Source organism: Oncorhynchus nerka, linkage group LG2 (assembly GCF_034236695.1).
Source record: "Oncorhynchus nerka isolate Pitt River linkage group LG2, Oner_Uvic_2.0, whole genome shotgun sequence".
NCBI lineage: Eukaryota > Metazoa > Chordata > Actinopteri > Salmoniformes > Salmonidae > Oncorhynchus > Oncorhynchus nerka.
Window position 1 is genome coordinate 23,533,269 of NC_088397.1, and position 57,422 is coordinate 23,590,690.

Here is a 57,422-nt window from a genome sequence, read left to right on the forward strand (position 1 = left end):
AGGCGAGTATAGCCCACAAAGATCTCCGCCACAGCACAACCCAAGGGGGGAGGTGCCAACCCAGACAGGAAGATCACGTCAGTGACTCAACCCACTCAAGTGACGCACCCCTCCTAGGAACGGCATGGAAGAGCACCAGTAAGCCAGTGACTCAGCCCCTTAGAGGCAGAGAATCCCAGTAGAGAGAGGGGAACCGGGCAGCCAGAGACAGCAAGGGCGGTTCGTTGCTCCAGAGCCTTTCCATTCACCTTCACACTCCTAGGCCAGACTACACTCAATCATATGACCTACTGAAGAGATGAGTCTTCAGTAGAGACTTAAAGGTTGAGACCGAGTCTGCGTCTCTCACATGGGTATGCAGACCATTCCATAAAAATGGAGCTCTATAGGAGAAAGCCCTGCCTCCAGCTGTTTGCTTAGAAATTCTAGGGACAATTAGGAGGCTTGCGTCTTGTGACCGTAGCGTACGTGTAGGTATGTACGGCAGGACCAAATCGGAAAGATAGGTAGGAGCAAGCCCGTGTAATGCTTTGTAGGTTAGCAGTAAAACCTTGAAAGCAGCCCTTGCCTTAACAGGAAGCCAGTGTAGGGAAGCTAGCACTGGAGTTATATGATCAAATCTTTGGGTTCTAGTCAGGATTCTAGCAGCCGTATTTAGCACTAACTGAAGTTTATTTAGTGCTTTATCTGGGTAGCCGGAAAGTAGAGCATTGCAGTAGTCTAACCTAGAAGTAACAAAAGCATGGATTAATTTTTCTGCATCATATTTGGACAGAAAGTTTCTGATTTTTGCAATATTACGTAGATGGAAAAAAGCTGTCCTTGAAACAGTCTTGATATGTTCGTCAAAAGAGAGATCAGGGTCCAGAGTAACGCCGAGGTCCTTCACAGTTTTATTTGAGGCGACTGTACAACCATCAAGATTAATTGTCAGATTCAACAGAAGATCTCTTTGTTTCTTGGGACCTAGAACAAGCATCTCTGTTTTGTCTGAGTTTAAAAGTAGAACGTTTGCAGCCATCCACTTCCTTATGTCTGAAACACAGGCTTCTAGCGAGGGAAATTTTGAGGTTTCACCATGTTTCATTGAAATGTACAGCTGTGTGTCATCCGCATAGCAGTGAAAGTTAACATTATGTTTTCGAATGACATCCCCAAGAGGTAAAATATATAGTGAATACAATAGTGGTCCTAAAACGGATCCTCAAGGAACACCGAAATTTACAGTTGATTTGTCAGAGGACAAACTATTCACAGAATAGTCGCTCTCTCTCCCCCGCTACTCTCTCCTCTTCCATCCTATCATCTCTTCCCTCTGCTCAAACCTTCTCCAACCTATCTCCTGATTCTGCCTCCTCAACCCTCCTCTCCTCCCTTTCTGCATCCTTTGACTCTCTATGTCCCCTATCCTCCAGGCCGGCTCGGTCCTCCCCTCCCGCTCCGTGGCTCGACGACTCATTGCGAGCTCACGGAACAGGGCTCCGGGCAGCCGAGCGGAAATTGAGGAAAACTCGCCTCCCTGCGGACCTGGCATCCTTTCACTCTCTCCTCTCTACATTTTCCTCTTCTGTCTCTGCTGCTAAAGCCACTTTCTACCACTATAAATTCCAAGCATCTGCCTCTAACCCTAGGAAGCTCTTTGCCACCTTCTCCTCCCTCCTGAATCCCCCCCCCCCCCCCTCCCTCTCTGCAGATGACTTCATCAACCATTTTGAAAAGAAGGTCGACGACATCCGATCCTCGTTTGCTAAGTCAAACGACACCGCTGGTTCTGCTCACACTGCCCTACCCTGTGCTCTGACCTCTTTCTCCCCTCTCTCTCCAGATGAAATCTCGCGTCTAGTGACGGCCGGCCGCCCAACAACCTGCCCGCTTGACCCTATCCCCTCCTCTCTTCTCCAGACCATTTCCGGAGACCTTCTCCCTTACCTCACCTCGCTCATCAACTCATCCCTGACCGCTGGCTACGTCCCTTCCGTCTTCAAGAGAGTGAGAGTTGCACCCCTTCTGAAAAAACCTACACTCGATCCCTCCGATGTCAACAACTACAGACCAGTATCCCTTCTTTCTTTTCTCTCCAAAACTCTTGAATGTGCCGTCCTTGGCCAGCTCTCCCGCTATCTCTCTCAGAATGACCTTCTTGATCCAAATCAGTCAGGTTTCAAGACTAGTCATTCAACTGAGACTGCTCTTCTCTGTATCACGGAGGCGCTCCGCACTGCTAAAGCTAACTCTCTCTCCTCTGCTCTCATCCTTCTAGACCTATCGGCTGCCTTCGATACTGTGAACCATCAGATCCTCCTCTCCACCCTCTCCGAGTTGGGCATCTCCGGCGCGGCCCACGCTTGGATTGCGTCCTACCTGACAGGTCGCTCCTACCAGGTGGCGTGGCGAGAATCTGTCTCCTCACCACGTGCTCTCACCACTGGTGTCCCCAGGGCTCTGTTCTAGGCCCTCTCCTATTCTCGCTATACACCAAGTCACTTGGCTCTGTCATAACCTCACATGGTCTCTCCTATCATTGCTATGCAGACGACACACAATGAATCTTCTCCTTTCCCCTTCTGATGACCAGGTGGCGAATCGCATCTCTGCATGTCTGGCAGACATATCAGTGTGGATGACGGATCACCACCTCAAGCTGAACCTCGGCAAGACGGAGCTGCTCTTCCTCCCGGGGAAGGACTGCCCGTTCCATGATCTCGCCATCACGGTTGACAACTCCATTGTGTCCTCCTCCCAGAGCGCTAAGAACCTTGTCGTGATCCTGGACAACACCCTGTCGTTCTCAAATAACATCAAGGCGGTGGCCCGTTCCTGTAGGTTCATGCTCTACAACATCCGCAGAGTACGACCCTGCCTCACACAGGAAGCGGCGCAGGTCCTAATCCAGGCACTTGTCATCTCCCGTCTGGATTACTGCAACTCGCTGTTGGCTGGGCTCCCTGCCTGTGCCATTAAACCCCTACAACTCATCCAGAACGCCGCAGCCCGTCTGGTGTTCAACCTTCCCAAGTTCTCTCACGTCACCCCGCTCCTCCGCTCTCTCCACTGGCTTCCAGTTGAAGCTCGCATCCGCTACAAGACCATGGTGCTTGCCTACGGAGCTGTGAGGGGAACGGCACCTCAGTACCTCCAGGCTCTGATCAGGCCCTACACCCAAACAAGGGCACTGCGTTCATCCACCTCTGGCCTGCTCGCCTCCCTACCACTGAGGAAGTACAGTTCCCGCTCAGCCCAGTCAAAACTGTTCGCTGCTCTGGCCCCCCAATGGTGGAACAAACTCCCTCACGACGCCAGGACAGCGGAGTCAATCACCACCTTCCGGAGACACCTGAAACCCCACCTCTTTAAGGAATACCTAGGATAGGATAAAGTAATCCTTCTCACCCCCCCCCCCTTAAAAGATTTAGATGCACTATTGTAAAGTGGCTGTTCCACTGGATGTCATAAGGTGAATGCACCAATTTGTAAGTCGCTCTGGATAAGAGCGTCTGCTAAATGACTTAAATGTAATGTAATGTAAATGATATCTTTCTAACAGATAAGATCTAAACCAGGCCAGAACTTGTCCGTGTAGACTAATTTGGGTTTCCAATCTCTCCAAAATAATGTGGTGATCAATGGTATCAAAAGCAGCACTAAGGTCTAGGAGCACGAGAACAGATGCAGAGCCTCGGTCTGACGCCATTAAAAGGTCATTTACCACCTTAGCAAGTGCAGTCTCAGTGCTATGATGGGGTCTAAAACCAGACTGAAGCATTTTGTATACATTGTTTGTCTTCAGGAAGGCAGTGAGTTGCTGTGCAACAGCTGTTTCTCAAATTTTTGAGAGGAATGGAAGATTCGATATAGGCCGATAGTTTTTTTATATTTTCTGGGTCAAGGTTTGGCTTTTTCAAGAGAGGCTTTATTACTGCCACTTTTAGTGAGTTTGGTACACATCCGGTGGATACAGGGCCATTTATTATGTTCAACATAGGAGGGCCAAGCACAGGAAGCAGCTCTTTCAGTAGTTAAGTTGGAATAGGATCCAGTATGCAGCTTGAAGGTTTAGAGGCCATGATTATTTTCATAATTTTGTCAAGAGATAAAGTACTAAAACACTTGAGTGTCTCTCTTGATCCTAGGTCCTGGCGCAGTTGTGCAGACTCAGGACAACTGAGCTTTGGAGGAATACACAGATTTAAATTAGCTTTCTAATGATCATGATCTTTTCCTCAAAGAAGTTCATGAATTTATTACTGCTGAAGTGAAAGCCATCCTCTCTTGGGGAATGCTGCTTTGCAACAGCATCAAAAAGACATTTCGGATTGTTCTTATTTTCCTCAATTAAGTTGGAAAAATAGGATGATTGAGCAGCAGTGAGGGCTCTTCGATACTGCACGGTGCTGTCTTTCCAAGCTAGTCGGAAGACTTCCAGTTTGGTGGAGCAGCAGTGAGGGCTCTTCGATACTGCACGGTGCTGTCTTTCCAAGCTGTCTTTTTGGTGGAGCAGCAGTGAGGGCTCTTCGATACTGCACGGTACTGTCTTTCCAAGCTAGTCGGAAGACTTCCAGTTTGGTGTGGTGCCATTTCCGTTTAAATTTTCTGGAAGCTTGCTTCAGAGCTCTGGTATTTTCTGTATACCAGGGAGCTCGTTTCTTATGACAGATTTTTTTAGTTTTTAGGGGTGCAACTGCATCTAGGGTATTGCACAAGTTTACATTGAGTTCCTCGGTTAGGTGGTTAACTGATTTTTGTCTTCTGACATCCTTGGGTAGGCAAAGGGAGTCTGGAAGGGCACCAAGGAATCTTTGGGTTGTCTGAGAATTTATAGCACGACTTTTGATGCTCCTTGGTTGGGGTCTGAGCAGATTATTTGTTGCGATTGCAAATGTAATAAAATGGTGGTCCGATAGTCCAGGATTATGAGGAAAAACATTAAGATCCATAACATTTATTCCATGGGACAAAACTAGGTCCAGAGTATGACTGTGACAGTGAGTAGGTCCAGAGGCATGTTGGACAAAACCCACTGAGTCGATGATGGCTCTGAAAGCCTTTTGGAGTGGGTCTGTGGACTTTTCCATGTGAATATAAAATCACCAAAAATTAGAATATTATCTGCTATAATAGGTCCGATAGGAATTCAGGGAACTCAGTGAGGAACGCGGTATACGGCCCAGGAGGCCTGCAAACAGTAGCTATAAAAAGTGATTGAGTAGGCTGCATAGATTTCAAGACTAGCAGCTCAAAAGACGAAAACGTCGGGGGGGTTTTGTAAATTGAAATTTGTTATCGTAAATGTTAGCAACACCTCCGCCTTTGCGGGATGCATGGGGGATATGGTCTTTAGCGTAACAGGAGGAGAGGCCTCATTTAACACAGTAAATTCATCAGGCTTAAGCCATGTTTCAGTCAGGCCAATCACATCAAGATTATGATCAGTGATTAGTTAATTGACTATAACTGCCTTTGAAGTGAGTGATCTAACATTAAGTAGCCCTATTTTGAGATGTGAGGTATCATGATCTCTTTCAATAATGGCAGGAATGGAGGAGGTCTTTATTCTAGTGAGGTTGCTAAGGCGAACACCGCCATGTTTAGTTTTGCACAACCTAGGTCGAGGTACAGACACGGTCTCAATGGGGATAGCTGAGCTGACAACACTGACTGTGCTAGTGGCAGACTCCACTAAGCTGGCAGGCTGGCTAACAGCCTGCTGCCTGGCCTGCACCCTATTTCATTGTGGAGCTAGAGGAGTTAGAGCCCTGTCTATGTTGGTAGATAAGATGAGGGCACCCCTCCAGCTAGGATGGAATCCATCACTCCTCAACAGGTCAGGCTTGGTCCTGTTTGTGGGTGAGTCCCAGAAAGAGGGCCAATTATCTAATTAGTCTAATACTGCAGGTAATGGAGTCGCCAATGACTAGGGCTTTCAATTTGTCAGAGCTAATGGTGGGAAGCTTCGGCGTCTCAGACCCCGTAACGGGAGGAGTAGAGACAAGAGAAGGCTTGGCCTCAGACTCCCACTCGCTGCTTAATGGGGAAAACCGGTTGAAAGTTTCTGTTGGCTGAATGAGCGACACCGGTTGAGCATTCATACAGCATTTCTGTCCAGAAGCCATGAGAAAGTTGTCCGGAAAGTTGCGAGGGGATTTGTACTAACGTTACTATCTGTACTTAATGGTGGCACAGACGCTGTTTCATCCTTTCCTACACTGAAATGACCCTTGCCTAACGATTGCGTCTGAAGCTGGGCTTGCAGCACAGCTATCCTCGCCGTAAGGCGATCGTTCTCCTGTATAGTATGAGTACAGGGACTGTAATTAGAAGGCATCATGTTAATGTTACTACTTAGCTTCGGCTGTTGAAGGTCCTGACGAACCATGTCCAGATAAAACGTCCGGAGTGAAAAAGTTGTATGAAAAAATGTTGAGTGAGGGAAAAACTAAAAATATAAACGTAATTAAAAAGTAAAAACTGTAGCAAAGTAAGGTTGGCAACAAAACGCACAGCAACACGTAAACAAGTCTGCAAGTTGTACCAGTCAAAAAATGGCTGCTTCTATTTTTTCCTGGAAGGTGAAAGGTCTTATTGTTTTCACGCATCTCCAACCTGGTTCTATATCACAGGTCATCAAGCCAAAGGTCAGATAGGGGGTGCTTAAATTTGTCCTGTTTCACACATGTACAAGCGTGTAACCTGTATAAGTGTGTGGTGTGAATTGGAAATGTGATTTTTGCATATCCCACTCCCCCTGAGAAACCCTCGGAGAGTGGGGGCCGTGGTCAGGGATCAGCCATTATTGACAGCGACCCTGGAGAAATCAGGGTTAAGTGCCTTGCTCAGGCGCAAATCAACCGCTTTTTTCCAACCTAATCAACTCGGTGATTCGAGCAAGTGAAGTAGCAACTTTTCAGTTATTGGCCCAATTCTGGTCAGCAATAAGGAAGGGAAGATAGTTCACAAGTCACAGCTTAAGAGTGTAGCTGGGCTCCGACACTCATGGAGGAACTGTGAGACATGAGAACTTCTCACCATCTTCCAAGATAGTGCTACACTGAATAGTATCATTTGTATGTTAGTGAGTAGCACTCACCGGTTCTGTTGATGGTTATTTTTTACATCAGTGCAATATGCATCTCAAGGTTGCTGCTTACAGCCCTGTGTTCACTAGTTGTAAATCTGGGATGGGGCACGTCTTCTTAATGACGATAGATCCATGTGCTTTATGTCATGTGACATCACATCAAGCTGTGATTCGCTCCCTTTGGCCTGGATCCAGCACACAAAAAAGTAATCATCTCATTATAACACGTCACTTATAAGCAGTAGTCATTTCTAAATGGCTCCTACCCGCTTGTCTTCCCAGAATATTCACTTATACAGCTTTTAAATCAATATGTTTGGGTGTCTTCTTGACTTCTGTGATGCAACGCTTTCAGACTTCCAGTCTCTCTACGTAACTCACTGTGTAAAGTCTGTACAGTATCACTCTGGTGTTGGAGGTAGAGAGTTCACACAACTGCAGTGAGCCAAGCATGGCAAGAGGGGAAGTGTTTGAGTACTGGCTGTTGCTATCCAATAGGGAGATGGGAAGTTGACATCGACATATATTAACAGAGATCATAGTGCATATCGATGTACCTTGTTAGGAATGTTAGCAAATACATCGGTTATGGCTCCACTTTCTATTCAATTGAAACACTGGAGTTCTCTATCTGAGTGTGCAGGTGGAGAGCATCAGTAGCTATCTTAATTTGACGGGTTGAAAGACAATAAAGGGTGTAGATCTGAAAGGGCGATATCCGACATAGACTCCTGGCAACTCTCAGCCTGATTCTCTTCCAATTCTGAGAAGGGATCTCATTCCTGTCAAGCCAGGACAAGAGAAGCACTTAACTTGACATTTAGAACGGCTCAGAGATTTTCTCTAGAGGCCAGGGGGAAAAGAAAAGAAGAGGATGTTATCGCAGACATGTGTTTAAATGCCAAATGTGCTGGTAGCTCTGTGACCACGGAGATAGAAAAACCTGTCCTCTGGCCTATTTGGAGTTCACATATTAAGCTTTCTCTACACATTCTCTTGTTTTTATCAAACATTATCTTCCAAGGCTTAGTGCTTAGCGAAAGGTCATCATCACAGAACAATCTTCTTACATAGCATATTAATGCTGCTTCGGCCCTTTCAGATACTACTGCAATACAAATGGATTTGAAACTGTCCGCACATTCGGGCCGGATGAGATTTCACTGATCTTCATGACTCACAATCGCAAACATAATAACAGATATATATAGCTGAACAAGGTTAATATACTGCTCTGTCCCAAATGGGACCCCATGCCCAATAGAGTGCACTACATAGGGAGATAGGATGCCATTTGGAACGTATCCTACATCTACTTCAGGTGTCCTTTTGAAGCACTGCTCTTGAAAAATAGAGCACTAGCTGCATCATTCTTTTCATCATTCCAACTGCTGCTTGTTGAAATAATCCTTACAATGTTATTTAAAATGGTGTTCCTTTATGTTGATATACAGTACCAGTCAAAAGTTTGGACACACCTACTCATTCAAGGGTTTTTCTTTATTTTTACTATTTTCTACATTGTATAACAATAGTGAAGACATCACAACTATGAAATAACACATATGGAACCATGTAGTAACCAAATAAGTGTTAAACAAATTCAAATATATGTATTATTTGACATTTTTCAAAGTAGCCCCGCTTTGCCTTGATGACAGCTTTGCACACTCTTGGCATTCTCTCAACCAGCTTCACCTGGAATGTTTTTCCAACAGTCTTGAAGGAGTTTCTACATATGCTGAGCACTTGTTAGCTACTTTTCCTTCATTCTGCGGTCCAACTCATCACAAACCATCTCGATTGGGTTGAGGTCAGGTGATTGTGGAGGCCAGGTCATCTGATGCAGCACTCCATCACTCTCCTTCTTGGTCAAATAGCCCTTACACAGCCTGGAGGTGTGTTGGGTCATTGTCCTTTTGAAAAACAAATGATAGCCCCACTAAGCGCAAACCAGATGGGATGGTGTATCGCTGCAGAATGCTGTGGTAGCCATGCTGGTTAAGTGTGCCTTGAATTATAAATTGATCACTGACAGTGTCACCAGCAAAGCACCCACATAATCACAGCTCCTCCTCCATGCTTCACGGTGGGAACCACACATGCGGAGATCATCTGTTCGCCTACTCTGTGTCTCAGAAACACATGCGGTTGGAACCAAAAATCGAACATTTGGACCCATCAGACCAAAGGACAGATTTCTACTGGTCTAATGTACATTGCTTTTATTTCTTGGCCCAGGGAAGTCTCTTCTTATTATTGGTGTCCTTTAGTAGTGGTCTCTTTGCAGCAATTTGACCATGAAGGCTTGATTCACACAGTCTCCTCTGAACAGTTCATGTTGAGATGTGTCTGTTACTTGAACTTTGTGAAGCATTTATTTGGGCTGCAATTTCTGAGGCTGGTAACTCTAATGAACTTATCCTCTGCAGCAGAGGTAACTCTGGGTCTTCCTTTCCTGTGGAGGTCCTCATGAGAGCTAGTTTCATCATAGTGCTTGATGGTTTTTGTTACTGCACTTGAAGAAACTTTCAAAGTTCATCACATTTCCTGATTGACTGGCCTTCATGTCTTAAAGTAATGATGGACTGTTGTTTCTCTTTGCTTATTTGAGCTGTGTGTTATTTCCATGTGTGTTATTTCATAGTTTGATGTCTTTGCTATTATTCTACAATGTAGAAAATTGTAAAATAAAGAAAAACCCTGGAATGAGTAGGTGTGTCCAAACTTTTGACTGGTACTGTAATTGGCTTCATTAATAATTTAAAGGTCAACAAATGTTTGTTTTGATGTTTTGTTTCTGCTAACCAACAATATATTCTACTAAGGGGTGTTGAGGACACAATGTCACGGATTCCACCGGTACTGCTGCTCATTCCGTGTACCAGTTCCGGAGGTCTACGTCACCGGCCTTCTAGGTGTCGCTGAACTGTCTCATTACGCACACCTGATTCCAATTCCCCCCTGATTAGTAATTGTATATATGTGCCCTCTATTCACCACTGTCTTGTGGGTTATGGCTCCCATGTCCGTTTGCCTTATGAGTACCTGTGCTTTGTTGTTTCGGCTTTCGTGCTGCGTGTATTGTGTACTCGTTATTACGGATCTCGTCCCGTGTAGTGTATTGCGGGTCTCGTCCCCTGTATTTATTAGAGGTTTTACCTCGCTCTTTGGTTTGGGTTACATCCCTGTGTTTTTGTATACATGTTTGCTTTGGGCTTCGTCCCCATACATTTTCATGGCATGTTGTATATTTTGGTGGCGTATTAAACCCCCCTATTACAAATTCCTGCGCCTGTCTCCAATCATTTATACAACGTGACACACAACATTCTCTATTTTCTATTTCTGTCAGCTCTCACCATTCTGCATCCCAAATGGCACCATGTTCCCTAAAAGTGCCCTACTTTTAACCAGAGCCCTATGGACCCTGCTCAAAGGTAATGCACTATATGGGTAATAGGGTGCTTTTTGGGACGCATACCATGTCACTGTGGAACATGTCACTCAGGGAATGTACTATAAAAGATTCCCTGTTGGCTGCCTTATGGAATGTGCCAAGATGAGATTCACTATATTTACGGCCAGAGGGAGATGACTAATCCATTAGTATATTTTTCTTACCATTTCTGCTCTGCTCACTGAATATTTTGAGGCTTTGATGTACAGTTGTCCAATGCACTTACCTAAGCAGCCCAGGCATATCAAGCTTCACAGATTTCCCAGTGCAATTCTCCTAGTTTTGTGCAATGTGACTGCATTCTAATGTTAAGATATCCGTTTGAAGCCTCCTTGCTCCTCCTCTGGGGAAGGTGTTTTCAGTAGATAATGACGTTCTGTGATTCAGACTGGATCCACAGGCTGTTCACCTTGTTTTCTTCCCCAAGTTGCTTGTTAAAGTCCTGAATACCCACACATATTACTGCATGAATTCCACCATGATTCATTGACATTATTTCACATACTGCCTTGGGAAAAACAACAACAATAACAGCTGTATTAACAGAAAATAATTTCAGACAAATACACATTTTGTTTTTATATATACTGTAGTTGGGATATGACTTTAACAACACATAAATACATATTTTGAGATTATATTGAGATTTGAAGCACTATGGAATGATTGAATGTCGGCCCTGGTCTTTAGTGGTGGAGTAATACATTGGCGGGTGAGGGCTAGTCTGGTGCCAGGGTTTGTGTGGCACAGCTCCCACTTCCTCCTTGACTCAGGTGGTACACTGGGTTAACTCAGCACCCACCCACGCACGCACCCACCCATGCACACATGCACACACACACACACACACACACACACACACACACACACACACACACACACACACACACACACACACACACACACACACACACACACACACACACACACACACACACACACACACACACACACACACACACACACACACACACAGATTAAGGTATTTAGCCCTACCATTACCAAGAAAGGCCAGTGAGTCTAGTCTCTATCCTATTCTGCATCCCATGAATGTCCTTCCCTATAGATGGGTTAGCTGATTGTTAGCTGATTGTTAGCTGATTGTTAGCTGATTGTTAGCTGATTGTTAGCTGATTGTTAGCTGATTGTTAGCTGATTGCTAGCTGATTGTTAGCTGATTGTTAGCTGATTGTTAGCTGATTGCTAGCTGATTGTTAGCTGATTGTTAGCTGATTGTTAGCTGATTGTTAGCTGATTGTTAGCTGATTGCTAGCCAGCATGACAAGAAACTGCCATGCAGGGAATCGTAAGTGACTAATTTCAGATGGTTTTGTCTTGTTCTTCATAACATGTCTTGTTTTGACTTGTTTTGACTGATTTCATGTCAATTCTATGGCAAAAATGTGTTAGCTAGCGAACCAACAACTGGAACAAAGTATTTAAGAGAAAGTGCGCATTGTGAAAATGTATTTGTTTTCAATAAACATTGGAGACTAAATATAGTTTACATGTTGTCAACAATCTAAGCCTGTCTGTTTTTCCCCATAGTTAGTTGCACATGTGTCGGTTTTGTTGCTAAACAACCAACCCGTCTATTCATCCTTCCTATTTACCAGACCTGGGTTCAAATACTATTTGAAATAATTTCAAAGACCAAAACTGCAAACCCAGCCATTTGGCACTCCAGACAGACTCAAATGCTTATATTTGAAATTATTTTTTTAAAAGTATTTGAACCCAGCTCTGCTATACACATCTATCGGAATCCTATGCTAATCCAAAATACTTTTATGTATACCCAATTCACCCATTACTGAGTCATCTATGGTTTGACTTGAGACCTTCTTTTCAGTGCATCCATTACACAACTATAGCACGATTTCTAATGAACACTGACATATCTTTTAAAGAATTCTATCAGGGCCAAGGAAAAAGGACACCTGAGAATTCACTCTCACAGCTTCACACTTTTGACCCACTTTAAATGGATCCTTTGAATTGTGACATATACAGTAATATACAGTACATGTCTGAAATTCTAAAGAATATGATTAAAATCACTTGTATGTGGTTGAGTTTTTTCACACTTTATTTTTTCACACTGTTTTTATTTTCTTTTTGAAATCTTTCATCTCCTTCAATTATGTCCATAACTCAATCAATGTAACAGCACCTCACAGTCAAGAAATTACTACAATGGCCCTTGCTGCGATAGATCATTTCCCCTCTGCCCGGAGACTGCCTGCAGAGAGGAGACTGCCTGCAGAGAGGAGACTACCTGCAGAGAGGAGACTGCCTGCAGGGAGGAGACTGCCTGCAGAGTGGAGACTGCCTGCAGAGAGGAGACTACCTGCAGAGAGGAGACTACCTGCAGAGTGGAGACTGCCTGCAGAGAGGAGACTACCTGCAGAGTGGAGACTGCCTGCAGAGAGGAGACTACCTGCAGAGAGGAGACTGCCTGCAGAGAGGAGACTGCCTGCAGAGAGGAGACTGCCTGCAGAGAGGAGACTGCCTGCAGGGAGGAGACTGCTGCCTGCAGGGAGGAGACTGCCTCCACAGAGGAGACTGCCTGCAGAGAGGAGACTGCCTGCAGAGAGGAGACTACCTGCAGGGAGGAGACTGCCTGCAGAGAGGAGACTGCCTGCAGGGAGGAGACTGCCTGCAGAGAGGAGACTGCTGCCTGCAGGGAGGAGACTGCCTGCAGAGAGGAGACTGCTGCCTGCAGGGAGGAGACTGCTTGCAGAGAGGAGACTGCTGCCTGCAGGGAGGAGACTGCTGCCTGCAGAGAGGAGACTACCTGCAGGGAGGAGACTGCCTGCAGAGAGGAGACTGCCTACAGGGAGGAGACTTCCTGCAGAGAGGAGACTGCCTGCACAGAGGAGAATGCCTGCAGAGAGGAGACTGCCTGCAGGGAGGAGACTGCCTGCAGAGAGGAGACTACCTGCAGGGAGGAGACTGCCTGCAGAGAGGAGACTGCCTGCAGGGGAGACTGCCTGCAGAGACTACCTGCAGAGAGGAGACTGCCTCCAGAGAGGAGACTGCCTGCAGAGAGAGAGGAGACTGCCTGCAGAGAGGAGACTGCCTGCAGAGAGGAGACTGCAGCCTGCAGGGAGGAGACTGCTTGCAGAGAGGAGACTGCTGCCTGCAGGGAGGAGACTGCCTCCACAGAGGAGACTGCCTGCAGAGAGGAGACTGCCTGCAGAGAGGAGACTACCTGCAGGGAGGAGACTGCCTGCAGAGAGGAGACTGCCTGCAGGGAGGAGACTGCCTGCAGAGAGGAGACTGCCGGCAGAGAGGAGACTGCCTGCAGAGAGGAGACTGCCTGCAGAGAGGAGACTGCCTACAGGGAGGAGACTGCTGCCTGCAGGGAGGAGACTGCCTCCACAGAGGAGACTGCCTGCAGAGAGGAGACTGCCTGCAGAGAGGAGACTACCTGCAGGGAGGAGACTGCCTGCAGAGAGGAGACTACCTGCAGGAGACTGCCTGCAGAGAGGAGACTGCCTGCAGGGAGGAGACTGCCTGCAGAGAGGAGACTGCTGCCTGCAGGGAGGAGACTGCTTGCAGAGAGGAGACTGCTGCCTGCAGGGAGGAGACTGCTGCCTGCAGGGAGGAGACTGCCTGCAGAGAGGAGACTACCTGCAGGGAGGAGACTGCCTGCAGAGAGGAGACTGCCTACAGGGAGGAGACTGCCTGCAGAGAGGAGACTGCCTGCACAGAGGAGACTGCCTGCAGAGAGGAGACTGCCTGCAGGGAGGAGACTGCCTGCAGAGAGGAGACTACCTGCAGGGAGGAGACTGCCTGCAGAGAGGAGACTGCCTGCAGGGAGGAGACTGCCTGCAGAGAGGAGACTGCCTGCAGAGAGGAGACTGCAGCCTGCAGGGAGGAGACTGCTTGCAGAGAGGAGACTGCCTGCAGAGAGGAGACTGCTGCCTGCAGGGAGGAGACTGCCTGCAGAGAGGAGACTACCTGCAGGGAGGAGACTGCCTGCAGAGAGGAGACTGCCTGCAGAGAGGAGACTACCTGCAGAGAGGAGACTACCTGCAGAGAGGAGACCACCTGCAGAGAGGAGACTGCCTGCAGAGAGGAGACTACCTGCAGGGAGGAGACTGCCTGCAGAGAGGAGACTGCCTGCAGGGAGGAGACTGCCTGCAGAGAGGAGACTGCTGCCTGCAGAGAGACTGCCTGAGACTGCTGCCTGCAGGGAGGAGACTGCCTGCAGAGAGGAGACTGCTGCCTGCAGGGAGGAGACTGCTTGCAGAGAGGAGACTGCTGCCTGCAGGGAGGAGACTGCTGCCTGCAGGGAGGAGACTGCCTGCAGAGAGGAGACTACCTGCAGGGAGGAGACTGCCTGCAGAGAGGAGACTGCCTACAGGGAGGAGACTGCCTGCAGAGAGGAGACTGCCTGCACAGAGGAGACTGCCTGCAGAGAGGAGACTGCCTGCAGGGAGGAGACTGCCTGCAGAGAGGAGACTACCTGCAGAGAGGAGACTACCTGCAGAGAGGAGACTGCCTGCAGAGAGGAGACTGCCTGCAGAGAGGAGACTGCCTGCAGGGAGGAGACTGCTGCCTGCAGGGAGGAGACTGCCTCCACAGAGGAGACTGCCTGCAGAGAGGAGACTGCCTGCAGAGAGGAGACTGCTGCCTGCAGGGAGGAGACTGCTGCCTGCAGGGAGGAGACTGCCTGCAGAGAGGAGACTACCTGCAGGGAGGAGACTGCCTGCAGAGAGGAGACTGCCTACAGGGAGGAGACTGCCTGCAGAGAGGAGACTGCCTGCACAGAGGAGACTGCTGCCTGCAGGGAGGAGACTGCCTCCACAGAGGAGACTGCCTGCAGAGAGGAGACTACCTGCAGGGAGGAGACTGCCTGCAGAGAGGAGACTGCCTGCAGAGAGGAGACTGTCTGCAGAGAGGAGACTTCCTACAGAGAGGAGACTGCCTGCAGAGAGGAGACTACCTGCAGAGAGGAGACTGCCTGCAGAGAGGAGACTATCTGCAGAGAGGAGACTGCCTACTACCTGCAGAGAGGAGACTACCTGCAGAGAGGAGACTGCCTACAGAGAGGAGACTGCCTACAGAGAGGAGACTGCCTGCAGAGAGGAGACTGCCTACAGAGAGGAGACTACCTGCAGAGAGGAGACTACCTGCAGAGAGGAGACTACCTGCAGAGAGGAGACTGCCTGCAGAGAGGAGACTACCTACAGAGAGGAGACTACCTGCAGAGAGGAGACTACCTACAGAGAGGAGACTACCTGCAGAGAGGAGACTGCCTGCAGAGAGGAGACTTCCTACAGAGAGGAGACTACCTGCAGAGAGGAGACTGCCTGCAGAGAGGAGACTACCTGCAGGGAGGAGACTACCTGCAGAGAGGAGACTGCCTGCAGAGAGGAGACTTCCTGCAGAGAGGAGACTACCTGCAGAGAGGAGACTACCTGCAGAGAGGAGACTACCTGCAGAGAGGAGACTGCCTGCAGAGAGGAGACTGCCTACAGAGAGGAGACTACCTGCAGAGAGGAGACTACCTGCAGAGAGGAGACTGCCTACTACCTGCAGAGAGGAGACTACCTGCAGAGAGGAGACTGCCTACAGAGAGGAGACTGCCTACAGAGAGGAGACTGCCTGCAGAGAGGAGACTGCCTGCAGAGAGGAGACTACCTGCAGAGAGGAGACTACCTGCAGAGAGGAGACTGCCTGCAGAGAGGACACCCCAGCACTGGATCACTCCTGTGAAATCAACAGCAGGAGACAGAGGGAGGTAAAACACCGTCGGAAACACTTGATGACACATCTAAGCTCTTTATCTCACACAGCAGCACTTATAATTATCATATTTTGAGGTAAAAAAAAACATGGATGCATTAATTCAAAGGAAGGATTCTGATGCTTGTGCGTCCATGGATTGCACCATACAGTATGTCAAAGCTGCCAGTACATGTGTTTCAACTAGTTTAATTCTAGCTTTAAGTAGACAGGTAGGACAGCATTTAATTGTGGGCCTTTTCACATGTGATGTTTCCTCTGCAGAGAGGTAGAGAGGCCTTACCCTGGGATGTTGCAGCGGTGAGTACTTCCTCCCACAGCACTGGCCCGATGGCAAAGCGCTGGTAGGCTGAGGTGACAGACTCCTGTCGGAATCCAACAGTCCTCCTCCAACGCCCCAATTTCCTTCCAAATATTTCCTGTTTGGACAGGAAAGTGGGTAATGGGCTCCTGGCACACAGAGCAATCATAGCTGCCATGGTAACCTTGGTGGGCAGAGCATGAGCGAGAAGGCTTTTATACAGGCCCAAGAGGAAGACATGGGAGCTTTACCATTGTGTAGTTGGACCATGGGGGACAGTGGGGGGCGGAAGCTTGGCACTGGAGCTCCACAGGGCAGTGGGCCTCTACAGAAGCAAGGGCTTCTATCTAACTCATTTATTGAGTTGGACACACACTCACTCACACACACACACACACACACACACACACACACACACACACACACACACACACACACACACACACAGTCAGTCATATGCAGTCAAGGCGAATGGCACAGTGTGTGATTCATGCACCTATGGAGTTAGATGTCACTTCCTGTCCAGAAAGTGTATTGATTTGGAGGGCCATCTCAGCTCTCCAATGAGGATTTCTCTTGGACCTCTTCAACCAGAACTACTCATACCTATTGAAACTGAGAGGACATGTTATGTACCCCTTCAATGTGATCCAGTTCTAGGACAGAAATACAACACGTACACAGAGCATGAACGCAAACAGTCACATGATCTGTCCTCACATCTCAGGACTCCAGGGAATGTTTCAAAAAAAGTTACGTATAAAAAAATATCTAATTTCCTGTAGTCACCTGTGCCCGTCGGGGCTGTATATCAGCGGTGAGGTGCTGAGTCTGCACTCTGAGGGGTTGTTCCTCATACCGCTGCCTGCTTGTCTGAGTCTCAGGCCCTATAAACATCACAGCCACAGGATTACAAGACTCTTTACCACACCTCACTAACTGGGACTGGTGCCAAGGGGGTAGCCAGCTAGCACAGAACATTCCCGTAACGATTCTGAGAACCAACATTTGTTGGCCGGGACGGCTGATGTTGATGTTTACAGTCACCAGGACTGGAATTTTTTATTCTGTTCCTGATTAGACTGGATTCAATTGAATAATAAGACCCCAACCTTATTGAGTAATGTACATGTAGCTCAATCTTATGGCTGTAATCAATGATTGTAGTATTGGGAATGGCTCCAACTACCAAACATCTTTTCAAAGGTGTCCATGTGACCATCAAACAGTTTGGCAAGTGGGATCATGTTCAACCAACGAGGAGAGGAAAATGGCGAGAACTTATCTGTATAGTTTTTTTTACGGTGTTATGTTTGAACTTATTCAACTGCGTGTGGTCCCTTGACAGTGGAAAGCTTGAGGACACAGCTGTTGTCTTCATCCCTTTCCACAACACAACTTCTGCTGTATTATCCACAGTCTCTCACCACTGAAGCTCTAACACTCACAGCTTATGGCTTTGTTCTCCTGGCTGCAGTGACACAAACCACAATGTCACATTTTCCGGTGCTGATCAAAGCTGTGATTATGTTACCGCAGGACAGGACAGGACAGGACAGGACAGGACAGGACAGGACAGGACAGGACAGGACAGGGCAGGGCAGGAGTCATGTGCTGGAGCAGTCACGGCAAAAAGACGATGGAATACTGAAGTGTTTCACCACATCTTTATAAAAGCCTTTGATGGTGGGGGTTTCAGGCAAATCTCAACAAAAGCATGAGATCTATATAAAAGCTTAAGAAACATGCATTTGTTAAAAAGCTTAGTGGAAGCACTTACAGTCTTTATAATACAGATTGAGAACAGCATGAGAGTAAACTATATTCATGCACACTGTCCTGCAAGGCCATGCAGGTTATGGTGTAATTTTGGAAAAGGCAGTAATGTTGGAGGTGCATTGCAATGAAAATCCTCAGCAAATGATTACACACATGCACTTGCGCTCGCTCGCTCGCACGCACACGCACACACACACACACACACACAAGGCTGCCGGCCCAGACGGCATCCCTAGCCGGGTCCTCAGAGCATGTGCAGACCAGCTGGCTGGAGTGTTTACGGACATATTCAATCTCTCACTATCCCAGTCTGCTGCCTCACTTGCTTCAAGATGTCAACCATTGTTCCTGTACCCAAGAAAGCAAAGGTAACTGAACTAAATGACTATCGCCCCGTAGCACTCACTTCTGTCATCATGAAGTGCTCTGAGAGGCTAGTTAAGGATCATATTACCTCTACCTTAACTGACACCTTAGACCCTTAGACCCACGACCATCCAGAAGGTGAGGTCAGTACAGGTGCATCAAAGCTGGGACCGAGAGACTGAAAAACAGCTTCTACCTCAAGGCCATCAGACTGTTAAGTAGCCATCACAAGCTGGCTACCACCCGGTTACTCAACCCTGCACCTTAGAGGCTGCTGCCCTAAGTACATAGATATGGAATCACCAGTGACTTTAATTTTTTTAATTTTTTAATTTCACCTTTATTTAACCAGGTAGGCAAGTTGAGAACAAGTTCTCATTTACCATTGCGACCTGGCCAAGATAAAGCAAAGCAGTTCGACAGATACAACGACACAGAGTTACACATGGAGTAAAACAAACATACAGTCAATAATACAGTATAAACAAGTCTATATACAATGTGAGCAAATGAGGTGAGAAGGGAGGTAAAGGCAAAAAAGGCCATGGTGGCAAAGTAAATACAATATAGCAAGTAAAACACTGGAATGGTAGTTTTGCAATGGAAGAATATGCAAAGTAGAAATAAAAATAATGGGGTGCAAAGGAGCAAAATAAATAAATAAATTAAATACAGTTGGGAAAGAGGTAGTTGTTTGGGCTAAATTATAGGTGGGCTATGTACAGGTGCAGTAATCTGTAAGATGCTCTGACAGTTGGTGCTTAAAGCTAGTGAGGGAGATAAGTGTTTCCAGTTTCAGAGATTTTTGTAGTTCGTTCCAGTCATTGGCAGCAGAGAACTGGAAGGAGAGGCGGACAAAGAAAGAATTGGTTTTGGGGGTGACTAGAGACATATACCTGCTGGAGCGTGTGCTACAGGTGGGAGATGCTATGGTGACCAGCGAGCTGAGATAAGGGGGGACTTTACCTAGCAGGGTCTTGTAGATGACATGGAGCCAGTGGGTTTGGCGACGAGTATGAAGCGAGGGCCAGCCAACGAGAGCGTACAGGTCGCAATGGTGGGTAGTATATGGGGCTTTGTTGACAAAACGGATTGCACTGTGATAGACTGCATCCAATTTGTTGAGTAGGGTATTGGAGGCTATTTTGTAAATGACATCGCCAAAGTCGAGGATTGGTAGGATGGTCAGTTTTACAAGGGTATGTTTGGCAGCATGAGTGAAGGATGCTTTGTTGTGAAATAGGAAGCCAATTCTAGATTTAACTTTGGATTGGAGATGTTTGATATGGGTCTGGAAGGAGAGTTTACAGTCTAACCAGACACCTAAGTATTTGTAGTTGTCCACGTATTCTAAGTCAGAGCCGTCCAGAGTAGTGATGTTGGACAGGCGGGTAGGTGCAGGTAGCGATCGGTTGAAGAGCATGCATTTAGTTTTACTTGTATTTAAGAGCAATTGGAGGCCACGGAAGGAGAGTTGTATGGCATTGAAACTTGCCTGGAGGGTTGTTAACACAGTGTCCAAAGAAGGGCCGGAAGTATACAGAATGGTGTCGTCTGCGTAGAGGTGGATCAGAGACTCACCAGCAGCAAGAGCGACCTCATTGATGTATACAGAGAAGAGAGTCGGTTCAAGAATTGAACCCTGTGGCACCCCCATAGAGACTGCCAGAGGTCCGGACAGCAGACCCTCCGATTTGACACACCGAACTCTATCAGAGAAGTAGTTGGTGAACCAGGCGAGGCAATCATTTGAGAAACCAAGGCTGTCGAGTCTGCCGATGAGGATGTGGTGATTGACAGAGTCGAAAGCCTTGGCCAGATCAATGAATACGGCTGCACAGTAATGTTTCTTATCGATGGCGGTTAAGATATCGTTTAGGACCTTAAGCGTGGCTGAGGTGCACCCATGACCAGCTCTGAAACCAGATTGCATAGCAGAGAAGGTATGGTGAGATTCGAAATGGTCGGTAATCTGTTTGTTGACTTGGCTTTCGAAGACCTTAGAAAGGCATGGTAGGATAGATATAGGTCTGTAGCAGTTTGGGTCAAGAGTGTCCCCCCCTTTGAAGAGGGGGATGACCGCAGCTGCTTTCCAATCTTTGGGAATCTCAGACGACACGAAAGAGAGGTTGAACAGGCTAGTAATAGGGGTGGCAACAATTTTGGCAGATAATTTTAGAAAGAAAGGGTCCAGATTGTCTAGCCCGGTTGATTTGTAGGGGTCCAGATTTTTCAGCTCTTTCAGAACATCAGCTGAATGGATTTGGGAGAAGGAGAAATGGGGAAGGCTTGGGCGAGTTGCTGTTGGGGGTGCAGTGCTGTTGACCGGGGTAGGAGTAGCCAGGTGGAAAGCATGGCCAGCTGTAGAAAAATGCTTATTGAAATTCTTAATTATGGTCGATTTATCAGTGGTGACAGTGTTTCCTATCTTCAGTGCAGTGGGCAGCTGGGAGGAGGTGTTCTTATTCTCCATGGACTTTACAGTGTCCCAGAACTTTTTTGAGTTAGTGTTGCAGGAAGCAAATTTCTGCTTGAAAAAGCTAGCCTTGGCTTTTCTAACTGCCTGTGTATAACGGTTTCTAGCTTCCCTGAACAGCTGCATATCACGGGGGCTGTTCGATGCTAATGCAGAACACCATAGGATGTTTTTGTGTTGGTTAAGGGCAGTCAGGTCTGGGGAGAACCAAGGGCTATATATGTTCCTGGTTCTACATTTCTTGAATGGGGCATGTTTATTTAAGATGGTTAGGAAGGCATTTAAAAAAAAATATCCAGGCATCCTCTACTGACGGGATGAGATCAATATCCTTCCAGGATACCCCGGCCAGGTCGATTAGAAAGGCCTGCTCGCTGAAGTGTTTCAGGGAGCGTTTTACAGTGAGTGGAGGTTGTTTGACCGCTGACCCATTACGGATGCAGGCAATGAGGCAGTGATCGCTGAGATCTTGGTTGAAGACAGCAGAGGTGTATTTAGAGGGGAAGTTGGTTAGGATGATATCTATGAGGGTGCCCATGTTTAAGGCTTTGGGGGGGGTACCTGGTAGGTTCATTGATAATTTGTGTGAGATTGAGGGCATCAAGTTTAGATTGTAGGATGGCTGGGGTGTTAAGCATGTTCCAGTTTAGGTCGCCTAGCAGCACGAGCTCTGAAAATAGTAATAATGGAACACTAGTCACGTTAATAATGTTTACCTGCTGCTTTACTCATTTCATATGTATATACTGTATTCTATTCTACTGTATTCTAGTCGATGCCACGCAACATTACTCATCCTAATATTTATATATTTCTTAACTCCATTCTTTTACTTTAGATTTGTGTATATTGTTGTGAATTGTTAGATATTACTGCACTGTTGGAGCTAGGAACACAAGCAATTTGCTACACCCGCAATAACATCTGCTAAATATGTGTTTGTGACCAATAACATTTGATTTGATTTGATTTGACACACATACACACACTAAATTACTGGTTACAAAGGTGCTTTGCTTTCCTATAATCTAGGTACTATCTGTCGCTATTGGACCTGTCCAAGGTTCTGAAACACTATAGCCTAGTATAGACCGTTCAGGTCAGCACAGGGCTCACTTTAAAACCAAGAAGACATACGACATTTGTATAAAAGTAATGCAGTTACTATTGGAAATTTGATGAACCAGAAGTTTGACATCAGAAACTCCTTTGCAAGCTGCCCGCGAAGGAATTTGATTTCCATTAATGGGGATGGCCGGTGTAGGTCTGTAGGCATAATCAAGTATCCCCTGTTTGGATTGGCTTAAAAAGTCATGTTTTACTGCGAACATTGGTATGGTGGCCAATGGGTATTTCACGTAGGCTATGTTCATGGATTGGTTGATTTTGCAGCAAGTGATAATAAATAATTGGTTCATATGCAGAGGGTTCTCTATCCTCCGCTTTCAATTTATTGCCCTGCGCACAGAAGAACAATTGTTGTTGAGATGCTGACTTGAAGAGCCGGCCTTAAGCGACACACAATTATTATTTAAAAACATTGTCGCGGTGACGCAAAGGTTTCAAATGAACAGTGGACTGGTTAGGCTATAGAGAGATGCATGGGTAGTGCGTGTGCGCCTGGTGGTTATGCTACTAATGACAGCGTGATGCATTTATGCGAGCTTGCAGTCGCCGCCTCCGGACAGAGCCGTTGTAGAAGAAGATGCTGAATCAGCTGCGCGCTCTTGAGATAGACTACCCCGGATAGGCTATGTCTCCTTTTCCAATTTCACAAATGTCTCCCTTGCTTCTGACAATAGAAGACGATACATTGGCACAGCGTTGGGAATCGTTTATTATTACATTTTGCTGCTGGAAATAAATAGGCTGCCTGTCTAGAGAGATGTGCATCGCTCCAAAGGAGACATCAAGTTTGACAACTGTAACCATCTAGGCTACGATGAAGCAGGGTGCACGAGGAGTTAGAGCATTTGGTTTGGCTGGAGACTTTATGTTACCGCTTTTATCAATGACATGACTATTTCACCACGCACAATGGAGGATAAATCCAACAAACTCATTTTGATTCCGATACTGGCCGTGGTCTTCTTGATGATAGGCTATCAGTACATTTGTCCAGCCGGCAGTAACTCTTGTCGCTTTCTAACTGGGGACAAGTTGAGTGGAATGTTCCGCCAATATCACTCGGGGGACGACATTTACGCGTACCAAGATGGGCTGGACGAGGAGGGTTCCTCAAAAATTCAGTCTAAATTCAATTTTACTGACCGAGACCTTGAGCGACACGTGGATTTCAACATCAAAGGAGATGACGTTATAGTGTTCCTCCACATCCAGAAAACCGGTGGGACTACTTTCGGACGACACCTTGTCCGAAACATTCACCTCGAACAGCCCTGTGATTGTATGCCCGGACAGAAGAAATGTACCTGTCACCGCCCGGGCAAAGCGGAGTCCTGGCTTTTCTCCAGGTTCTCTACTGGCTGGAGTTGTGGTCTCCATGCGGACTGGACCGAGCTCACTAACTGCGTGCCTGCAGTGATGAACAAGAAAAGCAAGAAGGATGCTCAGAGGAACGGGCGGTAAGGGGGTCTCAATTTGATTCTTGCTCCTGTACCTAATCAGTAGAGCCTAAACTGTTTGTGGCCAGGAGAAACAGTGCGAGGTGCAAGTGTACATTGACAGAATTCAATTCAGTGATCAGATAGGTTTGAAAGAATAATGTAGCCTATACTACATATCCATAACAGGAACGATACCATGCAACGGGTGGAAAACCCTGACTCTCAGGGGCTGCAGTGGGCAGGCTTTTGTTCCAACTCAGCATGAACACTGATTCAAATCGTTATGGTTTGTATGAAAATACTATGATTAGCCTCTCTTTTGAATAGAGCTAAAAGCTTGATTAAAAGCATAGAAGGCAAGGAGCTTGACTAAAGATGTGAAAACTGTCCCCCTTTGCACTCATGTTCCCGTTGAAAATGAATTTGCACTTTTCTGAAGGCTTTAACAGGCAATAGTTATCCTCACAGAGGGCTACTTAATGTACATGCCGCCTTTATACATGGCTATAAACACATTATAAACTGCATCTATGTCAGGGTTATTCCATTCTGGGGTAGAAAGGCTGAAACACTTCTAGTTAAAACATTTAAAAAAAAAACTTGTTCCCTTTTTACTTTTTGGGTTCTGCTTGACATTACAATCATTTAATCTTCTTGTATTTTGGTTGGTGCATTTGTCCTCTTGTTGGTCCTGATCCCATACTTCTTACTGTAGATTTAGGATGTACTGTAACCATGGGGATAATACAAGTAGAGTACTGTAGATCATCCCCATGGTTTTTATTGGTATCAAGAGTTCAAAGATAATCAATGATTATGAGGGTGTTATAAAAGACCATATAGACTGAGATAGTGAAACCTGAAACAGTAAATCTGGTACAATGGAAAGGTAAGTATTCCAGAAATATGATCTGCTTGTATAGGAAGAATAAGCATGGAAATGAAACGGATCAAACGGTCAGACCAGAACCACTGGTTTGTTAAAGTTCCAATGCAGTCATTTTAATCTCAATATCAACTCATTACTGGGTAGCAATTAATTACCTTCATTTGAGAAAACATATAAATGGTAAAATATCAACAAAAATAGCTTGTCAGCAAAGAGCAATTTCTCAACAAAGATATTTGCTAAGACTGTCTGGGCGTCATCTGATTGGGGAGGGGGAAACTGAAAACAAGCTGTTATTGGCAGAGAGGTTTGGAACTTTATTTCTTATTGGTCTAGGCAAGCCAGGCAAGCCAAAATTCCATCCCACCAAAACAGACTGAAATTTCAGGCGGCCTTTCAAACAGCTCTTACTATAAAGGGCACTAATCATCATTTTCACAATTTTACAGTATTATTCCAAACTCATAGTGGGGAAATATATAAAACACATGAAAAACATGTTTTAAACTGCACTGGGCCTTGACATTGTAAATTGAGAGGTTGTCACTCTGAGAGTCTCCGTGCCTATAGGCTAGTATGGAGCATCTATGTGGACAATTTGGTCTTTAGTGGAGCCAAAGCTGCCATCTGTCTATTGTTGCCCTCGGGTCAACTCACAGACACCCCATCATCTGGTCTCCCCTGGTCGAGGCTGTGTCAGGGCTGGTGCCAGAGCTCTGACAGCGTTGGCATTTCCAGGCAGTCCCCATGCAACTCCAGAGCATGGGACGCTTCAGTCAGGCTAACGCATGAAAGGTCACATCCATCCCAGCAGATCCTGTCACATCAGACTACTTTCATTGGAATGCCCACCGTGGGTGAATGTGGATGTATCTCCTGTTCCTAACCAACATGATCAGGATTAGGCTCTGTACTAATGCTAAAACCCCTCCCTCCCTCCCTTCCTCCCTTCTTGACTTCCGTCCTACTTTCCACATAATTTACCTTCACTTGACCAACCCCATCAGTGAGTCATGTGAGGTTACTGCCAATTACTAGTAAGAGCACCGTGCCACAGAGTCCAGCATGGTGTGCTCCTCACAGCAGCAACACACTGCTCCAACCTTAGAACCTGCCTCATTTGTCACTTCTGCTCTTGCACGGTCAGCTGCAATGGTAGGAAAGAGAGAAAGAGAGAGAGAGAGAGAGAGAGAGAGAGAGAAGGCAAACCTCACTGTCTCACCCAAGTAGAAAGATAACATAATTACCTGTTCTGGGGTCAATTCCATCTCAGAACAATCCAATTCGAATGGCATTGAATCACCGGCTATGAACTGGAAAACTGACCATTATCTTTGACAGTTTTCTTTTCTTCAATTCATTGAAAATGAAAGTCAAACCCTGAGGTTGACGGACACGGCTTTTACTCAGAGCCTGTGAACATCGGCTAATGTGTTTCTTCCACAAAGAGACACCACTACTAGAATAGACAAATATATTATTAACATTTTTCTTTGTTTTATAGGAGGAGAGATAAAACATCCTACCCAGGACCCACAGCAGTCTAGTAGTCTAATAATATGGGTTTTGTGCACAAAATCCAGTACACTGATGATTCAGCGTTGTCTTCCTCCTCCATGTTTCACTGGCACTGGGACCCAAAGCAGACCATGAGAAAATGAGAAAAAACCCATCTGGTGGCAAAGTTCTGACATTAATCTTGTCCTGCACTTAAGTCAATTTGTCATCCGTTAAATCCCTCAGCTCAAGATTCCCATCTGAAGAGAAGGCTGTTTTATGTAAGCTCCTCTCCCAGTTAGTTCAGAGGGTAGATCGAATTTCTAACTGTATTTACAGTGAATTTCACATGACTGTCACAACCCATTTCACACACACATATAACAAGGAAGTCACATCAGATAGGACGAAAATGAATAAGAACATGTCAATAAAATGAAATAAAACGGATAATATATGATCAGAAGGTGATTATCAGTGGAGGTGTAGCCCAGGTGTATTCATGTACAGCAGATGTCTCACACTCCGAGGTGTGTGTGTGTTCCAGACACTCTGTGTAGATCAACCACACGCACGCATGCACACAAGCACGCACACACACATGCACACAGAGCTCGGAGCATGCTCTTCACACATCATTAGACACAGCATCCCGGTTCTGACACTCATTTACCCCTTTCTTCTTCACAGAAGGCAGGAGAGAGAGAGGTATGATTTCCGACCTTAATTAGCCAAGTTGGTATAAGGTAATTCTGTCATTAGTGTGTTCCCTCTGTGTAGTTTCTATAGACCTGGAATTAACTGGACCAGGGCTTCCCAAACTCAGTCCTGGGGCCTCCCAGGGGTGTACGTTTGGGGTTTTGCTCTAGCACGACACAGCTGATTCAAATAGTCAAAGCTTGATGAAGAGGGTTATTTGAATCAGCTGTGTAGTGCTGGAGCAAAAACCAAAACCTGCACCCAGGACCGAGTTTGGGAAACCCTGAACTAGACCAAAGGTCCATTCAGTTATTATTTCCCATAGAAGTTGGTCAATTGATCATATGCCTTAATAAAATATTGTGTCAGCAACACCTTCTCCCAGCAATTGCCTGGGAAGTCTCTCAAAAAACCGAATGTGTCGTTGGTTTGGATCATATTCCAAAAATGTATCAGTCCCTAATCAGAACGTAACATGTTCCATTGTAACGTAATATCGTGTATTCTGCAGAGGCATTCAGAGGATAGTAGTAAAATCTCCACACTCCTTTACGGGAGATTAGAGATTACATTGTTTTATCATCTGAAGGCAGATTAAGGAGCAGATCCCGATTTATACACAAACTTGTCGCTCTTCACGTGCATGTATAGCACGTCACTAAAGTCCCGGATACAAGCCTCTTTCTACTTGTGCCTTTCCCCTCTCTTTTTCTGTCTTATCGAGAAGTGTTTTGAGTGCACAGGTTTCACGACAGAGAATCTGTGTGAGTGGTATTACAGTAACAGCTATGTGTGTGTGTGTGTATGTGTGTGTGTGTGTGTGTGTGTGTGTGTGTGTGAGGCGAATGCTGCGTGTAGCTCACCCAAGACAACCCAGAGGATTGGAAGTGACTTATTTAGAAGAAAACAACTGCTAAGATTAACATGTCAAGATCAATTCATGACTAATACCTCAAAGCTACTGTAAATACTAACACTCCAGGTTTGAGTATTAGAGTAGTAGCATGCCATTGGCTGAGTCAAAGAATTTCAAAATACTTTTGTTTGACTCTGAATTTCTCTAATACAAGGTCATTTGAAATAGAGACATAACTTGACTGTTTTCATGTCGCCATGCCAAGTTATTTTCTGAGAAACAATCAGGACATGCTCATGGGGCGGCAGGGTAGCCTAGTGGTTAAGAGCGTTGGACTAGTAACCGGAAGGTTGCAAGTTCAAACCCCCGAGCTGACAAGATACACATCTGTCGTTCTGCCCCTGAACAGGCAGTTAACCCACTGTTCCTAGGCTGTCATTGAAAATAAGAATTTGTTCTTAACTGACTTGCCTAGTTAAATAAAGGTAAAATATAATAATACAAATAAAATGAGTGACATGTGATTGCATCATTACCTGTTTGGCCATCTGTGTCTGCAGGCCATTGCTGTGGTTCCATGTATTACTGTATGTAGTTCCATAAGCAGTACATGGTCTTTCTGATAACTGTGTTAAAGATAAAGGTGACATGCTAACTACAATCCTGACAGGCTGCTGTGCTCCTGACTTGTATAGTTTATCTTTAGGAAATGTCCAAATCTTTGCAACAAAAGCAGGTTTCTGTCAATTGAGAAATATGCGCTGCTCTGTGCTGGGGGAAAGTGAAGGCTGAAATACATTGTGGTCCAAGTAATTCACTGGAGAGTCCATTATTCTTTGGTGTCCCCCCACCCCCCCACCCACCGTCCCTCTCCCCCGCCCTCTCAACCTCGCCCTCCTTCTCTCACTCCCCTCTCTCTTTCTCTTTCTCACTCTCTCTCTCTCTCTCTCTCTCTCTCTCTCTCTCTCTCAACCCAAGATCTACCCAGTAAATCTCTCATTTTATTCCACTGTCTCTACACCAGTATCCCTAGGGCTTTCCTGTAGCTCCCGAAATAGCATCCCAGATATGAGACCATCAGAGAACCACAGTTAGCCCCCCCCCCCCCCTCTCTTTTTGTCTACTCAATCTGAAATGGATCTGTGCCGTATCGAGTAACATTCCTTCTCTGCCTATTCTCCCGTGGTCTTGTAATGGACTGCACGTTGTACTGTGTGTGTGTGTGTTGGCACGTGGGCGTGTGTGGGTATGTGCCTGTGTGTGTGTGTGTGCACGTGCGAGCACTGTAGGAAGGTATTCTATTATCACCTCATGTAACAACTGGCAGAGAACTCCAGTAGAGGAAGTGATCTGTTCAGTCACATCAACTAATTGCTCAATTAATATGCACGACTATTTAATCCAACAGCATCAGCCAAACAAGTGGTGTTAAGTAATCACGGCATCTCTAAAGGAAAAAATGATTTCACACACAGCTGTTCATGCTTGGCTAGCGCGTAGCATCTTTCCCTGCTTTAAATGAGTGTTGCATCAGCATTCACTCTTCATCTGCGGAGAGAGACTATACACGCCGTCGAACAGGAGAGAGTGCAGAAGTGATCTGATTGGTCCCTAATACATGGTGACAGTCATATACATCCAGGAAGAGAAACAGTGGTTCTGTCCCAAATGTATCTCTAATCCCTATATAGAGCACCACTTTTGACCAGGGCCCATAGTGCTCTGGTTAAAACTAGTGACCTTTAGGGAATAGGATGACATTTGGGACTCACCCACTGAGAGAGATACAGTAACAGTCCCATGCTGCCCAGTGTGAGCTCTGACGTTACTTGATGCTCTGTATCAAACGTTCTCAGTGAGGACTTAGTGAGCTCAGTTGTCATAATTGGGGCTAGTTCCATTTTTTTTTTACCTGACCATGATGATCTCTGAGCGCTAGTCATTACAAGTTAATTACCCTAACAACACCTTAATATCCTGGAACTGGCTTGAGCAGCAATCAGTCATTTAACAAAATCAATCACACACTAGAGTGAATGGGTCTGTCCACTCCCACACTTGGCTGTACGGGCCGGGGACAGTGCTGAGAGTGTGAATGGACAAGAGGTCAGTCTGACCCTTTTTTGTCACTTCTCCCTCTCACCCTCTGTTTGTATTTTTCTGAGACCATGTGGTGCAGCGAGGGTTTATAATGCAGAGCTCCAGCTCTTTGTTTTGTCGTTGTCTCTCTCTCTCTCTCTCTCTCTCTCTCTCTCTCTCTCTCTCTCTCTCTCTCTCTCTCTCTCTCAGTGAGGATTCATTAAGTAGATCTCTAGACCAGACTGGGGAGGATATCACCCACAGTCTGGCTGTTGGCAGTAGTCACACAGCTCCACGTGGCTCTGGCTCAATGGACACACTGATGATCCAACTCCCATCTGATCGTTTCCCACACTAATATAACTCCCATAATGACATTCTAATATTCGGAAAGAAATGTTTAGGCGATGTGATTTGTTATGTTCAGTTCCCTGTTTTGACGATCTTTCAGGCCCCTACAGTAAGTATTGAATGAATCTGCCACTAAGTATAGTAACATTGCCAGTGGTTGGTTGGTTAATGGTTTATGGTGAATGTTTAATGTTTAATTGCCAGTTAGTGATCACAACGTGCTCTGATATGTCTGTATTTTGGGCTCCCGGGTGGCGCAGTGGTCTAAGGCACTGCATCTCAGTGCTAGAGACATCACAGCAGTCCCTGGTTCAAATCCAGGCTGCATCATATCTAGCCATGACTGGGAGTCCCTTAGGGAGGTGCACAATTGGCCCAGCGTTGGCTGGGGAAGGCTGTCATTGTAAATAAGCATTATTTTCTTAACTGATTTGCCTAGATAAATATATATATATATTTTTTTAATTGCATCTCTCACTATCTTTCTATTTCTTGTCTAGCACCTTTGGCCTGCTGCCTCTACCAATCACAACGTGCTTGATACAAACACAATACTGCACGGTTCAAGGACACAACCTCCATTCCCAGCAGGAAATTCCACCTCCTGCAGGGGGGCTGGGGAGCAGGAGGTCACAAACTCACACCCTCTGTGTCTCCTGCAGGGAAGCTAATTCACACACCAGAAAGGGGTGTCGGAGAGTGTTTGAGGGTGTTAAGTTTGGGAATAGGACAACCGATTGGGTTTTTGTAAAGATGAAAGAGTATGATAGAAAATGGTACGCCTCGTGTAGCCTATGTGGGTGAATGTTGCTTCAGTGTGGTGTTAGTGACACCTTTGAATTGGATTTGCACTGGTTGTGTGGTACACTCCCCAAGAATCATCAACACCCTAGCTTCAGTGTGAAGTAGAAACATCCACGACTTTCAAACCTCTTATCTACCAGTATCACACAATTATGGCGGACGTAAGGGTAGGGTAGGAACGCTAGTACACAAGTACCAGGTCAGACAACCGTGATTTATTGAAATGTCTGATGGACTTATTCACCTCATTGGATTGGAATCACAGACAGTAGTCTCAGTTTGGCCAAACTTCCTATGGGGGGGGGGACTTCGTGCACAGACTTAAAACAGTCAACACAGCAGAAGAGTAAGAAATGGTGCTGCAGTGGATAGCAGCCATTTTACAGGCCCCGGACCAATTCTGCTTTTTGAGTGTATTGTTACGCTGATCGTATCTTCTTTGTACAATAACGTGGTCGCCATAATTTACTATGAACAAAAACAGCTTCCGGACAGAACAGCGACCACTAACCTTGATTTGGATGACAATTTATACTTCAATGATTCGACAGCTCTGGACTTGCTGCTTACTCCAGACCAGGCGCTAATCCCGGGACTCGAAAAGAGGAAGCGTCAGCCCAGGAAAGGCAGAAGAGCCGTCATCCTGACAAGGTTATGCTGTGGAGCAAATAAACCGCCTCTACCCTCTGTTCTGTTGGCGAACATACAATCACTAGAGAACAAACTGAAGAACTGTAATATTCTATGTTTCTCCATAAAATATTACAGGCCTTTATGGTTGAGTGGCCAAGCGGAAGCCATTCCTCAGTAAAAGGCACAGAACAGCCTGCTTGGAGTTTGACAAAACCAGTAATGCGCTCAATACGGAAGTGGTTGGATGAAGCGGATGCTAAGCTATAGGACTGTTCCGCTAGCACAGACTGGAATATGTTCCGGGATTCATCTAATAACATTGAGGAGTTTATCACATTGGTTACTGGCTTCATTGATAAGTGTATCAAGAACATTGTCCCCACAGTGACTGTACGTACATATCCCAACCAGAACCCATGGATTACAAGCAACATCCACACTGAGCTAAAGGCTAGAGCTGCCACTTTCAAGGAGCAGGACTCTAATCTGGAAGCTTATAAGCAATTTGGCTACTATCTCCGACAAGTCATCAAATAAGCGAAGCGTCAATACAGGACTAAGATCGAATCCTACTATGCCGGCTCTGACGCTCGTTGGATGTGGCAGGTTTAGTTTAACTATCACAGATTAAAAAGGTAAACCAACTGCCCAGTGACGTGAGCATACCAGATGAGCTAAATGCCTTCTATGTTCGCTTTGAGGCAAGCAACACTGAACTAGTGTCATGCCCTGACCATAGAGAGCCTTTGTTTTTCTATTGTATAGTAGGTCAGGGCGTGACTGGGGGGTATTCTAGTTATTATTTTCTATGTGGGGTTCTAGTTTAGTTTTTCTATGTTGGTGTTTAGTATGATTCCCGATTTGAGGCAGCTGGCTATTGTTGTCTCTAATTGGGGATCAAATCAAATTTTATTTGTCACATACACATGGTTAGCAGATGTTAATGCGAGTGTAGCGAAATGCTTGTGCTTCTAGTTCCGACAATGCAGTAATAACCAACGAGTAATCAAACCTAGCAATTTCACAACAACTACCTTATACACACAAGTGTAAAGGGATAAAGAATATGTACATAAAAATATATGAATGAGTGATAGTACAGAACGGCATAGGCAAGATGCAGTAGATGGTATCGTGCACAGTATGAGATGAGTAATGTAGGGTATGTAAACATATAAAAGTGGCATTGTTTAAAGTGGCTAGTGATACATGTATTACATAAAGATGGCAAGATGCAGTAGATGGTATAGAGTACAGTATATACATATGAGATGAGTAATGTAGGGTATGTAAACATTATATTAAGTAGCATTGTTTAAAGTGGCTAGTGATACATTTTTTTAACATACATTTTTCCATTATTAAAGTGGCTGGAGTTGCTCTGGTACAGAGCAGCATACAGTAGATGGTATCGAGTACAGTATATACATATGAGATGAGTATGTAGACAAAGTAAACAAAGTGGCATAGTTAAAGTGGCTAGTGATACATGTATTACATAAGGATGCAGTCGATGATGTAGAGTACAGTATATACGTATGCATATGAGATGAATAATGTAGGGTAAGTAACATTATATAAGGTAGCATTGTTTAAAGTGGCTAGTGATATATTTACATCATTTCCCATCAATTCCCATTATTAAAGTGGCTGGAGTTGGGTCAGTGTCAATGACAGTGTGTTGGCAGCAGCCACTCAATGTTAGTGGTGGCTGTTTAACAGTCTGATGGCCTTGAGATAGAAGCTGTTTTTCAGTCTCTCGGTCCCTACTTTGATGCACCTGTACTGACCTCGCCTTCTGGATGATAGCGGGGTGAACAGGCAGTGGCTCGGGTGGTTGTTGTCCTTGATGATCTTTATGGCCTTCCTGTGACATTGGGTGGTGTAGGTGTCCTGGAGGGCAGGTAGTTTGCCCCCGGTGATGCGTTGTGCAGACCTCACTACCCTCTGGAGAGCCTTACGGTTGTGGGCGGAGCAGTTGCCGTACCAGGCGGTGATACAGCCTGACAGGATGCTCTCGATTGTGCATCTGTAAAAGTTTGTGAGTGCTATTGGTGACAAGCCAAATTTCTGGACCAGTTCAGTTTGTCTGTGATGTGTACGCCGAGGAACTTAAAACTTACTACCCTCTACTGTCCCGATCATATTTAAGTAGCATTTTTTTCCACCTGTGTTTTATGGGATATTGTTTTTAGTTAGTGCACGTAGCACCTCTGTAGTCACGGTTTGTTGGTTGTTTCCTTCTTTCTTTGTTGTTTTGTGCGTTTTTAAATAAATATTACGTGGAGACCATATCGCGCTGCAGTTTGGTCCTATAATTATTCCAGCGAATGTGACAGAATATCCCATCAAATCAGGACCAAGCAGCGTGCCCAAAGAGGGAAGGATTTCTGGACATGGGAAGAAGTAATGGGGAGATGCAAAATCCTTCCTTGGCGACAGACAGAAGGAGATTATGGAGGACAGCGACGACGAAAGGGTTCACGGCTACAGAACGCCTAAGGACAACCCCAATTTTATATTTGGGGGTGGGACACATGGAGCTGGCGGCTGAGCAGAGGGTAGAGCCAGAGACTGTCAGGGAGGCAATGACAAAGTTGGGAGAGAGTGAGATGAGAGAGACGTTGTACAAGTGTGTTCTGCTCAACATCCGACCAGAGGATCCAGTTAGCAGCCTGGTGCAACCTGTGCCAGTTCCATACTTCTGGCCTCAAGTGCACCTCTCCAGTCCGGTACGTCATGTGTCTCCTCCTCGCACTCTCTCTGAAGTGCATGTCCCCAGTCCGGTAATTCCTGTGCCTGCTCCTCGCACTCTCCCTGAAGTGCGTGTCCTCAGTCCGGTACGTCCTGTGTCTGCTCCTCGCACTCTCCCTCAAGTGCGCCTTCCCAGTCCAGTACGTCCTGTGCCTGCTCCCCGCACTCGCCCGCAGTGCGTGTCACCAGTCCGGTGCCACCTGTGCCGGCCCCACACATCAGGCCTCCAGTGCGCTTCCCCAGTCCAGAGCTTCCGGCGACGATTCACACTCCAGAGCTTCCGCCGACATTTCACAGTCCGGATCCTCCAACGACGGTCCACAGTCCGGAACCTCCAACGACGGTACACAGTCTGGAACCTCCAACGACGGTCCACGGTCCAGAACCTCCTGAGATGGTCAATGGTCCGGAACCTTCCTGCGACGGTCAACGGTCCGGAACCTTCCTGCGACGGTCAACGGTCCGGAACGTTCCTGCGACGGTCAACGGTCCGAAACTTCCAGCGCCATGGCCTGAGCCTTCCCCTGCGCCGATGCCCAGTCTATGCACGGTGTCCAGTCCAGCTCCAAGGCCAGAGTCTTCCTTGACACCGAGGTCCAGGCACAGGGTTCAGCCCGGGTCCATGGCTGGATCCACGGGATGAGCGGGTTCTTCGGCCCAAACCAGAGCCACCACCAAAGCTGGCAGATCCACGAGCTGAGCGGGTTCTTCGTCCATCACCAGAGCTGCCTCCGATGCTGGCGGATCCGCGGGATGAGCGGTTTCTTCGTCCCGCACCAGAGCCGCCACCGACACTAATTAACCTCCCTACCCTCCCCATTTGGTTTCAGGTTTTGCGGGCCGGAGTCCGCACCTTTGTGGGGGGGGGGGGGACTATCACGCCCTGACCATAGAGAGCCTTTGTTTTTCAATGGTATAGTAGGTCAGGGCGTGACTGGGGGTATTCTAGTTATTATTTTCTATGTGGGGTTCTAGTTTAGTTTTTCTATGTAGGTGTTTGGTATGATTCCCAATTAGAGACAGCTAGCTATTGTTGTCTCTAATTGGGGATCATATCATTTTTTCCACCTGTGTTTTATGGGATATTGTTTTGAGTTAGTGCACGTAGCACCTCTGTAGTCACGATTTGTTGTTTGTTTCGTTCTTTCGTTGTTGTTTTGTGCGTTTTCAAATAAATATTATGTGAAAACCATATCGTGCTGCAGTTTGGTCCGATAATTATTCCAGCGAACGTGACAACTAGTGTTGTCACGATACCAGCATTTTGACTTCAATACCAGATTTAGTATCACAATACTCAATACCATCACGACACTCAATACCAAAACAATTCCAAAACGATACCACAGCAAAAAACAAGGCATATTAGCCAATGCCACAGAATGGCACCTCATCCAGACAGATAAACTCATCTACTGCTCTGTTAAATTGTTGGGCATCTTTTGAGCGCATTTTTTTACATCAACATATTTCAGAGACAGTCATGTATACATTAATGAATCAATTAGAATGGTGAAAACCCTGGAAGAATTAGAAAACAGGAGCAAGAAACAGGCAGGAGCAGGGGAACAAGCACTGGTAGGTTTGACAAACAAAAGAAACTGGCAACAGACAAACAAAGAACACAGGTATAAATACACAGGGGATAATGGGGAAGATGGGCGACACCTGGAGGGAGAGACAAGCATAAAGTCAGGTGAAACAGATCAGGGTGTGACAGTACCCCCCTCTCTCTCTCTAGAGGCGCCACCTGGCGGAAACAGGAGACAAAGGGCTGTGAGACATGGGTTTAACTCTGGACACATGAAAGGTGAAAGGACACATGAAAGGTGGACACATGAAAGGTGGGATGTATGCGAAGGGTACAGGAGCCGGGGTCCGGTGGCAATCCGCTTGTCGTCGATACCTGGAGGTGGTCTTGAGAAGGGCCGACCAGGCTCTCCTCCAGGTACGACGATAGCGGCGGACAAACATCTGGGCAGAAGGTATGACGACCTCTTCTTCCTTTTCAGGGAAGAGCGGGCTGATACCCCAGGGAACTCTCAAAAGGTGATAGACCCATGGCAGAGCAGGGAAACGTGTTGTGGGCGTATTCGACCCACACAAGCTGCTGGCTCCAGGTGGTGGGGTTGGCGGAGACCAGGCAGCGCAGAGTAGTCTCTAGGTCTTGGTTGGCTCACATCAACTGGCCTTTGGACTGGGGGTGGAACCCGGAGGACAGGCTGGCCGACGACCCAATGAAGGTGCAGAATGCCTTCCAGATCCGGGACGAGAATTGAGGACCCAGGTCGGAGACCATGTCAATGTGCAGTCTATGGATCCGGACATGCTGACATGCTGCACCACGAGCTGGGCCGTCTCCTTGACAGAGGGTAGCTTGGGGAGAAGAATGAAGTATGCGGCTTTGGAAAACCGATCCACAAGGGTCAGGATGGCGCTGTTGCCATCAGACAGGGGGAGACCCATGACAAAGTCTAGGGAGAAGTGGAACCAGGGACGGTGAGGGACAGGCAGAGGTTGGAGGAGACCAGCCAGAGTTTGCCGAGGAGTCTTATTCAGTGCACAGACCATGCAAGCGGCGACAAATGCGGAGACGTCAGGAACCATGGTAGGCCACCAAAAGCATTGTTGCACAATAAGCCAGGGTCCGCTGGGAGCCCAGGTGGCAGGCAAGCCTGGAGGAGTGGGCCCACTCCAGGACCGTCGAGCGGACTGCATCAGGAACGAACATCCGGTTTGGCTGGGAACGCTGTGCCTCCCAAACCTGCTTCGCTATTCCCCAGCTGGGTGCTGTCGCCAGGCATGAGGTGGATAGGATGGTCTCAGGTTCTGGGGTACAGCCCCTCTGTAGTCAGCGCAGCCTGCCCCGGGACGTCTTCCTGGGGCCTCGGAAGTTGCCCCGGACCTCTCCTCCATTCCCGTGGAGTACCAGGACCTCCAGGAGGTGTTCAGTAAGGCCCGGGCCACTTCGCTGCCGCCGCACCAACCATTTGACTATGGGAATGATCTTTTCCCATGCACCACTCCGCCCCGGGGACGACTGTACTCTCTTTCGGTTCCGGAGACCAAGGCTATGGAGACCTACATTGAGGACTCCCTAGCAGCTTAAATTTAGAGAGGGAGATATAAAACTCCAGCTTCAGAGATTTTTGCAATTCGTTCCAGTTATTGGCAGCAGAGAACTGGAAGGAAAGGCGGCCAAAGTAAGTGTTGGCTTTGGGGATGACCAGTGCAGTATACCTGCTGGAGCGCGTGCTACGGGTGGGTGTTGCTATGGTGACTAGTGAGCTGAGATAAGGCAGGGTTTTACCTAGCAAAGACTTATAGATGACCTGGAGCCAGTGGGTTTGGCGACGGATATGTAGTGAAGGCCAGCCAATGAGAGCATACAGGTCGCAGTGGTGGGTAGTATATGGGGCTTTGGTGATAAAAAGGATGGCACTGTGATAGACTACATCCAGTTTGCTGAGTAGAATGTTGAGGGCTATTTTATTAATAACATCGCCAAAGTCAAGGTTCGGTAGGATAGTCAGTTTTATGAGGGTATGTTTAGCGGCATAAGTGAAGGAGGCTTTGTTGCGAAATAGGAAGCCGATTCTAGATTTAATTTTGGATTGGAGATGCTTAATGTGAGTCTGGAAGGAGAGTTTACAGTCTAACCAGACACCTAGGTATTTGTAGCTGTCCACATATTCTAGATCAGAACCGTCCAGAGTAGTGATGCTAGTTGGGCGGGAGGGTGAGGGCAGCAATCTGTTGAAGCGCATGCACTTAGTTTTACTTGCATTTAAAAGCAGTTGGAGGCCACGGAAGGAGTGTTGTATGTCTTTGAAGCTCGTTTGGAGGTTTGTTAACACAGTGTCTAAGGAAGGGCCAGATGTATACAGAATGGTGTCGTCTGCGTGGAGGTGGGTCAGAGAATCACCAGCAGCAAGGGCGACATCATTGATATATACAGAGAAAAGAGTCGGCCTGAGAATTGAACCCTATTGCACACCCATAGAGACTGCCAGAGGTCCGGACAACAGGCCCTCCGATTTGACACACTGAACTCTATCTGAGAAGTAGTTGGTGAACCAGGCGAGGTAGTCATTTGAGAAGCCAAGGCTATTGAGTCTGCCGATAAGAAAGTGGTGATTGACAGAGTTGATAGCCTTGGCCAGGTCGATGAAGACGGCTGCACAGTACTGTCTTTTATCGATGTCGGTTATGATATTGTTTAGGACATTGAGCGTGGCTGAGGTGCACCCATGACCAGCTCAGAAACCAGATTGGATAGTGGAGAAGGTGCGATGAGATTCGAAATGGTCAGTGATCTGTTTATTAATAAATTGGCTTTTTAGAATGTCAGGGCAGGATGGATATAGGTCTATAACAGTTTGGGTCTAGAGTGTCTCCCCCTTTGAAGAGGGGAATGACCGCGGCAGCTTTCCAATCTTTGGGAATCTCAGACGATACGAAAGAGATGTTGAATAGGCTAATAATAAGAGTCTCAACAATTTTGGCGGATAATTTTAGAGAGAGGGTTCAGATTGTCAGCTGTCTGGATTTGGGTGAAGGAGAAGCACGGGAGGGGGGGGGGGCAAGTTGCTGCAGGGAGTGCTGAGATGTTGGCCGGGGTAGGGGTAGCCAGGTGGAAAGCATGGCCAGCCGTGAAAAAATGCTTATTGAAATGATCGATTATCGTAGATTTATCGGTGGTGACAGTTTTTCCTATCCTCAGAGCAGTGGGCAACTGGGAGGAGGTGCTCTTATTCTCCATGCACTTTACAGTGTCACAAAACGTTTCGGAATCAGTGCTACAGGAAGCAAATTTCTGTTTGAAAAAGCTAGCCTTAGCTTTCCTAACTGACTGAGTATATTGGTTTCTGACTTCCCTGAAAAGTTGCATATCGTGGGGGCTATGTTATGCTAATGCAGAACGCCACAGGATGTTTTTGTGCTGGTCAAGGGCTGTCAAGTCTGGGGTGAATCAAGGGCTATATCTGTTCTTAGCTCTACAATTCTTGAATGGGTCATGCTTATTTAAGATGGACAGGAAGGCACTTTTGACGAGCAACCAGGCATCCTCTACTGACGGGATGAGGTCAATATCCTTCTAGGATACCTGAGCCAGGTCGATTAGAAAGGCCTGCTCGCTGAAGTGTTTTAGGGAGTGTTTGACAGTGATGAGGGGTGGTCGTTTGACCGCGGACCCATGACGCATGCAGGTAATGAGGCAGTGATCACTGAGAGCCTGCTTGAAGACAGCAGAGGTGTATTTAGAGGGCAAGTTGGTAAGGATGATATCTAAGAGGGTTCCCATGGTTACGGATTTAGGGTTGTACCTGGTAGGTTCCTTGATAATTTGTGTGAGATTGAGGGCATCTAGCTTAGATTGTAGGACGTCCGGGGTGATAAGCATGTCCCAGTTTGTGTCACCTATCAGTACGAACTCTGAAGATAGATGGGGGGCAATCCATTCACATATGGTGTCCAGGGCACAGCTGGGGGTTGAGGGGGGTCTATAACAAGTAGAGAGAGAGAGAGAAGTGTTCCTGGAAAGGTGGATTTTTAAAAGTAGAAGCTCGAATTGTTTGGGCACAGACCTGAATAGTATGAGAGAACTCTGCAGGCTATCTCTGCAGTAGATTGCAGCTCCGCCCCCTTTGGCAGTTCTATCTTGACGGAAAATGTTATAGTTAGGGATGGAATTTTCAGGATTTTTGGTTGCCTTCCTTTTTGGCGGAGTGTGCTAAAGCAGTGAATTAAACAAACTTAGGGAGGAGGCTTCTAATGTTAACATGCATGAAACCAATGCTTTTACAGTTACAGAAGTCAACAAATGAGAGCACCTGGGGAATGGGAGTAATGCTGGGGGCTGCAGGGCCTGGGTTAACCTCTACATCACCAGAGGAACAGAGGAGCAGGATAAGAGTACAGCTTAAGGCTAAAAGAACTGGTCGTCTAGTACGTTCGGAACAGAGAGTAAAAGGAGCAGGTTTCTGGGTGCGGAAGAATAGATTCAAGGCATAATGTACAGACAAGGGTATGGTAGGATGTGAGTACAGTGAGGTAAACCTAGGCATTGAGTGACGATGGGAGAGGTTTTGTTTCTAGAGGCACCATTTAAGCCAGGTGCGGTCACCGCATGTGTGGGGGGTGGAACATAAGGGCTAGCTAAGGCATATTGAGCAGGGCTGGAGGCTCTACAGTGAAATAGACTAAAATTACTAACCAAAACAGCAATAGACAAGGCATATTGACATTAGGGAGAGGCATGTGTAGCCGAGTGATCATAGGATCCAGTGAGTGAAGCCCAGGAATTATCTGATGAATTTCTTCGGCTAAGTCGGGAGATGGGCCTAGCTTGAGGCTAGCTCCAGGCTAACTGGTGCTTGCTTCGGGACAGAAACCCCCTGGGACGGTTACGTCAGTAGACCAGTCGAGATGGATCGGCGGGGCTCCGTGTCGGCAGCAAAGGATCCAGGCTAATTAGCAAAAGAGGTATTGAAGCCCGGGAATTATCTGAAGGATTTCTTCGGCTAGCCCAGAGATGGGCCTAGCTCCAGGCTAGTTCCAGGCTAACTGCATCACCGCTTGGTATGGCAACTGCTTGGCATCTGACCACAAAGCACTACAGAGGGAAGTGCATACTGGGCCGAGCTCCCTGCCATCCAGGACCTCTATACCAGGTGGTGCCAGAGAAAGGCCCTAAACATTGTCAAAGACTCCAGCCACCCAAGTCATAGACTGTTCTCTCTGCTACCGCACGTCAAGTGGTACCAGTGCATGAAGTCTGGAACCAGCAGGACCCTGAATAGCTTCTAACCCCAAGCCATAAGACCGTTAAATAGTTACCCAAATAGCTACCCGCACTATCTACATTGTCCCTTTTTGAACTCTTTTGACTCATTACATAAACTGCTGCTACTATCAACCCTGTTACCTAGTCACTTTACCCCTAACTATATGTACATATCTACCTCAATTTCCCCTGTGCATCAACATTGTGTATTTATTCCTCTTGTTGTTCTTTTTTATTGTTAAAAAAAAAAAATCTCTCCTTTGTTGGGAAGGGCCCGTAAGTAAGTATTTCACTGTCAGTCTACCTGTTGTTTATGAAGCATGTGACAAATAAAATTGTATTTGATTTGAGCCATTTTCCAGGAAGTGACTCAGTTCCACCTCATCAAGCCAGTGTGTGTCCTTAATAGTAATGAATGAGAATTGTCTTGGCTAATATTGATCCCATGTTCCACATTTCCTCTACGGCGTGAGATCCTTTAAAGCCTAAGCAAGCGAGGGGAAGGTGAGGGGAGGCAAGGGGGAGCCAGCAATAGCGTCAAGTTCGCCCCACACACTCCGGGAAATCAATGAGAGGCTGTCTGCACTGCAGATGAAGGAGACTTGGAGATCAGGCCATAAGAGGGGCATAGACATAGAAATAGAATTCTAGGTCTATGGGAATACAAGGTGTTTCAAATCCTATTGCTCCTGTTTTAAGTGTCCCGTCCATTCATTTAAGTTAGTCATTGAGTGCTTTGTCTGATATAGCAGCATACTGTTTTCTTAGAGTTTTATTATTTTTTATCATAAGAGTTTGTGTCCAAGTATCTTCCCGACTACCATGGGTCCGAGTACCCATAACACCCTCTGTTCCCCTCAGACATTTCCAAACCAGAGAACTATGTCTAAAAGGTCAGCAGACACTGTATAGCTTACTGAAGGCCAGTGGATACAACTCCAGCCGTGTTAAATGCCATAAGCCAACTTCGCCCATTTAGTTTAAAAAAAGAAAGTATTTGACCAATTATCTTTATTCAACCATCCATCAGACAGACACTGGGAGTCCTGGCAGGGCAGTATTGATGGCTTGTCCAGAGTGTTTCTATGCACTGTTGAAATGGTCCGTTATGAATGATTGAGTGGCACTCATCTTATTAGGGTGGATAGAGGCCTCTATTTCCTATAACAATTCACTACTTCTGTCAAAATAAGTGCACTACATGGAATAGGGTGCCATTTTAGACACAACCATTGCATTGACCATGCCAGAAGATGAGGAGGGGTGTTCTTCTGAATGAAAATGATTATGTAGTAGTGAATTACGTTGTTGCTCATTTACTTACTTTCCCTATATTGCTTGGTTTGCTCTTTTATCTCAATAAATATTTGTGACTTCGTGGTTATGAATATTAAGTTATTTCGGCTTCTTACAGTACATGTTCATATTCCTTGTTGTAACACAACTTGAATTGAAGTTACACAGGGATTTTGTGAGAGCAACACAGAGAGGAGCTGGGCTCATTTCAATCAATCAATCAATCAATCAATCAATCAATCAATCAATCAATCAAGTGTATTTACCGGCACCTCTCTGATTGAGCTCTGTGCGAATAGTAGTTTGTTTCTCAATGAAGTCATCAGACAGGATCAATCCTCCAGCCACGCTAATAGAATCCGAGCTGTCTCATTCCATTATGGAAACCCAGTAGAATTCACACATATTCATTAGAGGAGTAGCAACCCGCTACAGCTGTTGAAACAGTGGGAGGGAGTTGTAGTGTAGACGGTCATCTAAGGTCAGGGTTAAAGTACCGGTTTGAGGATGGTAAGCTAGATCTGTCCATCTACCTGCAGCATTTAACCTTTTACTGCAGTGGGCTGAACAAGGGTCCCACACAGAGTGTTTCTTGGTAGTCTTAAACAAATCTTCCTTGAAACTAAATTATACACACATGGTTATGGGCTTCGAAAATAGAAGACACATGTACCATGTCAGTTATAGAGTTGAAATGGATTACATTTTCAGTTTGCATCCCGATATTACACTTTATGTACATACAAAAATATAAAAACCATTTGACATAAACCCACCAGATTTTCTGTGATAAAAAAAATAATTTATATCAATTATGAAATGATGAAAAATATGATGGACCCTAAGCATTGTTTGAGTGTCATTTATAAGGGATCGTAATATATGTATAAGCACACAGAGTATATACGATTTGGCGTTAAATAGTTTGGAGTACAGTTTCACAGCTTGTTTTATTTAGATTTCATCCCATTTTATAGATGACTGGCACTAACACAGTAAAACAAGCCCTCAGGCTCTGGTCAGCTTCAAGTGACTGGAGTTCTTTCTGTGCTGTAGAAATGAAACTAGTATAATGAACAAAAAATATAAACGCAACATGCAACAATTTACAGTTCATATAAGGAAATCAGTCAATTGAAATAAATTCATTAGGCCCTAATCTGTGGATTTCACATGACCACCCACTGGGGAGCCAGGCCCAGCCAATCAGAAGGGCTTTGTTTTATCAGCTGTCCGGGGGGCTGGTCTCAGATGATCCCACAGGTGAAGAAGCTCCATCCTCCTAAGAAGCCGGATGTGGAGGTCCTGGGCTGGCGTGGTTACACATGGTCTGCGGTTGTGAAGCTGGTTGGATGTACTGCCAAATTCTCTAAAACGACATTGGAGGTGGCTTATGGTAGAGAAATTAACATTCAATTCTCTGACAACAGCTCTGGTGGACATTCCTGCAGTCAGCATGCCAATTGCACACTCCTGCAAAACTTGAGACATTTGTGGCATTGTGTTGTGTGACAAAACTGCACATTTTAGAGTGGCCTTTTATTGTCCCCAGCACAAGGTACACCTGTGTAATGATCATGCTGTTTAATCAGCTTATTGATATGCCACACCTGTCAGGTCGATGGATTATCTTGGCAAAAGAGAAATGCTTACTAACCGGGATGTAAACAAATTTGTGCACAAAATGTGAGAGAAATAAGCTTTTTGTGCGTATGGAAAATGTCTGAGATCTTTTATTTCAGCTCATGAAACATGGAACCAACACTTTACATGTTGCATTTATATTTTGGTTCAGTATATATGTAAATGCATGGAGTGTAGCCAGTCTGTAAGTCAACATCCATCCTGTTACAGAATATGATGTTGTCCCAGGTCAATTACATGCCAAACGTGTGCATGTTGAAACAATGTGCGTGTGCACTGTTGTTTTGCACAGTAAGATAAAGCTGAACACTCCATTGTTTGATGACGGACTCTATTAACTGTTGATTGATGCTCCGACCTTCCCAACCACTCTGTCCCTCGAACACACACACGCACACACACACACACACACACACACAGACGAGTAATCGGAGTGCTTTGACATTCGCCCATTCATGTCAATAGGTCACTATGGAAGAATAGGAGGATGGAGCTAGAATGTCTGGATTGTGTGGAGACGTATTGATGGGCCTGTCCTGTGGTTAGCGGCCCAGATGTAGGATCTTAATTGGGCCTCTAACCAGGTAGCCTGATGGTCAGAGCGCTGAGCCAGTAAACGGAAGGTTCCTAGATTGAATCCCCGAGCTGACAAGTTAAAACTCTGTCCCTGAACAAGGCAGTTAACCCACTGTTCCTAGGCCGTCATTGTAAATAAGAATTTGTTCTTAACTGACTTGCCTCGTTAAATAAATCATATTGTCACAGCAAAATAATCCTGCAGCAACAGGATTTGAACATTTAGTCAATAATGTCACTTGAAAAGTGGTTAGGCTATTAGCTGGTCAAAATGTAGTAACATGAAAAGTAATATACTCTTAATAGAACTGTGGGTTTTCAGTGAATTTATGCATATCATTCCTGCGGTGAAGGAAAATGCTCAGCAACAAAAGGGTGATCAAATAAAGGTCCTACATCTGTAGGTAATGGAGGTCTAAAATGCCCTCTTCCCTGAAACACTGTGTAGGCAGCAGCTGTGGGAGTGTGCCCATCTCTCTGTACAGCTGTGGGAGTGTGTGTCCATCTCTCTGTACAGCTCTGGGAGTGTGTGTCCATCTCTCTGTACAGCTCTGGGAGTGTGTGTCCATCTCTCTGTACAGCTCTGGGAGTGTGTGTCCATCTCTCTGTACAGCTGTGGGAGTGTGTGTCCATCTCTCTGTACAGCTCTGGGAGTGTGTGTCCATCTCTCTGTACAGCTGTGGGAGTGTGTGTCCATCTCTCTGTACAGCTCTGGGAGTGTGTGTCCATCTCTCTGTACAGCTCTGGGAGTGTGTGTCCATCTCTCTGTACAGCTGTGGGAGTGTGTCCATCTCTCTGTACAGCTCTGGGTGTGTGTGTCCGTCTCTCCCCACACTCTCAGTGTATCAAAGCTGCCAGTTTAATACATTTACAGCCTGTGCCGTGGTCGGATATCCATTACGGCTTGGAGCGTGTGTGTGCATGTGTGTGTGCATGTGTGTGAGCCTCTGTGTGTGCGTGTGCGCGCACGTTCGCACGTGTGTATCATGAGAGAAAACTTTGTTAGGATCTATTTCTGCTGACACATTAAAATCTCGGTCGATGGTAGTCTGCCACCTGACAAATAATCTCCTAATTACCTTTGAGGGTGATGTGTGTGTGTCCCCTGCACCAAAAGGTCAACAGTCAGATGGTTCTTTAAATGACAGTCACAGAGCCATTATTACCACTTCAGTGGTGCAGACTGACATTTCACTTTTCTCAATTACCCCTAAGAGGTTTGGTAGAAATCAATATTTGTTCATCAGAATAGAGACAACATCAGACATACTCTGACTACTCAACCCCATTGCTCACCGTTGAGAAAGTCCTGTTCAAGCAATTCAGTTTCTGATCAGGCAAAATGTTAAGCAAATCAAGTTTCCTTTCCGGCAAAATGTTAGCAATTCAGTGTTGACTATGGCATCTGTCTTATAAAGTGTCTGTTCCCATCTGATTCAGAATGTACAAGTGAATGCTTCGTGAAGCTCCGTCTCCTCTGACAGTCTACTCTTTTCCTACCCGCTCCTCATAAACCTCTAGCAGCTCGCCGTTAGGGATCTCAAAGTGGAAACAAGCAGCGCTCTATGTTTGACACAGTCTGACTCCGTGTAGCTGCAGCTTTCAATTCTCAAACTCCCGTCACTACCTGTCAAGGGGGGGTGCTACTATTTTTTTCCAGTGCCCAAAACGGTTCCCTTGCTTTATTTGACTATGTAGAAAACGAATGTAGAAAATAGTGCAATGCGAGTTGATCTGTGTTAGAAGAAGAACTTTGGATAAAGTAATCCCTCTCACCCCCCCTCCCCCTGAAAAGATTTAGATGCACTACTGTTCCACTGGAGGTCATAAGGTGAATGCACCAATTTGTAAGTCGCTCTGGATAAGAGCGTCTGCTAAATGACTTAAATGTTAAATGTAAGTGATTCTATATACATAGAAGGGGATCTCTCTGACTACACGCTCATCTTTAGCCTATATTCCCTTTTTTGATTTATGAGAAATCCTCTAGGGATTGGATGTTCGATAAATTGATCATCTTCCCGAAAAAGTACAGTAGAGCGCAATGAAATGTAGCTATTTGTTATGTAGTGAAAGGAAGGTACCAAGGCATGCATATTCAGGAACTAGGGAGGCCTGGCAATAAGATGAGAAATATCTCTTATTCCGTATTAAAAATGAGATAGCCCACTGTGCTCTCAGCTCATTAGGATCACTGTTTAGAGAGAGCGTTATCAGAGTTCTAGTGCTGGCTATTTTTAAATGTGATAAATATTTTCTTCACTCTTTTCATCGCCCCATTTCCACATTTTTTCTCTCTCACATGGTCAAATAATTATAGCTCATTGCCACCCTCTAGCTCATCAGTGAGTGTTAGATAGAGGGAGGGAAAGTGAAAGACGTGTGCCAGTCTCACTCTCTCTAACTCTCCCACTTCCCAGTTCTGTCATTACGGATTGGAGAGCACAGAGGAAAAAAGATAAGGACAGGAGACATGGAAAGGAAGCAAGTATTGAAACTAATGTCTCTTTCTGTCTTTGCTGCTGCAGGAACTTCTACTACATCACCATGCTAAGGGACCCTGTCTCCCGCTACCTGAGCGAGTGGAAGCACGTGCAGCGTGGCGCCACCTGGAAGACAGCCCTGCACATGTGTGACGGCCGCTCTCCCACCCAGGACGAACTGCCCGCCTGCTACAGTGGCGACGACTGGACCGGGGTCACGCTGACCAACTTCATGGACTGCCCTTCCAACCTGGCCAACAACCGGCAGGTCCGCATGCTGGCCGACCTCAGCCTGGTGGGCTGCTACAACGTCTCCACCTTCACCGCCGGCGCCGAACGGGAGCGCGGCCGCGTCCTACTAGCCAGTGCCAAGAACAACCTCCGCAACATGGCCTTCTACGGCCTGACCGAGTTCCAGCGCAAGACGCAGTACCTGTTTGAGCGGACGTTCGGCCTGCGCTTCATCCAGGCTTTCACGCAGATCAACAGCACGCGGGCGGCCAGCGTGGGGGTGGGGGAGGGGGCTCTGCGGCGGCGCATCGAGGGGCTCAACGCCCTGGACGTGGAGCTGTACGAGTACGCCAAGGAGCTGTTCCTCCGGAGGTACCAGTACAGCCGCCAGACACAGCATCAGGAGCAGAGGCTGAGGAGGAGGCAGGAGAGGCAGGAGGAGAGGCAGCGGCTACACCAGCACACAGCCCCCATCTCCAAAGCCAGGAGGGAGGAGGAGGAGAGGGAGATAGAGGGGGTGGAAGGGGAGGAGGTGGGAGGTGTAGCCACCACAGAGGACTACAGCAGCCAGGTGGTGAGATGGTGAGGCCGTAACACCCATGTAAGGACTAGTACTTCCTGTCAGTCTCTCTCTCTCTTTCTCTCTCTCTCTCTCTCTCTCTCTCTCTCTCTCTCGCTCTCTCTCTCGCTCTCTCTCGCTCTCTCTGCATTGGGCTGCCCAATGGTGTCTTAATCTTTCAGATGGATGTATTTATTATTTATTATTACTATATATTATGATGTGGTAAACTTTTGTTTCTCCTCTCATGCAGAGTTTATTGTGTGTGTTCATTTTCTAATGCTTGTCTGTTCTTCAAAGTTGCTGAGCAACTCTACGGTGTCAAATGGACATTCTACAAGATTTTATCAGAATCTCCATGGGACTGTATGTAAATAAAATGAGCGCCTCAGGATTCTTGAAAAGTAATGTGGTTCGCTTCGGGTTGCAAAGGGAGGGTGCAGTACTGTGCAAACGTTTTAGGCAGGTAAGCTAACACGGTGAGGTTGCTGAAGACAGTTTACTGTCAAAAGTCATACACCATGGCAAGACTGAGCCCAGCAACAAGACACAAGGTAGTTATACTGCATCAGCAAGGTCTCTCCCAGGCAGAAATATCAAGGCAGACAGGGGTTTCCAGATGTTTTTTGAAGAAGCACAAAGAAACGGACAATGTTGAGGACCGTAGATTCAGTGGTCGGCCAAGGAAACTTACTGCAGCAGATGAAAGACACATCATGCTTACTTCCCTTCACAATCAGAATTGGCAGAAAACAGAGGGACACTGGTACACCCATCTACTGTCCGTAGATGTATGCTCAGAAGTGCCCTTCCTGGAAGACTTGCGGCCAAAAAGCCATACCTCCAGGCCTCCCGGGTGCCACCAGAGACTGGGTTCGCGCCCAGGTTCTGTCGCAACCAGCCGCGACCGGGAGGTCCGTGGGGCGACGCACAATTGGCCTAGTGTCGTCCGGGATAAGGAGGGTTTGGCCGGTAGGGATGTCCTTGTCTCATCGCGCACCAGCGACTCCTGTGGCGGGCCGGGCGCAGTGCACGCTAACCAAGGTTGCCAGGTGCACAGTGTTTCCTCCGACACATTGGTGCGGCTGGCTTCCGGGTTGGATGCGCGCTGTGTTAAGAAGCAGTGCGGCTTGGTTGGGTTGTGTATCGGAGGACGCATGACTTTCGACCTTCGTCGAGCCCGTACGGGAGTTGACGAGATAAGATAGTAGCTATTAACAATTGGATACCACGAAATTGGGGAGAAAAAGGGGCTACATTTTTTAAATAAAAATAAAAGCCATATCTCCGACGTGGAAACAAGGCCAAGCGTCTCAACTATGCACGAAAACACAGGAACTGGGGTACAGAAAAATGGCAGCAGGTGCTCTGGACTGATGAGTCAAAATGTGAAATATTTGGCTGTAGCAGAAGGCAGTTTGTTCACCGAAGTGCTGAGAGCGGTTCACAAATGTGTGTCTGCAGGCAACAGTGAAACATGGTGGAGGTTTGGGGCTGCATTTCTGCAAATGGAGTTGGGGATTGGGTCAGAATTAATGGTCTCCTCAATGCTGAGAAGTACATGCAGATACTTATCTATCATGCAATACCATCAGGGAGGCATCTGATTGGCCCGAAATGTATTCTACAGCATGACAACGACCCCAAACATACTGTGAAAGTCATTAAGAACTATCTTCAACGTAAAGCAGAACAAGGAGTCATGGAAGTGATGGTATGGCCTCCACAGAGCCCTGATCTCAACATCATCGAGTCTGTCTGGGATTACATGAAGAGAGTAGCACCTGAGGCTGCCTAAATCCACAGAAGAACTGTGGTTAGTTCTCCAAGATGTTTGGGCCAACTACCTGCTGAGCTCCTTCAAACTGTGTGCAAATGTACCTAGAAGAATTGATGCTGTTTTGAAGGCAAAGGGTGGTCACACCAAATATGGATTTGATGTAGATTTTTCTTCTGTTCACTCACTTTGCATTTTTGTTAATTGATAAATATAATCTATTAACATGTCTATTTTTGAAAGCGTTCTTACTTTACAGAATTTTTCACACCTGCCTAAAACGTTTGCACAGTACTGTATAATACTGGAAACTTTCAAAGTTTACCAGTAAACTACCAGAATTTTGGTAGCTTTTTTTGTATTTTATCAGATGACATCTACAGGTCATTTGGGGTACTTCAGTTTATCACAGGTGTCTGTAATTATATATGGCCCTCTATGTGGCCTTATCACATGTAAAATGTATTAAATAATCACATAAGATTTTAAAATAAGAAATTGAATGAAAAACCTGTAAAATATTATCCAAATATAAACCATCAACTTAGTGAATACCATTGGTGTTTAATATGAGGGTTTCAGCATAAAACACCTTTATATTTTTTTACACACTTCTATGTCTTTGTTGTAACTGTTTTGGCGTCAAACTGGTAGCAGTTGTGAAAAAAGTCAATAGTTGGAAGAGTTGCAGAGTTAAATTAAAATAATGCCATTCTTGATTAGATGCTTTTTTTCATTAATTAGGCTATTTCCTCTTGAACGATATGGTCTATACACTAGAAAGTCATGGACAATATGGACACAGATATAAAAAATGTATACATATATGAATATATATTTTTTAAGTTATTTGAGTAAATGACCAAAGTTACCAAAGATGACATTTTAATTACCAAAATTACTGAAAATTCCAGTAACTTTGGTGAATTAGCGGTAGCTTTGCAACCTAGGACTTGCTCATGATATCTAAAGTAAGATACGATAGTAAATAACACAATAAAGGATTCATTAACCACCCTCCCATACTTTGGTTATTTAGGACAGGACTTGTATTAGTCGACCTTGTAAGTTTGCTTTCCAACTATGAGTTAGTATGTACAGTATGATGGTATTCAAGACGTTCACCTGTAGGAAAGCTGTTCATTAAATGTACGCAGCGTACCACTGATTTCCAAGCTTTCCAAAATCTGTCCTTTTTTCTGCTTCCGTTCACATTGTGTTATTCATGACAAAGAAAAGTCTTGATGACATCCAGTTCTCTTCGCACGCCTTCCCTGTCAAATCCACAAACGCTCACACACAAACACACACACAAACACTCACACAAACACACACACAAACACACACACAAACACACACACAAACACACACACACACACACAAACACTCACACAAACACTCACACAAACACAAACACTCACACAAACACAAACACTCACACACACACGTAGACACACACACAAACACTCACGTAGACACACACAAACACTCACACAAACACAAACACACACACACACGTAGACACACACACAAACACTCACACACACACACACACTCACACAAACACTCACACAAACACAAACACTCACACACACACGTAGACACACACACAAACACTCACACACACACACACGTAGACACACACTCACACACAAACACTCACACAAACACAAACACTCACACACACACACACGTAGACACACACACAAACACTCACACAAACACTCACACAAACACGTAGACACACTCACACACTGTGTGATGGAACTCTGTTTAAGATGTTAGAAATAAACACCGGGGGGGGGCACAATAGGCTGGCTGTCTGAACCAATTAGAGCCTTCTTACGTCATGGTGGTGTAGAGCAGCTGTTAGCCATTAGTTTTGGTTACAGGCAGTTCAGGGTGAAATTAAGTGTTTAAAGTGCCATTGAGCTTGACTCCAACGCAGCACAATAAAGAGTAGGCTGTCTGAATGCCGTTCTCCTTCATCTGGGTACATAGTCACCCTGGGGATTTCTACACACCAGAGAGGCTGGTGTGATGTGATGAAGAGAGAACAGAACCAGTGATCTACAGTTGGAAGTCGGAGGTTTACATACACTTAGGTTGGAGTCATTAAAAGCCATTTTTCAACCACTCCACAAATTTCTTGTTAACAAACTATAGTTTTGGCAAGTCGGTTAGGACACCTACTTTGTGCATGACGCAAGTAATTGTTTCAACAAATGTTTACAGACAGATTATTTCACTTATAATTCACTGTATCACAATTCCAGTGGGTCAGAAGTTTACATACGCTAAGTTGACTGTGCCTTTAAACAGCTTGGAAAATTCCAGAAATGATGTCATGGCTTTAGAAGCTTTTGATGAATTTCAAGGCCGACCTTCAAACTCAGTGCCTCTTTGCTTGACATCATGGGAAAATCAAAAGAAATCAGCCAAGACCTCAAAAATAATTGCAGACCTCCAAAACACTGGTTCATCCTTGGGAGCAATTTCAAAATGCCTGAAGGTACCGTGTTCATCTGTACAAACAATAGTACGAAAGTATAAACACCATGGGACCACGCAGCTGTCATACTGCTCAGGAAGGAGACACGTTCTGTCTCCTAGAGATGAACGTACTTTGGTGCAAAAAGTGCAAATTAATCCCAGAACAACAACAAAGGACCTTGTGAAGATGGTGGAGGAAACAGGTACAAGAGTATCTATATCCAGAGTAAAACGAGTCCTATATCGACATAACCTGAAAGGCCGTTCAGCAAGGAAGAAGCCACTGCTCCAAAACTGCCATAAAAAAGCCAGACAACAGTTTGTAACCGCACATGGGGACAAAGATCGTACTTTAATGACCAGTGTTATGTTTGGAGGACAAAGGTTAGGCTTGCAAGCCGAAGAACACCATCCCAACTGTGAAGCACGGTGGTGGTAGCATCATGTTGTGGGGGTGCTTTGCTACAGGAGGGACTGGTGCACTTCACAAAATAGATGGCATCACGAGGGAGGAAAATTATGTGGATATATTGAAGCAACCCCTCAAGACATCAGTCAGGATGTTAAAGCTTGGTCGCTAACGGGTCTTCCAGATGGACAATGACCCCATGCATACTTCCAAAGTTATGGCAAAATGGCTTAAGGACAACAAAGTCAAGGTACTGGAGTGGCCATCACAAATCCCTGACCTCAATCCCATAGAAAATGTGTGGGCAGAACGGAAAAAGTGTGTGCGAGCAAGGAGGCCTACAAACCTGACTCAGTTACACCAGCTCTGTCAGGAGGAATGGGCCAAAATTCACCCAACTTATTGTAGGAAGCTTGTGGAAGGCTACCCAAAATGTTTGACCGAAGTTAAACAATTTAAAGGCAATGCTACCAAATAAGTATATGTAAACTTCTGACCCACTGGGAATGTGATGAAAGAAATAAAAGCTGAAGTAAATCCTTCTCTACTATTATTCTGACATTTCACATTCTTAAAATAAAGTGGTTGTAATGGTTTTCCTACTTTTCTGAGGAGGAGTAGGATAGATCGGACAAAAATGCAGCGTGGTACGTGTCCATGTTTCATTTATTACAACGTGAAACAACAGTTTTGTAAGGTGAAGACACACAAAACAACTACCCAAAGGTGCGGACTCTGGCCGCAAAACCTAAACCCATAGGGGAGGGTCTGGGTGGGCATCTGTCCGCGGTGGCGGCTCTGGCGCGGGACGTGGACCCCACTCCACCTTAGACTTGGCCCTCTTAGGTGACACCTTAGGAGCGGTGACCCTCGCCGCAGACCTCGGACTGGCGACCCTTGCAGCGGACTGGCAACACAGTGCGCTTTACCGCATAACACGGTGCCTGACCAGTACTGCGCTTCTTCCGGTAAGCACAGGGAGTTGGCTCAGGTCTATCGCCTGACTCCGCCAATCTCCCCGTCTGCCACTCCCCAAAAAGTTTTTGGGGCTGCCTCTCGTGCCTGTTGCGCTACCTTACCTCATATCGCCGCCGCTCAGCTCTCGCTGCCTCCAGATCTTCCTTGGGAAGGCGATATTCCCCAGCCTGTGCCCAGGGTTCCTTGCCTTCCAGTATCTCCTCCCAAGTCCAGGAGTCCAGAACCCTCTGCTCCTGGTTACCACGCTGCTTGGTCCTTTTTTGGTGGTGGGTAGTTCTGTAACGGTTTTCCTCGTCTTCTGAGGAGGAGTAGGATAGATCGGACCAAAATGCAGCGTGGTACGTGTCCATGTTACATTTATTACAACTGAACACAAAACAACAAACGTGAAACAATGAAAATCGAAACAGTTCTGTAAGGTGAAGACACACAAAACAGAAAACAACTACCCACAACCCATAGTGGGAAAACAGGCTGCCTATGTATGGTTCTCAATCAGAGACAACGATAAACAGCTGCCTCTGATTGGGAGCCATACCAGGCCAAACACAGAAATACAAAAACATAGAACAACACATAGAATGCCCACCCCAACTCACGCCCTGACCAAACTAAAATAGAGACATAAATAAGGAACTAAGATTAGGACGTGACAGTGGTGGTCCTAACTGACCTTAGACAGGGAATTTTTACTAGGATTAAATGTTGGGAATTGTGAAAACTGAGTTTAAATGTATTTGGCTAAGGTGTATGTAAACTTCTGACTTCAACTGTATGTATGGAGGAGAAGGAGGGAGGGCAGGGGAGGGAGAGGAGGAGGAGGAGGATGAGGAAGTCCGTGTGTTCTTACTCCCATAATTGTACAACCATCAATATTTCTTATCAAGGGAACCCAGCAACAGTGAGATAAGTTGTTTTTCTCCATAACTAATACCACGCACTACTGTGAATAACACTTAGGATGTGAAGCTTTGAAAAGCAGTGTGATCCCAGTAGAAATCCATTGTTGCAAGAATTCAGACCAAAATTAACCTCAGTGTCAAGTCCACCGCTTCCCCAAATGGCACTTGTTCTAACCAGAGGAGCTCTTTTACTTTTAGAATCATTAACATGAGAGAGCACTGTGAAATGGTTAGTGACTATCACGTATACTCCCTCTCCGGCCTCAGGTCATCAGGCTATTGATTATCCCGCACAACTGTCACCATCGTCAAGCACACCAGCGCCTCATGACACTCACCTGGACTCCATCACCTCCTTGATTATCTTCCCTATATCTGTCACTCCCCTTGGTTCTTTCCTCAGGTGTTATTGACTCTGTTTCGTGTCAGTGCGTTGTTTGTGGTTTGTTTATTTATTACAACACTCACTCACTCCCTGTACTTGCTTCCCGACTCTCAGCGCACTCGTTACAGTGACGCATAAAGGGATATGACATATGGCACTCAGTAGAATCATTTGGTGACATCATTTCTAAAGAACAAACAATCCAATCACTCCTCATTTCTGAAGAAGATCTCTCACTGTTGATTGAAATGGGCCATTCCGGTTGTTCGGGTTGACTAATTTACCTTAAATATACATTGAAATGAAGACAGCCCTGAACCACATGGAGTCCTTATACTCAGTACACTTATGTCATATTCAACATATTATGTAGAATTGATGTTTGGGAATTATATATATATATTTTAAATAGAAAGGTAGCTGTGGCCTGTAGAGACACCTCTAAAACAGTGGCTTTGTCAACTTACATTCCAGTTGACTTATATGGGAAGGGTGTGTGCTAATAGAAAGACAAGTGGTTAATCGAGAAACATGAAATTATACAGATAGAGAGGGAGGTGTGGAGGAAGGAAGAGCCAGGCTTACCAGACAGGAGAGGGTTTACCAGACAGAGACAGTTACTTCCTGGTTCCTAGTCATTGTGCAACACAGCACTAATCTGTACATCTGAACACCTCTGAATGACAGTAGATACTATGATAGGAGACCACATGCTCCTGTTGGAATACGCCTGTACATTCTCGAAAGGTTCAAATGCATTAAACACTGCTTCTAATGACATGGGGTATTCATCAGAGGAACTTCTCAACAATGTTTACTGGAACGGTAGAGGAAGAGATTGAAAAGTTGACAAGAAACAACAGCCGGCAATCAATTGCAGCTAGAGACAGGAGCAACTTGTTACACGCAAAGGCCTACTCATTTATATTCATATTCAAGTTTCTATCCTAGCCTATCACTCCTCTATACTGTTCTCATTGTGTTATGGTAGCAAGATACTATACAGAGGTCTTTTTTACTGTCAGAGAGTTCACTCAAGTGTTTCTTTGCGTTAGATACTTGCTTTCAGCTTTGAATCTGAAGTGAGGTCTGGGCTCCCACAAGGGAGGGTGGACAGTGGACATTACCCCCTTTGATGTGGGATTCAAATAGTACAGCCTCAAATGAACATTTAAGCACCACTAATCTGACACTAGTTTGTTAGCTATTTGATACTATCAAATGATGAAATTAGTTGAAATCAAATTGGATGAATAATATATTATAGTAAATAGCCTTCAGAGGAAAAGCAGGATCATAGAGTTGATTATCAGTGTCCTTAGGAAGTGGTTCTGTGATTCTCCATAATGTAAGATGTAAAACAGACGTCACTTAACAGCAGGAAATCTTTCTGCCCAGCCACCCCTTTTCGTCCCTAGCCAACCTGTTCCTTGTTCCTAGACTCTAATTTCATTGTTGCTTGCGTTAAGTACGTGAGAAATACATACCTGAAAGAGTGCCAACACTGGGTATAGAAGTGAAAACATTTGGTGTCTGAATCATATTGACATGTTTCTGGTCCTGGGACAAATATCATGTTCTTGTTTCTCTCAAGTCATGCATCAAATATGTTGAACGTTTATTTATAATAAAGTGATATGGCAATATCAATTAGACTATACAGTACATATAAAGTCACTCTTTACAAGTATCTAATATTTTTTATAGAAACCACATCAATGCTGTAAACCTCATATTGGCGTATAATAAAATCTGATAAAAGGTTTTCTATTTACAGGATCACAGTGCAGTATATACAATATTGAAGGAAAATAATATTGCCATGATAGTAATGTCCACACAGAATGAAACAGAACACTGTATTATATTTCATGCCATATCTGTGGCTGCTGACCTTTCGGCTGAAGCTGTGTTACTGGGCTTACTGACGACAGCCAGGCTGAGTTTGAGGTGAGTCCTGAACTTGGTCCACCAGGGGCCCCAGGGGAACACACTGAGGAAGGCCTGCTGGAACTTGTCCCCGGCCAGGGTGTACAGAGCCAGGTTAAAGAAGGTGTTGAGCCCCGCTACGGGCCTGGACACGATATAAGCGGTGTGGACCCAGTGCACCAGCATACATGACGACTCAGGCTTCATCCTGGTGTCTACTCTAAGGATCCTCAGGATGTGGTATGGCAGGAAGCACACCACGAACACCACCAGGATCAGTACTGTGAGGCGGCGTGCCCGTACCCGGCAAGGGTTGTGGGTGTGGGGCCCCTTGGCTAGTTCACGGACCACACCGGCGTAACACACCACCACCACCACCAGGGGCAGCAGGTAGCCCAGCACGGTCAGCAGCCAGCCGTACCACCACAGGACAGCCGGGTCGCCGCTAGCAAAGTCCAAACACTGGGTCTTGTTGTTTTTAGTCTCCATGGTGATCATGGTGAGCATGGGAACGATCTCTGCCACGGCTATGGCCCAGACCAAAGCGCACGCCAAGATACCCCACCTCTTCTGCTGCACCTGCGCCGCCCTCAGAGGATGCGCAGTCACGACATATCGAAACACAGCCAA

The 57,422-nt window shown here is 46.0% G+C and overlaps 2 protein-coding genes across 2 annotated transcripts in view; one reads left to right on the plus strand and one right to left on the minus strand.

The window, feature by feature from the left end:
- The first annotated feature begins 22,930 nt into the window (after positions 1-22,930).
- Positions 22,931-50,789, plus strand: LOC115145054 (heparan-sulfate 6-O-sulfotransferase 3-B-like). Its single transcript, XM_029686289.2, has 2 exons — positions 22,931-23,799; positions 47,175-50,789. Exons 1-2 carry the CDS (start codon positions 23,231-23,233, stop codon positions 47,944-47,946), a joined length of 1,341 nt encoding a protein of 446 aa, XP_029542149.1. The 5' UTR covers positions 22,931-23,230; the 3' UTR covers positions 47,947-50,789.
- A 5,918-nt stretch (positions 50,790-56,707) lies between these two features.
- The window catches only part of LOC115145063 (2-oxoglutarate receptor 1-like), a 1,086-nt gene continuing 371 nt past the window's right edge, over positions 56,708-57,422 (minus strand). Inside the window, exon 1 of the mRNA XM_029686299.2 lies at positions 56,708-57,422. This exon is cut by the window's right edge and continues 371 nt beyond it. Coding sequence (XP_029542159.2) covers positions 56,733-57,422 — 690 coding nt within the window. The 3' untranslated portion in view covers positions 56,708-56,732.

What these genes read in the sequence shown, in the direction of transcription:
- LOC115145054 (XM_029686289.2), top strand. Translation starts at nt 23,231, where the DNA reads ATGACTATTTCACCACGCACAATGGAGGATAAATCCAACAAACTCATT. An exon ending in GATGCTCAGAGGAACGGGCG is followed by an intron (nt 23,800 to 47,174) that starts GTAAGGGGGTCT and finishes TTGCTGCTGCAG; the next exon opens with GAACTTCTACTACATCACCA.